The sequence below is a fragment of the Carettochelys insculpta genome, chromosome 5, assembly GCF_033958435.1.
Source record: "Carettochelys insculpta isolate YL-2023 chromosome 5, ASM3395843v1, whole genome shotgun sequence".
Lineage (NCBI taxonomy): Eukaryota > Metazoa > Chordata > Testudines > Carettochelyidae > Carettochelys > Carettochelys insculpta.
The window spans coordinates 19116858-19177805 of NC_134141.1; the positions used below are offsets into that span (position 1 = coordinate 19116858).

General features: G+C 42.9%; 1 long non-coding RNA gene across 1 annotated transcript; it reads right to left on the reverse strand.

Annotated features, from left to right (window-relative positions):
- Positions 1-45465: 45465 nt before the first annotated feature.
- On the reverse strand, positions 45466-60656 carry LOC142013399 (uncharacterized). The gene is made up of 3 exons (XR_012645629.1): positions 60614-60656; positions 51027-51099; positions 45466-48916 (listed from the first exon to the last, which is right to left on the reverse strand). It is a non-coding gene; the product is annotated as an uncharacterized LOC142013399 (long non-coding RNA).
- Between the last annotated feature and the right edge of the window lie 292 nt (positions 60657-60948).

Here is a 60948-nt window from a genome sequence, read left to right on the forward strand (position 1 = left end):
AGCTGTGTGAGGGCACTGCTGCTGCAAAACCTGGCCTGCAGCTCCCTTCCCCTGGCTTTTTTCCCACCAGCAGCAGACTGCAGGTGTGCTACCCAGCTCCCAGCAAGAGGGGGGCTGCAAGACAGGTCTGGATGCACCAGGAGCCCAGCTTTGAGCACACCTGCTTTCTCTACAACACGTCCCATGGCTGGCCCCTTCCACACCTGCCTGTGTCACCTGGCTGCACATGTGAGGCTACCAGTGCCAGCCTGTAGCAGGACCCTAGGGGAGTCTGGCTGGGACGATGCTATGTGAGCCTACAACCATGTGCCCCAGTGGACTCTTGCCAGAGTGACACACTAGGCCCACCATTGTCTCATCGCTATAGTTAGGACTTTTCAGAGACTGATCATCCCCAACACAAGCACTACCTTAAAATAAAAAACAAAAGGAAGAATAGCTTCTCTTTGCCTGAGCTCTCCTCCCAGCTCTCCAAGAAAGCCTGTCTCAAACCTCCACCCAGAAAATGAGAGACAAGAGACTCTTTCACAGCAGATTCATCCTATGCAGAAGATGATGCCCGAAGCAATTAATTTAGCTTAATTCTTCTCCCCTGATAAAGGAGACCTCAAGAAGTATAGGCCTCTGAGGCCTGGCTCTTTTTTATATCACTTACTGATTTTGAAGTTAGCTCCAAGCTACCAGAACGAAATATTACCTGATGTACATAAAGACTAGATTAAGGGGAGGAAGAACAATGTACATATATTTAATTTATTCTTTAAGCCATACAACTGTCTGTGGATGCAAATTGTGAGCACTGGAGAAGGGAAGGCTCACTGTCAATATCAGAGCAGAACAATAATAGCTCTTCTCTGCCAGTTTCAAAATACATCCAATACAAAGGGAGGTAGAGGTATCCGCTTATTCATTTTTATCATGGTGTTGAAATCCATTAAAACGATACATACAGTATCCTTGTTTTCCATGCATCATTTGCTCCAAACTATTGGTGTCACTGGCTAACTATCATTAACAAAGGAGGGGCAGTATGGGAAGGCAGTGTGCCTATAGAGCTTTATAACTGAATTTTTGTTTCTTCTTAAATATGTCTATCACTTTTTTCTTACTATAATAAACTGGAAGTGGTTCCAAGACCCATGTATTCCATAGCCCTAGTTTGTGGCAGGTTTGATTTCATTAGTCTTTAACCAGACCCAATAAATAGGTAATTAATCTAGTTTGGACCTTCTCCAGTGATGCTGATTCCACAGACTCATGTGACAACTTACAGCATTTCCTAACTTGTGCAATAAACTATTTCCTCAAGATTCATGTAATGTTAGTCCTTTGCTTTCTGTTCTGCCCTCTTTGATTTCCACCCATTCAAGGTATGTTGTTTTAATCAAATGTTATAGTCTGTAGGAAAAATACATATTTTAAAACGCTAATCAAAAATTGGCGTTTTAAACAAAAAATAATAAATTAATAAGACACTCTAGGATTTGCATTAATGTCCCATTAATACACCTTTTTGATGGCTAAATGAATTCATCCTATCCCTCTTTGCAGCACAGTAGAGGCCTGTATTTATCTGCCATTAAGAAATGCCTCTCCATTTTATTGCTTGAACTGCAAGGCACATCAAGGAAACACATGTAGGAAAAGTACAGGACTAGTTGTGCCTCTAGGTAGAAGAGTGCCACATTAAATATGACTAGACATGTTGCTGAGCCACATTGCTAAAAGTGACGCTGTGAAAGAAGGCAAATTGTGACATTTTGCTGTTGCCAGAGATCGCAGATCTGAGTCAATGGGAATATACACTATCTCTTTTCTGATCTAGATAACTTGCCTCATCATAAATGAATAAGAAATTACATGACCTGACTTTTATTTCTCTTGGCCTGAGCTCTACTCCCAGTTTCCCAAGAAATCTTGCCTTAAACGTCTACCCAGAAAATGACAAGAGAATATTTCACAGGTGATTCCCTGCTATGCCGAAGATGTGACATCACATACCTATGTGAGATAATGTTTAAGTAAGACACCCATTTTCAAATGGGGCTAGTCTAAATTAATATTAATTCTACAAAAAGCCACATTAACCATTGAATATGGAAACTTACATTAGGCTAATTCACAGAAAGGAAAATTATGGCTGGCAAAAAGGCAAGCACTCACTTCTGTTGGCCAAGGATCAGTCCACAAGACAAATGACACTCTGTGTTTATTCAAGGTACATCTGCACAATGAGCAAGGGGGTGTGATTCCTAGCTTGCATATAGATAATTGAGCTAGATCTCATCTCAGCAGACATGCTAAAAATAGTGGTTTAGCTGTGGTAACATCAGCAACAGTGACACAGAATTACTACCCTCATTAAGAGCGCACCTCATGCTCATGGGCACACCCTGTGTATCGCATGTGTTTGACTTGTACTGTCTGGATCTAGTTATAGTTCCATGTTTCTGAAAGCCAGTGCCATGTCTATGTTGGCTAATATGCTTAACTCTGCACAAACCTGATATATGGGCTTCATTGTGTAAAGTCAACAGCAGCGGGATTAAACCTGAGACCTTGGAGGCTAAAGCCATGTGCCTTTGCCACATGAGCTGAAAACCAATCCACTCTCAGCTAAGGCTGTAGAACAGTTCCTTGTCAGTGGTCTCAGTGCCTTTGGGTTACATGCTTCCTCAGCTGAGGAAGCACATCTTGAGCTTCTGAGACCTCCCAGCAGTTCATCCTGGATGAGCTCATAATGTTGACAGGCAGAACACAACTGGGGACCACTGGAGCTTAGCGCATGAGCCTCCATAGCCTCAGCTAAAAGCCATCTGGTTCTCATCCAAGGGCTGTAGAACAGACTTCACTTTTGCTTGTCAGTGATCTCAGTGACTCTGGGTTATAAGCAGGTCTGTATAAGCCATCTGAGACATTCTCAATAGAAAACAACACTGGATTCCTCCGAGCTCTGTAAGGGAACACTTTTGAGACAGCTGTAGAGACTACATTTCAAACATTCATGGGATGCTTTAGCCTCGTGATCTCAACTTGTTTTCAATATCATTTCTGAGACCTTACTTGTGTTTTTAGCAGCTTGTTGGGGTTTTATTGGAGAAAGAGGAGAAGAAATAGTAGAGCACTGCTGGCAGATGACTAGTTAGAGCTCTGTCTTGTAGCTATCAGCTGGTTTGCTAGCTGAGCACAGCAAACGATATTTTCCAAACTGTGGTGAAATCCTGGCTCCATTGGTGTCACTGGAAAAACTTCCACTAATGTCAACTAAGCTAGGATTTTTCCTTTGCAATTTTAAAACCCGGAAGGCATGTGTACCTTAAGAAAAAATAACTATTTTTAAACATTATTTTTCTTAGCAAATAAAATCCCTTATTTTTACCAGATGGGAAACAGGACTTCCTTTTCAATATAGTTTATTAGCTTTATAATATATACTAACTCTTTAGTCTCAGTGGGGCAGCCATGTTAGTCTGTATCTTCACAAAACAAAGCAAGCAGTCTTGTAGCACCCTAAAGACTAACAATTTATTACGCAACGAGCTTTTGTGAGAAAGACTCCAGAATCTGAAGAAGTGGGTCTTTCCCACAAAAGCTCAGGTGCTACAGGACTACTTGTTTTTGTGAAGCTGCAACCTAACACAGCTACTCCTCTGAGACTATACACCTTTCAATAATCAAGGTTTTGGTTTGATCATTGAACTGGAAGATTCACTTTGCGATGCATATACATTTGGTTTCAATTTATAGCTGTAGCTTAAATAAGAGGAAAGACCCTGGGAAAAACAACAATGGTTTGAATTAAATATAAAGGGAATGGATTGAGCACGGAGGGAGTGGCAGCTGTATGGGAGAGAATTCATTCACATTCTCATTCTCCCCTGGGGTCACAAAAGGGGACATCAGCTTCCAGTTCTTTCAGGATCTCTGTGTATGTCTGCACTTCAGTAAAACTCTCCTTCCTCATGGAGTGCTAGAGCCAAGGGCCCATGCTGAGTCCAGATGTGTCTGTACTGCCCCATAGTCTGAACCCTGTAAGTCTGGGTCAGCTGACATGGCCCATCCCTGGGTGTTTTACTGCCATATACAATTATCCAATTAGAACAGCCTGTACTGGCTTGGTTCCGAATCACTGCATCTCCTCTGGGCTATAGCCCCACCCACTTTCCAGGATACATTGACGGTGGGGCTGACAGCCTATGACTATCCACAGCCTGAGGCCTTTGGCTTGGGTTCCACTCCTGTGCAATTAATCTGATCCTCTATTTTCCTGGACCATTTCCCCATCATTTCATGCTCCTGAAGTACATTCTGATGCCATTTGTTGAGCTATGGTCCAATTCCTTCTTTTTCCTGGGCTGATTCCCAGTTTTACGCAATCATGTTTCAGCTTGTTTATATTACAAAGAAGTAGTCATGTTACTTCATGTAATACAAAAGACAGAGATTTTGAATTGGTCTTACTTGTGCCAGCAAAGCATAATGTCTGATTTTGGTTAGGCTGGGGACCATTTGACTGATGCTGAGGCCATCTATTATGACTAATTTAGGCAAACACACTTCTCTCTGCCATAACTTCATTCTCCCCAGGTTTGCCTTTGCCTTCCTCTGCCCTCCCCCACACACCCTGTCTATCTACTTCTTCACCCATCACACTTCTAATCTGAGATCATGAAGCCTCTCTAGGTGTGGGCCATCATCGTGGTGTTTGTGTGATACAATAGAGGCATAATTCCTGTTCAGAGACCTTAGGCATTGCTACAACAGAAATAATAAATCATAACAATCTAACAAGAGTAAAATAAAAGAGAGAGTAGAAGATAAAGGGCACTACTCGAATTAAATATATGCCACATGAGCCCTGTCCATTGTTTAGTATGCAGATCTTCAGCATTTTGTGTTATTTAGGTTATTGTAGTGCTCAAAATTTTAAGAGCAGCATCCTGGAAGAGTAGAATGCTCAGCATTGACCAGCCATTATTCATTCATCAACAGCTGCACTGCACTGGTCAGATGGTTCAGATGTCTGATCAGTGCCTCCCAAAACAGATTCTGGTTTTGGAGTTGAAGGAAGGACAGAGGAGCATTGGCGGCCAGAAGAAGCAATACTTGGGTGTGCTGAAGTTACACATTAAAAAGTCCAGCATGAGTGTTGACACTTGGGAGCATCTTGCACTGGACCATCCCCAGTGGGGAGTAGTAATCCATGAGAGGCTGGCACAATTTCAGAGGTCTCATGCAAGCGCAGATGAGGAGAGGTGGAAAGGAAGAAAAGAGCAGCAAAAACTGCTCCCTGTCTCTCCAAAAGCTACTAAACACCTGCCTCTTCTGTGATAAGACCTGAGGCTCTAGCATTGGGCTCATCAGCCATCAGTGGACTCACAAATAGGAGGGTGTCATGAAGACATCCTACTCATTATCAAGTGACCGCCAAAAAAAAAAAAAAAGAGTACTCCAAAATGTGCTAGATAGCTTTCAAATATGGCTTGCTGAAAGAAAGAAGTACTGTCCTTACCGCAGTGAAGTTGCTGCTTCAGGCCCTTCATGACAAGGCTTAAGAAATCGCTTCATGGAATCCGCCAATCTGCAGTTATAGGGGCTACACATCATTAACTGAAATACTGGACTTTTATGGACAGTCATATGTCAAGCAAGGAGTCGAGCAAATACTCAGAATGAAAAAATGTCTTGTCTCCTAGCAGGTCACACAGTACCTCTTCCTCCAATTTTCTTCTGCAGTATGGACATGCTTCCTACAAACACATCTGTGCCTGATTCTCCTTAACCAGTGCCAATCAACAGCAACTGCATCAAAATCAATAGCATTATTCCACGCTCAAGCCAACATAACTTATGTAAGCAGGAAAGAAATCAGTCCTTTTATCTGTAACTAAGAGATCTCTATAGTACTAATGGCTCCAGCATAATGATGTGCTGCACGGTATTTTTATCTCATATCACCAAGTATTTCCTATAATGATGACTTGACTTCTCTAATTTCCTAGCATAAAAGATGCAACGTTTTATAACAGGCTTAGATTTTAATTGAAATCAAATAGGCAAAAGATGCAGCAGCCCCTCTTACATGTGGTTTCTGCCTGTTTGATATATTTCACACTGTAGTTTTCAGGCCACAGCAATGTGAACAATCATGGATCTGTCAAGATGGTTTTCTACAATAATGTAAAACACACTTTAAAGCAGCTTTAGTACCTCCATGTTTACTTTGGCAAGTAGTTTTATAGCAAGACAGGCAGGTTCTTAGAACTGGAGTATATCTGTCTGCCTGGACACAAGAATATGGTAACTACCACAGTTCTCTTTGACTGAATACAGTATATAGAGATTTCTTCATTTTTATTGATAACTGGCTGCTTTTAAATTGCATCCAGACTTCTTATTGACATTAATTAAATTGCATCCAGACATTATTGACATTAATAAAAATTAGCTAATTAAGTACCTATTCTAAGTAGTTTAAACAGAATTCTGAGTAATTTAAACAGAAAGATCCTGTAGATCTCTACTGATCCCTTTCCCCTTAACTGAGTGTAGGGTGTTAAACAAACTAATTAGTAGATATTATACCATCCAGTTAGGGTCCCAGTAAACATAGGACTAAATGTTAAAGATGGATGGCTACTCGGGAAGTTGCAGGACTTCAGATCACCTTTAGACTTGGTCCATTATTCTTCTTTCATTTGCAGTTTTACTTCTGAAAAGAAATAATCGCACAGCACTTTCTCAATGCTACAGGAGTAAATACAACACAAAAACACTGTGATAAACATTTAGATTAAAACAAAATACTAGCTACAAAACAATCTTCATTAAACCAGGGAAAAAGTGGACTAACATAAATTATAGAACAGATGTTATCTTCTCCAAATATGCTCTACAACTGTAAATGGCCCTGGAAGACTTCCTAGGGAAGAAGGCTCCCAAAATCACTGTATTGCTACGATACTGCATTGAAATCCCAACCATTAATTTTAAAAGCTAAAAGAGGAGGGCTTGGTTTCAGAAAATTAGAGAAATGTACGTGACTAAATTAATAATTGTCTTTTTTGTACCCTTCTCCCTTTTATTATCTTCCATCCTAACTATGTTTTCATGTCCTTTGACATTATTCCGGCTTTTTTGCTCCTGGCACACATAAGGAATAAATACTCTGGTATAGCTAGGAACGTTACACTGTTGACAATTTCCTGCAGCAAAATTCCACCAATATTGCCTATCAGTGACATCCATACATACAAAACAGCTTAATTCAGTGCTCTTTCTCTCCCTATCTCTACTATATGTGGATGAAAGATTTAGGCTACGTCTACATGTGCACGCTACATCGAAATAGGCTATTTCGATGAATAACGTCTACATGTCCTCCAGGGCTGGCAACGTCGATGTTCAACAACGTTGGGCAGCACCACATCTAAATAGGTGCTGTGAGGGAACGTCTACGCACCAAAGTAGCACACATCGAAATAAGGGTGCCAGGAACAGCTGCAGACAGGGTCACAGGGCGGACTAGCACTTCCGGGGCAACAGCTAGCCGCTCCCTTAAAGGGCCCCTCCCAGACACACGCAGCCTGCACAGCACGCGGTCTGCAGAGCCATAGGCACGCACACCTCAAGCGACGCAGTCATGGACCCCCAGCAGCAGCAGCAGCAGCAGCAGCAGCCAGAGGTCCACCCAGCCGCCCCTGTAGGAGCAGTGCTTGCCCTGCTCCATGCCATGCAGGAGGCAGCTGAGCACATCCTTGCCACAGAGGAGGAGCTGCCCACAGGGGAGGAGGATGCAACCCCCAACCCTGCAGCACCCCGCCCCCCCCGCCTCATACGCCGCCAGCTGTGGAGCTACCCCACCAGCACCGACTGGTGGGAGCGGCTGGTGCTCGGAAAGTGGGATGACGACTGCTGGCTCCAGAACTTTCGCATGAGCTGGCAGACATTTCTGGAGCTATGCCAGTGGCTCACCCCCGCATTGAGGCACCAGGACACCGCCATGCGGCGTGCCCTCAGTGTGGAGAAATGGGTTGGCATCACTGTCTGGAAGCTGGCCACTCCAGACAGCCACCGATCTGTGGGCCAGCAGTTTGGCGTGGGCAAGGCCACTGTCGGGGCTGTCCTCATGGAGGTAAGAGGACCCATGGGGGGAGGGGGGCCCTGGGAGGGGAGGGCCACACACACCCTGCACACCCCTCATTGGTGCTCTCCCATGTGCTTCCCCTGCAGGTCGTCTGCGCCATCAACACCCTGCTCCTCCACAGGCTCGTGAGACTTCGAGACCCGGATGCCGCCATCGCGGGCTTTGCCACCCTGGGCTTCCCCAATTGCTTCAGGGCTCTGGATGGGACCCACATCCCCATCCGCACTCCGGAGCACAGTGGAGGACGTTACTTAAACAGGAAGGCTACCACTCAGTGGTCCTCCAGGCCTTGGTGGACAGCCGGGGCTGTTTCCTGGACATTTATGTGGGCTGGCCTGGCAGCACCCACGACGCCCGGGTATTCCAGAACTCGGGCCTGTGCCGCCAGCTGGAGGTGGGGACCTACATCCCCCAGCGGGAGATCCCTCTGGGGGACACCACCATGCCCCTCTGCGTCATCACAGATGCGGCCTACCCCCTCCGGCCCTGGCTCATGCACCCTTACACAGGCCATCTGTCAGCCAGCCAGGAGCGCTTCAACCTGCGCCTGAACCACGCATGCCAGGTGGTAGAGCGCACATTTGGGCGCCTCAAAGGGGGCTGGAGGTGTCTCCTCACCCGCCTTGATGCGGGCCTCCCAACATCCCCCAGATTGTGGGCGCGTGCAGCGCCCTACACAACCTCGTCAAGAGCAAGGGAGAGGCCTTCTTTCAGGGCTGGGCTGTGGAGGCCGGCAGGGCTGAAGTGCAGCCACCCGCTGCCCCCAGTCGCCAGGTGGACCCCGAAGGGACCCAGGTCTGGGAGGCCCTGTGGACCCAGTTCGACGAGGCCGCAGGGTGAACGCTGGCAGGCCCCCCACTGCACCCCCCCGCATCCTCCACAACACTCCCTGCCCCTATGCCCACACCACAGAGCACCCAAGAGCACACCCCCCCACTTTTCTTGTAAATAAAAGCAGACATTTGTTCATCAAATCAAATATCTGTAGAACTCTTATTATTATCAAGACTAACTATTTACAGGCAAAATCAAACATATATATATGTATTATAAATAAGGATAAGATGAAAGGGGAAGACAAGGAAGGGGAGAACTATGTACATGGGGGCCAAGGATCAGCATAGCAACAGGGGTCTAATATAAAAACTATTTACAAAATAACATTAAACTGGGGGAAATATATACAAAGGGGGAAGGGGGGGCCATGTCCTGGGCCCCACACCCATTAATGTCCAGCGCTGGGGGTGGGCGGCCGCGACCCAAGCCTCGGCCTCAGCCCTGGCCGGGGCTGGCTGGGGGCTGGGCGGACCGGTAGATATGGCCGGCGGGTGTCAGCTGGCCCCAGGTCCCCCTCGGCGGAAGGGCCCTCGGTAGCGGGTGGCAGTGCGACGGCAGACACCGCAGCAGGTGGCGCAGCGGGTGGAGCAGTGGGTGGAGCAGTCAGGGCGGGCACAGCAGCGGCCGGCGCGGCATGGGAGGCCAGGTAGTCGGTGATACGGTCAAAGGTCCGCATGAAGGCCCCCCATGCCTCCTGGCGCCAGGCCAGCGCCCGCTCCTGCAGCTGGAGGCGGTGCTCCTCCATCCGCAGCCACTGCTCGGCAACCTCCAGCTGCTGACAGTGGATGGCCAGCAGCTGGGGGTCTGTCGCTGTCGGGTGGTGGTGCTGGGTCTGCCGTCTTCCCCACCATGGGGTTGGTCGGTCCTCCGCCGAGGGGCTGGCCTGGAGTGATGGCCCCAGTGGGCTGTCCGGGACCACTGACACCTCGCCAGCGCTTTCCGGTCCTTCCGATGGTGCAGCTGCGGAACACAGGGGGGGAAGAAGAGTGGAGGCAGCCGTTAGTGTGGGCCCCGAGCCGTGGCACTTGTCCCCCCACCCCTCTGCTGCTGGTTCCCCATCCCCGTCCCCAGGAGATGCTGCTGATGATGATGATGGGTGTCCCACCCCCTGCCCCCCCCCGGTGGACCCTAGAGGTTCCACTCCCCCCAGCCCCGGGGATGGGGCATGGCACTGTCATGCTGGGGGGCAGGGGCTGATGCACTCTTCTGAGGGACATGCCACTACTGTCCTTGGGGCCATGGTCATCTGGGCATGTGGAGGGCCCTGGTCATATCTATTACCCCCGCCCCTCAACCCTGGGGGTGTGCACCGGGGGGGTACATACCTGATGGTCCACTCCCACGGTCGGGGGACACCCGGTGGGCGGACGCCCGGCTGGAGCTCCGCGATGGGATGGAGATCTGCAGGCAGGCATCGCTGGAGGACGACTCCCCCTCCTCCTCCGGTGCCCCGGAGGTGGGCTCCTGGGGGGGCCCCCGGGGTGCGGGGCTTGCCTCCGGGCGGACTCCGCCTCCGGGGCCTGCTGGGGCTCCTCGGCTGAGGTATCAAACATGGCCAGAAGGAAGGAGGTGTGCTGGGGGCCCAGGATGTCCCTGAGCTCCCTGTAAAAGGGACAGGTGATGGGGGTGGCCCCAGATCGGCCGGCCGCATCCCGGGCCCAGGTGTAACCCTGCTGCAGCTCCTTCACTTTACTCCGGATGTGATCCGGACTGCAGGCAGGGTGACCCCGGGCGGCCAGGCCCTCGGCCAGCTGAGCGAATGCATCCACGTTCCTCCTCTTGCTGCCCATTACCTGGAGCACCTCCTCCTCACTTCAGAGCCCCAGCAGGTCCCGAAGCTCGGCCTCCGTCCAGGAGGGGCCCCGCTGCCGCTTCCCCACCTGGCTGCTGGGCTGGGAGCCCTGGCTCTCCTTGGGGGGGTCCCCTGGGGGTGCTTGGGGGGCGGCCATCGCAGCGGGTGGGGGTGTGTTGGCGCGGAGGAGCGTTCAGGCTAGCCGCGTGGCAGTGCTGCTGCCTGCACGCTCTACAGCTTCCTGCACAGGAAGGCAGGGGGCAGGGAGCTTTAAGGGGCTACTGCACGTGGCCACCATCAAGCTCAGGGGCTGGGCAGAGCGTCTCTCAGCTGATGGCCGCCATGGAGGACCCCGCTCTTTCGATGTTGCGGGACGCACAACAACTACACATTCCCTACTTTGATGTTGAACGTCGAAGTGGGGCGCTATTCCCATCCCCTCATGGGGTTAGCGACTTTGACGTCTCGCCACCTAACGTCGATGTTAACTTCGAAATAGCGCCCAACATGTGTAGCCGTGACGGGCACTATTTCGAAGTTGGCGCTGCTACTTCGAAGTAGCCAGCATGTGTAGATGCGGCCATAGAGAGCAAATTTTGCTTCTAATGTACAAACTTTTCAATGTTCTGATTATTCTGACTCCTTTTTTTCCAGCCTTCTGGAAGTTTACCTTAACCCTCCTAAGTGCCCTGGCATTTCCTAGCCAGCAGACATGTGCCCAGCTTGAATAACATTTTTAAAACTGTTTTCCAAATCTAACACACTCAGGACTTCCTCCTAAAGAGAAAGGGAATGAGAAATAGCATTGTTAGCCTGAATGAATAGCAGGGTTTTTTTTCACAGATAGAGGTAAAATTAAATGCTAGTGATTTCAGTAATGATGGTCTCACTCTGGCATCATTGCCTGTTTCTTTATCTTTGCTCCCATTTATAGTGTATTGATGGCAAATGCTCATCTGCTTAAATGGGGCCATTAAACTACTGGTAAAAATATGGGTGCCATTTGTGGGTCTACAATGTTGTGTGTGCCAACTGTCAAAGTGACTACTTTATAGTACAGCAGGGAGGGATAGCTCAGTGCTTTGAACATTGGCCTGCTGTGCCCGGGGTTGTGAGCTCAATTCTTGAGGTGGCCATTTAGGGGTTTAAGGTGCCCAGACTTAAATATGAAAAGAAGTCTTTCCAGGATGGTGCTTAGTCCTACTAAGAGGCAGGGGACTGAAATCAATGACCTCCTGAGGTCCCTTCCAGCTCTATGAGATGTGTATCTCTGTATGGGGCTGTTTCTACACATGGCACTTTTTCCAGAAGATCTTCTTCCAGAAGAGTGCTTCTACACATCAAACAGGAGCTCAAAAGAGCCACCCCCTCTTCTGGAAGAGTGTATCTACACATGCAATGGCACTCTTCTGGAAGAACAGGGCAGGAAACAGCACAGAAGGGGTTGCACAGCCACGGAGCCCTTCTAGGGCCTTAAAGGGCCCCACCCAAACAGCCCCTTCCTGCTGAGGCCAGCCAACTCTGTGCCTAGCCAGACAGCAGGCTTGCCCTCACCCGCACGCTAGCCATCCACTTGGCCACCCTCCTCAGCCTTCTGTGGAGGCAGAAGCCCAGGCCTGTGGGTCCTGCATGCCCACCACCCCTGCTGAGCCCCCTCCAACCAGTTCAGAGTGTCTGGACCCATGCCACCAGCATGGACTGGTGGGACAGGGTTGTCATGGGGGATTGGGACAATGACCGCTGGCTGCAGAACCTGCGGATGAAGAAAGAGACCTTCCTCGAGATCTGCAGCTGGCTTGCCCCCATGCTACAATGCCAGGATACCTGGATGAGGCAGGCCCTCTCCCCAGAGAAGCGCATGGCCATCGCCATCTGGAAATTGGCTACCCCGGACAGCTATCGATCCATTGGGCAGCAGTTCGGAGTGGGCACATTCACCGTTGGTGCTGTCATCCGCCAGGTAAGCCCTGCCACAGACCCTTCCCCACCAGTGGGAGGGAGTGGGCTTGTGGGCTCAGGGGACCCCAGGCACCAGTTGGGAGGGAGCAGGGCTGGGTTGGGGGGGCAGGCAGGCCTAGCTCTAGCCCAGAAGGGATACCACATGGCCGCTGCCAGAGGGGTCCCTCAGAAATGGGTGGCCCAGTAGGGAGGGAGGAGGTGGAAGGGGAGGGGGGTAGGGACCCCTCTTGCATATGCCCATGAGTGCACCCATTCCACTGCAGGTCATGAGGGCCATCAACCATGTGCTGGTGCAGCGGCTGGTGAGCCCTGGGGACCTGGACACAATTGTTGAGGGCTTCACGCACTCGGGTTCCCGCAGTGCTTTGAGGCGATTGACGGGATGCATATCCGCATCAGGGCCCTGGACCACAGTGGCAGCCAATACATCAGCCGCAAGGGGTACCACTCCATTGTGCTCCAGGCTGTGGTGGATGCCCATGGGAAGTTCACGGACATTTATGTCGGCTGGCCGAGCAGGGCACATGATGCGCAGATCCTGTGGAATTCTGCTGTGTTCCGCAAGATGGAGGGCAGGATATTCGTGCCCCAGTGGGAGCGCACCATTGGGGATGTCATGATGCCTCTCTGCCTTGTGGGCGACCCAGCCTACCCACTCCAGCCCTGGTTGATGCGCCCGTACACCAGCCACCCCACACGCTCCCAAGAGCTGTTTAACACCCAGCTCACACGGGCCCAGTATCCCGTCGAGTGCGCTTTCGGCCATCTGAATGCGCGGTTCAGGTGCTCCTCATGCGCCTCAATATAGGGGTGGAGAATGTCCCGCAGGTCATGGCCACCTGCTGTGTGCTCCACAACCTCATCGAGGCACGTGAGGAGACCCTGCCCCAGGGCTGGATGGTGGAGCTGACCCCCTGCTACCAGCAGCCCACTGTGGCCCCCAACCAGTGGCTTGACCATGACGGGCTCTGGATCCAGGAGGCACTTTGGGAGGCATTCATCCGAGGGAACTACTAATCCCTGCACCCCCTCCCCACAGGCACCCCCTACACACACACCCCCACCCCCCAACCCCCCACCCTCACCCATGGTAATCAGGGACACAGGGGGTGCTGAATGCTGTCGTATATTTAACCCTGAACCATTACCAATGTGAAAAATGTAAATAGTGAAAAATAAAAGTAACAACCAAAACCTGATAAGGAGTGAACTATATACATGGGGGTAAGCGGGCAGGGGCACCTACACTTGGATGGGGACTGGAGCAGGAATGTTGGGGGGCCCTAATCAAGGGACAGGGTGGAAGTCCACAAGCCCCAGTGCCTGCAGGAAGCTCTCCCACGCTGGGTGTATGGTCCCCTGTGGGGTGCTGATGGGGCCGGAAGCACCGGCAGGTAGGGCCAGTCAGCATCCTGCTCAGCGTCAGCGGAGGGAGCAGAGCGGGGTGGGTTGTGGCTCAGGCAACCATCCACAGGGCCCACTGTGGCCACAAGACATGCTGTGAGGTCCCTCAGTGCAGCATCGGGCAGGCCCAGGGGAAATAGGGCAGCCAGGGCCTCAGGGTCATGGGCTGGGGGCACGGGACCAGCTGAGGGGACAGCAGAAGGGCTGGGGGGGTAATGCAGGGGTGGCAGCTGGGGGGGCAATAGCAGCGGCCTTGGGGAGCACTATGGGGAGACAGCATGGGGGCCTCAGGGGGCACTACAGAGGGGACAGCCAGGGGTTCCTTGGGGGACACTATGGGGGTGAGTGCTGGGTGGGATCTCCAGGGGACTGCGAGGGGGGCAGCTGGGGGCTGGCCTGCTAGGGCCCTGCACACACTTTGGAGCATCCCCACCACCTCCCCCCAAGTGTCCCGCCTTCACTGGAGCTCGGCCTCATCAAGGGCCAGCCGTCTTTCGGCGAGGGCATTCTGCTGGCGGAGGGCCACCGTGTAGGCCGTGACCTCTTCCTCGTGGTGGCTGCATCAGATCCAGTGCACTGGTGGCCACCACGCAGCAGGGGCTGGTGTGGGCCCAGCTAGTGGGCTGCTGAATCCTCTGGCCTGGATAGGGCTGGTGGGCCCCGGGCTCCTCATCTGGCTGCCCTGGCCCTCGGATGGTACTGCTGTTGAGAGAGAGAGTGTGGGGGTAGCGGGGGAAGGCAGTACCACATCTGGGACCTGGGTGGCATGGCCCCAGTCTCCCCAGCTGGCTACCCTCTCCACAGACCCATGGGATGGGCATGTGCCTGGGGAGGCCACCATGCAGGCTTGCATGCACTCACCACAGCCGCCACTGGGGCATGATGCCAGAGCCGGGGTGCTATCCACAGTGGCCCACCCTAGCAACGGACTTGTGGGTTGTTGGGAGCTCAGCCATGGGGGGTTCCAGATGCAGCTCTGCTGCCTGGAGGGGGCCTCAGCACACTCAGGGGGCACTCCATGGGAGAGGGAGCTGGATGCTGCTGGCAGGCATGGGTGTGCCCTGGGCCCTGACTGGGGACGGGCTTTAGGGCTTCAGGGCCTGGGACTGGGGCCCAGGTGTCCCCCTCCCTCCGCTGTGCTTTTCCACTGTGCGCACTTACCTGAGGTGGCCTCGTATATGTCGGGTGATGCCCGACTGAAGGGGACCTAGCTGCTGGCGGTGGAGGGCACCACAATGACAAGGGAACTGTCTGTGGACTCCCCCATCAGATGGGACGTCCACGGTGATGGGTCCCTCATGCTCCTCCTCCAGTGCGGCAGAGGGCTTAGTTGCAGCTGTCTTCATGGTGACGCAGGGTGGAGAGGTGTCAGCTGCAGCCAGGAGGTCCCACAGCTCCTGGTAGAAGGGGCAGCTGGCAGGGGCATGGCCAGATCTGCGGGCACTGTCCCGGGCCCGCATGTACCCTTGCTGCAACTCCTTCACTTTGCACCGCACTTGTTCTGGTGTCCGGAAGGGGTGGTCACGAGCAGCCAGGCCCTGGGTGAGGCAAGTGAAGGTTGGGGCATTCCTCCGGTCCCAGCTGGTGTCCCAGAGGACATCCTCATCATGCTAGAGCCCGAGGAGGTCCTGGAGCTCTGGTTCAGTCCAGGAGGGGGCCCTTCATTTTGGAGCCTGTTCAGGGTCCTGGCTCCCCTCATCTGGGTTTCTGGGGCTCCCATGGGCGGTGTGGGGTACTGGGCGGTTAGCCATCTCTGCAGGTCAGGACTCGCTGGGCACTGCAGGGCCGCGGGGGCATGTGGCAGGCAGCTCTGTACGTGCTGTCTGTCTCACACTCTCAGCTTCCTGCCATGGGGTCACAGAATCACTCTGGGTCCTTGCAGCTTTAAAGGCTGCAAGGACCTGGGACCATAGAGGCTCACTGGGGGTGTCTAGAGCAGCCTTGCTCTCCAGCAGGCTGCTGCCATGGAGGGCTGCTTCTTCCAGAAGAAACAGTCTGGGAACAACTACATATGCCTTCTTCCAGAAGAATCTGCCTGAAGAAGGTCCTCTTCCTGATTCTGGAACGGAATACAGAATCCGGAAGAGGGGGCACCTTCTTCCAGCAGAAATCCAAAAGAGCATCTTACATGTGTAAAAGTTCCGCAGATCTTCCGGAAGAAGGCACCGTCCTTCCAGAAGATCTTGCCTGTGTAGAAATGGCCTGTGTGTATAGTGCTTGAAAAGTGTGCAGGTGGTTGCACAAAATTCCCTTGGCACTGACAGAAGGCAGGCTGAGGTGCTTACTAAATCCTTTGTATCCACTCCCATGTAAGGATGCTTGCATTATGGGTGCATTTGTCAACTAAGTATTTTCAGTTACAATGAGATGTAAACCCACACATTATTGGTAAAGTCCCTCAAGAATATTTATAAAAAATATTTGACACAACAATCCACATGTTCAGTTATAACATCTATGTAGTAGGTCCCCAGAGTGTAAGAGGATTGTATATTCAAGGGTGCACCATGTTCATCCTGGATTCACTGTCACACCAGGTTGCTGTCTGGATGTATGCCAGAGAGTTGTGACTCGGATCCTACCCAGTAATAGACATGGGTAAGTGAATAGGCAGAATTCTACTTTGCTTGCAGTATTGGGAGTGAGGGAGAAGGTATATGTGAACTCTTGAGCTCTCTACTGACAGATTAATACACAAACACTGGATCAACTATCTACAGGCAAGAAATCAGAAATGTTGAAGGCTACTGCAAACAGATTTCCCCAATATACCCCACACCATTGATTCAGCTCACAGATATTTAGCACAGGTGTTTATGTAACTGTGATACCCTGAGAAAATCCAGCACTCAAGAGATCCTCTAATCCAAACATCCATCTATGTATGGGGTGGTCTAGGTCTGTAATTTGTCTAATAATAGTGGCTAGCTCTAGAATTTCTACAGAAAATTTGACTTAACTCTTAATGAAGCTTCTTCTGTTGCCTATTTTTGATGCATATGTTCAATGCTGGTGTTGATACCTTGCCAGAAAAGAAATCTAACCTGATTCAAGCAGACTAGAGGTTAGTGACTTTCTCTTTAGTTTGAGTATGAAATGTGCAACTCATTTTTGAGGGACTAACCAATATATTAGGTTACCTAATGGCAAGCAGATAACTTAAAGGTATTGTTAGGTATGTTCAACATTTCAGTCCCAACCCATTCCAAGTCATTACCCTTGAAACTTGCAAAGCCACTAGCCAGCACACTGTTGAAATTGTGAGCAAATCTATTCCCTGGCTGTAAAATTTACTTTTAAAAATAAATGTAATGTTTAAATAGTAGCTAGTCAGCAACTGAAACCTATCCAAGACTCCATTATGCTGATTTCTGGTGCAATATAAAATATACTTTGGGGGCCTGCGCTCAAGGTAAATACATTCTTTTGAGACAAAGAATCATTTGAAGGGAAAAAAAAAACGAAAAAAAGCCAGTATCTATATTGCATACAGTCACTGAGGCTGCTTGGCTATAAATTCTTCTCCCTCTTTTCTCTGGAAGCACATGCCTTTGCCTGCTGTTCCTCAGCCTTGATTTCGATGGCGTGGTTTTAGTCAGCTGTCTCTATCATTTTGGCACAGTCAAAAATCCTTTAAAAAATGTTACACTTCATCAAAGTGTATCATGAGACTTCACGGTCATTATCTCAATGGCTGCTCTGATGTGCTACAATTGGCACAGACACAGACGGTAGGGGGTGTATTAGAAGAAAGCCAGCGTTTCATGTGGAAAGCTGGCAACCCTCTCCAAGCTTCTGTCAACAACTCAGTGGTCTGATCCAATGCACTGAGTGCTGATTATGCTCTTGTTTCTGTAGGAAGTAAACAAGAAAATGAATTCCACAGCACAACACAGCCTCTTTGTATCTTCAAAATGGTGTGACTGGAATGAGGCCAGCCTTGTTGAAAGTTTGGCCATTTGTGTCATCAGTGCCCCGGTACTGACGGAAGCTTTGATTACAGCTTGGATCAAGCAATAAGACCTTTCAGAAACAGCCACTCATCAAATAAAGGCATTGATTGGTTGTTGGGTCAATTTAGCCATAAGGGTGCAGAGAAGGTTCTTTTGAAAAGACTAATGGATTAGCTACACAACCAGTCCCACTGTAGGCCTTATTTCTCAAGTAACTTCATGACTGCTTTCCAGCTTGGCAGGGACTCTTTTCCTCTAAAACTAGCTTCAGAGAGTTCTTGTTATCAATAGTGTAGCTCAAAGGATTAGACACAAAGAGCTTTACAATTTAATGAAAACAGCTGTTGAAACAACAATCAAGGCAAACAATAGTTTGCATGAAAAACTATTAATTATGCAAAGTTATGCAGAAAGTAGAATACTCTTTTATTCATAACTGCCTAATGTGAGTGACAGAAAGTTAGACACCTTCTACTTTGTTGATTTAAGAGTGTCAGCAAGTGCAGGCACTTATAACAACGTTCACTGGCTTTTAGTTTGTTGATGGTTGTGCCACTGATGGTTTAAAGCCTCTACGCTTGTCAGTTGCTTATGACATGGCTGCTGCAGTAATGAGTAAAATGGTATTCTAATGAACTAATATTTCATGTCTAGGCGGTGTTGAGCTCTGAAGTTTTCGGTGATTCTTGTATACAAACAATGCTTTACACAAAGAATATTTTGCATTAATGTGCTCCTAAGGGGCTGTCAGTATGTCTCCTGTTCTTCCTTCCACACAGACTCCCAGGATGTACCTTTGTAGTGATACCTTATGTAATGGCAATGGGCCTTCTAGGCAAATTCACTTACTGTGTGGTGGTTCAATAATGGTTGCTCAACACCACACTGGTGTGCCGGCTTTTTTTTTCTTTCATGAAACAGCCCTCTGTCTTTTCCCTCTTCTGCTCATTAACACTAAGGGCTTGTCTATTCTGCAGGGAAGAATGAACCATTCAGGGTCAATCTTCCGGAGCTCAAGTTCAAGCAGCTGGTAGAGAAACACAAAATTGAACTATTTGGGGTCAACAGTTCACCCCTGTACTCCTTGCTGTTGGAAGGCATAAGGGAGGTTGATGGGAGAAACTCTCCTGTCAAGCTCCTTCTGTGTGGACAGCCAGGTGAGTCGACTGCAGATAAGTTGATTCTAGCTATGCAATTCCCGTAGCTAGAATTGCATCTCTGTAAAGGACTTACTTTCCCTATTGCAGACATAGCCTTAGAAACTAATTGGCTCTCTATTTGCCATTTTCATTCTTGACTAGCAGTGCTGAGTTGAGACTTACGCTCTTAACTTCACTGTATGTGCCACATTTTGCCTTCTGACAGCATTTTGCTTCACTACCAAGAAGTCTCCTTTAAAATGTTATTAACTTTGCAGATATAAACACCGCCTGCTGCCTCAAACTGTAGTTTATTTCAGACTGCTAGGTAATTGGCATGTTCTAAACCCCTTATTAAGCCAACTTGAATATATTGCTTTGGAATGCCTGGGGAATTTAACTAATTTCATACTAGAACTTAATAAGTAGGATCTGACACACTTTCATATCTCCAGTAATCCATTAGGTGACTGCAACTTCTTTCAGTGACTGGATGAAAGCTTTATTAATAATAGGGCTTGTGCTCTAAACTTGTCACCAGAATTTAATACAGAACCAGTTGTGGAATGCAATTGACTTTCTGACTGAACAGAACTTTAGCAATGGTCTATTAAAGTAGCTTTATTAATTGTTATTTTATTAATTGTTAGTCTTTAAGGTACTACAGGACTGCTTTTTTTATTAGTTTTGGATAGGCACATTAAAAGTTTCCTTACCACCCATAACTACGTGAATCAAGTGGACAATTTTATTTCCATGAGTGAATTTAATTTAGTGCCAAAATACACACACACAGCCAAATCCTCAACTGATGTAAATGGAGCTTGTGACAATTATGCCAGCTGAGGATCTGGCTCATTATTTAAATGATTGCCATCAAAGCTTTCCGTCCCTCCCCCCAAAAAAAATCCACAGTATCATGTTATTTTTTCTTAGTTTGTTCAGACCATCTTCTACATCACATGCTTAAGTAAATGGTTTCATTCCTGTTGACTGGAAGCTTTTACAAATGGTCACTCTGTCACCATTCTGTCTCTAGAAGACAACAGATGAAATTCATTACCACACTTGCTGGCACTAATTTAATTAATGCATAAACATCTTTAAAATAATTCTAATGTGCATGAATGCAAAATCACTTTTATATTTCAAATTATGTGGAAATTTAGTGCCCCATATAGCAAGCTGCAATTCATATTTTGCACTAGAGATTACAAAAATGCATTGACATTTTGAAAGCAATTATTGCAGTTATCCAGATGTGATTTTTCAATCAGTTTGCCAAAGGTTTTTTTTTTTTAAAGCAGTTTTTATTCAGTGGTACTACTCATAGTTATTGTGCTGGCACAGTGTTCATATCTCTTCATTATTAATTCAGCTCATGGAGCTTAATTGGACAAGGCTAGAGCGAATTTGACAAACATCACAGCAGCAGAAAAAGCAATCACTCTTTCAAGATGAAAATTTGTTTGATGTCTTACTGTGTAACTCATTTACGATCCTTGGGAGTCATGTGACCTGAATGTTAATCAGCCATTGATTGGCTTCTCTCCTTGGACAATCACATGACCAGAATATTAATGGCCTGGCACTTGGTAGCAGAACTGTTAGGCAACCTTGTGATTGGCTGCCAGATTAAGATAGGGAGATAAGTAGGTGCTTGATGAGCACTTGACAGAACTTCACAGAAAATTAAGGCCCTAAAATAGCATGAGAAAGTCTTGTCAAATCAAGCATGATTATCATTGAATGCTTAAGGAATTCATCATCTGCATGAAATTGATACACTTCAGCACCAGCAGGCCTCGCAGTCAGCAGGGACTCATCAGACTTTTATTTATATGTGTTCACCAAATCACATTAATTCTGAGAGCTAAAACATGCTAAGGATGAAGGTTATTTTCTGTTCAATCTAATTTATCTATGACAATAATCATCACTAATAATATGTCAAATTAGATTGCAGTCATTTTATGCATGCATGCTGATTTGGAAAATAGTGTTAAACCATCCAATAGTAATTAACAATCCGTAAAGGTATGCAGGGCCTGAAGTAATCAGCATATCTAGATGGAAATTAAGTTTTACAGATGGCTTTATAGATACATATCCTTATTTAATTCTGAATATAAATTGTACCCTGTAAAAGGAGATGTCGTTTTTATGCTATTAAAACCAATGATCATTTTGAACCCGTGTCCCTAATTCATTTTGGGCCAGATCTCAGTCTTCTGGAAATCAGTCAAAGTTGTGTCGATGACTTCAATGAAATCAGAATTTGGACCTTTATTCTTCATTATTTCCCATTTCACTGTAGTTAACTTTCTAATCAGTTACTTACAGTTTTGTGTTTTAATGTTCATGTTGAAAGGGTTGGAGGAGAATGTGTTCATTTTATTACAATTAAAAGGAATGTTGGTACTGTGATTATGTGGATTATGACAACTCATATAGCAAAATATTTGTTGGCAGTGTTGTGTAATACAGTTACATCTTCAGATAGGGAGGGTATTTAGTGTAAATGGAAGAAAGATGCAGATTAAACTGCCCTGCATTCCTCTTCCTTAGGAAGCCATCTTAAGCAAAAACTGCTGATGATGAGATACCCTTAATAATAATTCTTTATTCACAGTAAATGTTTTATGGTGCTGATTGCATCAATAATATTTTACAGTCTTGTGAGTTACAAAGTATTACTATATTAAAAAAAATTTGTTCCTAAATGGTGTGCTCAATAACGAAGTTTTAAGGGAGCCACTGGACCTGTTTTGTCTGGTGCACTTTTGATGATTTAGAGAAGAAATACAAAATAAAATAGATTAAAGAAAACAATGTGGCTAGGAGAATTACATTTTGGAAAAATCAGAGAAACATAATCTTTTCTTATTTTTCCTACCCTAACCTTTTGTGATCCTGGTACCACTTCCCTTGCTCTTTGCAGGATCTCTTTATTGATTAAATGAATCTGCTCGAAAGGCTGGTTCCCAGGCTCTTTGATCTAATCCGATCTGATCTTATCCGATCGTTTCAGCAGGACATGGGGGAATTAACGATAAGCAGCTTTAGCACAAGTGTTTAATAGCTCAACACAATCTCCTTATGGCTCCGAGCTGCTCATGTTCTCATCCAGTCAACAGCTCATGGTGTAACAGATTGGACATCCCTCTGAACCTGAGGAATTTTCATGCACTGTGAAACTAATCGCTTCAAGTTCCTTCACAAATCACACAAAGCAGATTTCAGTATCTTAACAAATTAAAAAAAAAAAAAAAGAGAAGTGTGTGGATGCAGGGGGTGGGGGGTGGAATTCATCCTATGAGCTAAAGAAAAGGGTATGAAGGGGAAATATGATCTAAATTCTGTCATCTTATTTAATGTGTTTTCTCATCTGCTTAACTTTCAAAGCATCAAATAATTCAAGCAGGCTAAATCATAACAACCCTCCAAGCCTATATTGACCTTATTTCTCCCCTCCCCCTCCTGCCTTATGATGGAAACCATGTGGTTTCAACAACAGTCCTCCTATTGTTGTCCCTCTGACAACATTTGAAGTATGCAGGAAGCATACAATTCAACAAGTAACATGTGATGCGGCATGGTATGGTATTGTAACTTACAGTTAAATGGATCAAAATGAGAATGGATGAGTAGAAGCCCTCAGGAGGGGTGCTTTTTGCACTCACAGAAGTTAAAAGATTCCTTTTTTGAATTCAGTTGTATTCAGTCATGGTTTGCTAAACTCCTATAGACAAGTCTTCATTACCCAGAGAAAATACATTTATTCCTACTTTCTAAATATCACCAGAACAATAAATGTGATGTTTCTTAGGCAGTGAGTCTCCAGTTATAGACTCAAGACCATGAGAATAGAGAAGAAAGGCTTGGGGCCTACGGAATGTTGGGATCCTGGGAGGAGAGATGATCCAGTGAAGGAGCTCACATAAGAAGTGGTCCACAGAATGATAACATTTGTGAACCATTGTTGAAGAAATCATGGGGACAGCAGTGTAAAACCTTCACAATTTTGCTTTGTAATTGTTTGTGTGAACATTTACTTCAGGTGCTTGCACACACACCGCCACACTCCAAGTTTTAAGCATTTACAACGTTTCCGAGTGAAACTCCATCAAAATCACAAGGTTGCATCTGGCTATGCTGAGCCCATGAGAACCAACAAGCATGGAAGTGACACCAAACTGTACACCAGCCCGGGTTTGCATCAAAGATTTATGAGCCTAGTGTTTGATTAGCTTGGCATGATATTAGAGTTTGTAATGAAACACAAAAACAGGCGGTGGTAGATTTTGCTGATAACATTTAACATACTATGAAGGCTGGATTAGTAATTCCATGTTCAAAATATCATCATAACTAATCTTAGATATTAATTTAATATGTCTTGTGGACCTCAGTTATCTATTATCACAAGATTCTTTGCCAGAACCTTCAACTTCATCTCAGATTTGAGCTTGCACTTAAGATATGGCCTGTAACCTCTAATGGTCACATAGGACTATTTCTCCTAGGTGTTGTACAAACACAAAGTCTGACCTTAAACTTAAATCATGGGGGACTTTTAAGTACTGAAGCCGCAATTCAAAGACTTTCTTCTCAGTCCTTCATAATGAACACTAACACAGCCTCATAGCAGACATACTCTTGTTATCAGGACTTCAAAGAATGCACCAAAAGAAAAAAATCCTTTGAAATATAGTGCAATCAAATGGTATTATGGAGGTGTGTAAGGCATTTCTACTTTACAGCACAAGGCCACATTAATATTCTAGTAATGGGTAGTCACCAAAGGTTTAGGATGATGTCAAGGGATGGTCAAGAGTGCCGTCAGCTGAATATTTGAAATCCCTTTCAATATATAAAGGATTTATTTTTAAGTCATGGGTGAAGTTTTTCACCTGACTCACATCAATATGCAGCTCAGTCTTCATATATACTGCCCAGTGCTACAACCAGTGGCTCCCTCTTCCTATTACATTTTTGGAAGTGATGAATTACTAGCCTTGGAAGATTATTTTATATTTACTGAACTTCAGGGGTTTTTTTTGGCCTATTGGTCGAAAGACAGCCTTGCAGACATTCCTGAGATGGTGATCCACTGATAATCAACCTTATAGCCTTCCACAACTCTCTCTGCAGACATAGAACAACATGCCATGGTGAACACAGAGATACTTCCCTGGTGGTATATGAGAAGATCAGGCAAGACCTAGGGTAACAGGAGCGGTACAACATATAAACATTTGTGCAGAATGGATGAGCTCCATATTTGCCTTTTAATGGAATTAAGTTTAATGGACATTACCCTTTAGTTCCATAGCTCACATGCCTAAACTTTGACACGTACATCTAACACTTCCACCTAGACACTTTGAAAAACAAAAGTGTCTGTAAATAAAAGGGATTTCTCAGTAAAAACAGACATATAAAATCTTCTTCACCACTTCCAGTCACACAAATGGTAAACACATCCTAAAATTCTCATAGAAACTGTTGCAGAATTATGGCCTCTGACCTCTATGTTACTCCAAAGTTATTTATCATGGTTATAAGACACAATTCAGTTCTCAGCCCTCTGAGAGCAAACCTACTTTCCTGTTTAGCCAATATCTTAATTGCAGCAGTGATTACAGCTCTTAAGGCTCCATATCTCTGCTCCAGTAAATATGTTAAGGGCCTTGCAAGTTTCGATAAATATTTTGCTATCACCTTCTTCTAGTCAAGATATTCTGGCATCCACTGTAGCTGATTTGGCTTTGACCTTAGGATTCCCTGAATAAGAGGGAGTCTGTGACAAACTACTTTCAAGAAGTGATACCTGCTTTTTCTGTCATGTAAAATAATATACCACTTGTATTTGCCCAGTGCTACAGACAACGCAACTAAAGTGTTTTCTGTCACCTGACAGGTAAGAATGGATGTCCAGTCTGTCCAAGGATATCTAGAAATTATGCCAGAACAGAAAGGACTTTCAATTGTAGTGACCCAAGGGGTTTTGGGGCTAGATATTTTTGCTGTCTTTCATCATTACGATGTGGAAATTCTGGGTCCGAGACCTTGTGGGAAGGGGTGCATTCTCCATCCTTCTCACTATAGCCCAGTGAATATCTAAGTATTCTAGAGTTAGTGAGAATGACTCTATTACCTGATGGTTAGGACACTCACAGGTGAGAGCTGAATTCAAGTTTCCTCTCCAATATATATTTAAGTATTTAAAACTAAGTTTCAATAGACAAAACTGGCACCACTTGTCCTCAAATATCCCATAGCCCAGTGCAGGTGTTAGAGCAACACCTGGCAGATGTGGCTTTAAATCCCTGCTCTGAGTTATGCAGTTGGGATTTGAAATTGAAGCTCCAGAACCTGAGTGAGAAACCTAACTTTAGGTCACTATGTATTTGTTTTGTGCAGGATCTCATCTGGTGTGAACTCTTAAGTAGACACTATGAACAGCTACTAGATCAGGCCCCAGAGACAATATAATGAAAGATGCATAATTTAAGGGTCCCCCTGGTTTTACAGCAGTTTGGCATTTAAAATTTGGGCAGCTTTGTGCATATACAGTGGCAGAAATGTAGGGGTCTAAGGATGTCAGAAAACTATAGCATTAGGCAGCCACTGAGTATGAATTTTGAAGATTTAAATTTTGGGGCTAGCTGCTTTAATCCCTTTGTGGATCTTGCACTCAGAAACTATGGTATCAAGAATGGTATGAGAACTAAAACAGAATAGAACTAAACCAAATTAAAACAAAAAAGCAGTCAAGTAGCACTTTAAAGACTAACAAAATAATTTATTAGGTGAGCTTTCATGGGGCAGACCCACTTCTTCAGACCATAGCCATACCAGAATAGACTCAATATTTAAGGCACAGAGAACCAAAAAAAGTAATCAAGGCGGACAAATCAGAAAAAAAAATGATCAAGGTGAGCAAATCGGAGAGTAGAGAGGCAGAAGGTGGGGGGGAGGTCAAGAATTAGATTAAGCCAAGTATGCAAATGAGCCCCTATAATGACCCAGAAAATTCCCATCCCGGTTCAAACCACATGTTAATGTGTTGAATTTGAATATAAAAGAGAGTTCAGCGGCCTCTCTTTCAAGAGTGTTATAAAAATTCCTCTTCAGTAAGATGCAAACTTTTAAGTCATTAACAGAATGGTCCACTCCATTAAAACGCTGGCTGACCGGTTTGTGGATGAGGAGTGTTTTTATGTCTGTTTTGTGCCCTTTAACTCTTTGTCTAAGAGTTTGAAGTCTGTCCAATATACAAAGCATCTGGGCATTGTTGGCACATGATGGCATATATGATGTTAGCTGAGGAACATGAGAATGTGCCCATGACTCTGTGAATAACGTGGTTAGGTCCAGTGATGGTATCTCCAGAATAGATTTGTGGACAAAGCTGGCAGCGGGCTTTGTTGCAAGGAAAAGTTCCAGGACTGGTGTTCCTGCAGTATAGACTGTGGTTGTGGGTGAGAATCCTCATAAGGTTGGGAAGTTGTCTGAAGCAGAGAACAGGCTTGTCACCTAGGGCCTTCTGGAGTATGGCATCCTGATTAAGGATAGGTTGTAGGTCTTTAATAACACGTTGCAGTGGTTTGAGTTGGGGCTGTAGGTAATGACCAGTGGTGTTCTGTTCTGAGCTTTTTTGGGCCTATCTTGGAGTAGCTGATCTCTGGGTATTCATCTGGCCCTGTCGAGTTATTTTTTTTCTTTTTGCAAGGAGGTAAATAACAAATATGCCTCTCCGAAAAGGAGCTCTACTTTTTTGACAAAACTGTTGTTTTATTAGCTATTTAATAAAGTGAAAATGATATTTTTCCCAACAGTTCATTGCTCCAGATTCCAGTCCTCTTTAAACTTCTGCTATTTGGATGACATCTGAAATTTATATGGACCCCTTCTTATGCTGGACCCATGGCATTGTATTTATCTAAGACACCATATAAAATCCTTGGGATAAAAACCCTGGCTTTTTGTGTTTTCTGCACAGCACCGTCTGCAAGTACTGTTGTGTAAAAACCAGTATTAACAATGGAAATTGAATATTCCAGGAGAAACCAAAAAAATACGACAAACCTCTTATTTAAAATATTTTGAAAGAATTTAAATACAGACTCTCCCTTCAGAGCTGACTGGCTGGGTCTTTTTTTGGGTGTTTTATTCGACATACAGCATTATCATAGCAAAAAATACTCTCGCTAGTCCTAAGGTCGCCAAATATGTAGTTTTCAAATAAGAACTCTGTAGTGAGTAATTAAAACATAAACTCCAACTGTGCCAAATGTCAGTGCCTCCATTTATGTCGGAAATAGATAGTGAAATGTACTTAGGAAGGTGAAAGGGAAAGTAATTGAGCAGTTCACCTGAATCATACCATTGCTTATCAAACATTGCTCCCAGGTCAGCACTGAACATCCAGAGCCAAGTTGCAAGATTTGTTTATTTTTCCTACTTATCCATCCCTGCTTCTATCAGCAAGTCCAATGATCTCCCATGCTGGTGCTGAGATCTAGCACACTGAATTCAAGAGTAGCAATACTTGAATTCATTAGTTTCTGCTGGCCAGATATCATGTCTATAGTATGCTAATAGTATACTGATGATACTAATATGGCACTAGTGATATAGCAGTATGGTTGAGATTTTAATGCAGGGCTTTTTTTTTTTTTGGTCTGGTACTTGCCGGTACTGAGTACTGCCACCTCTGCAGCCCCAGCCGCAGAATCCCCAGCGGGGGGGGTGAGGGTCCCCAGCAGCCCTGCGGCAGGGAGCCGGCTGGGGCATGGAGCCCCACTGGCAGCCCCCAGCCATGGGAACCCCGGTGGGGGCAAGAGAGAGGCGGGGGTGCCAGCTGAGTACCACTTCCAATAGAAATGAATAACTTGCTGTTTACAAAAAAGGGAATAAAAGGGAAGTGCTTTCTTGATACAATATACAAATATGTGAGCTGACTTTATTTTTAAAAGTGTTAAAAATCAACACAAAACAGTCAAGTGGCAGAATTTCCAGTGCCTTAAAATGATACATTTAATTCTTAGAATATAATCCAGTTTCATTAATTTTATCATGGATTGCTACTATGTGAAATGCCATGTTCCTAACACCAAAAGTTCCCAGTTTTCCTTTAACACAGTCTAGCTTCTTATGGCTTCTTTCCCACAAAAGTCTTATTCAAAATATTACTTTGTATAAATTGGACTTTATCAGTCAAGGATTTCTGTCTGTTTAGCAAAACTGTAATGAACAGAAGAACATATTACAAGAAGTGTTACATCCGTCTTTCCTTGACCTGATTTAGAAATGCATTAAGACATTAACGATGTCTTTACTGAGAGACAGAATGCATAACTCATTATTCAGCTCCTTGTAAAACTCCTAGTCTTAGAATTCATGTATCTGACCTACCTAGGAGGAAAAATGGTTAACCAATTGGCTGCAAGTGATTGTTAATAGTAAAGCCTGTGTTTAATATAATCCTCTTCAGAAAGCTGTTCACTGTTCTAGCCACAGTAATCAAGGCTGCAATGTCAGGCCTGGTTTTTGATTATCTCTCCATGGTTTTATGTATCATTGCATGCCCAATAATAAAAATAAGATTACTGCTTTATAGTACAAACTGGAATTTTATGTATAAAAAGCACCACATTTGGATTTTTTCTATCTCCCTCCCTAAACATTTATAAATAACATACTCTGTGAGTGATTACACACACAGTCCCATACATTTGATAAAGAAAAATTAATTTTAAACATATATATTTATTTTAAATAGATCAGACTGATCCCATAAGTTTACTTATTTGAGAAATTCTTATTTGCACGAGTAGTCCTACTGAAGTCAATTATATTGCTTTTATGAGCCTGGTCTACACTCGGGATCAAAGTCAATCCCAGATATGCAATTCTAGCCACACCATTTTACGTAGCTAGAATTGACGTATCAGGATCGACTTTCTTCCCTGATATAGATCAGGGATCTTCAGGGTCACACCAATGTCCCTTACTCTGTACATCAGCCTGGAGTACCAGAGTTGATGGACAAGCCCAGAGAGATCAATTTTGCTGCATCTTCACGCACACATGGCAAAATTGATCCCTGGAACATAGATTGCGTCATGCCGATCTGCCCCACTGACATACTCCAAATTAATTGTTTTCCGAATCAGGTTTTATTAGATCCATGTTATTTGCATATATAGTAAAGACAGGTTAATAATCATACTTAACTCTCATATACTGCTCTACATGGTTTCCCAAACTGGTGGGCGGGAAATGAAGAAATTCCAGGGAGGGTGTGAGGCAACCCAGCCTCCCCCTCATCATTCCACCCACTCCAAAAAAGAGTCGGCCCTTGATTCTGGCTCTCAGCCCCCTGCCATTTCACATGAGAGACCCAGCGCAGATGCTATAAAAATCAGGCAGCTGGTGAAGGCCCATGTGGAGCTAGCTGCCTCCTGCAAAGGTGAGTAAGTGTGGGTTGTAGCGGGAGGAGGAGGAGAATGGGGTTAGATGGGGAGCTGGCAGTGCCTGCTTTTGGGGAAGGGGCAGGGCTTTGGCAGGTGGCTGGAGCAGCTGTCCCGCAGCTTGGGTAGGCAGCTCAGGGGCAGCTCAGGCAGCTGGCATCAACAGTGCCAGGGTTTGGGCAGTTGGCCCTAGAAGTGCTGAGGCTCAGGCAGGCAGCTTTGGCAGATGGATCTGGGAGCATGGGGGCTTGGGTGGCTGGCCCCAGCAGCATGGGGCTTGGGCGGGTAGCTCTGATGGGGGGGCCCATGGCTGACAGGTGGGCCATTCAGGCAGCTGGTGGACAAGTGGCTGGCCCTGGTAGTGCAGGGGTTCAGGTGGACAGCTTGGGCAGCTGGACAGTTGGCCTTGGCAGGATGGGGGGCTCAGGTGGGCAGCTCAGGTGGCAAGGACAATAGAAATTTACAGGCACAGACAATTTGGCACTTGCAATGAATCTGACCATTTGTAGCGAATCTAAGGTTCCATTTTAAAAAAAATATGCCTCTAGCCCTTTGGGTTGAAAACAGTGTTTTTCCTCAATTTTTTTCCAATCCATGGGTGGAATAAACTTTTTTATGTGCACCAAGACATGTGCAGATGTGCACCACCATAGAAACACATGTTGCCGGCTGAGGGCACTCTGCTAATCAGCCAGGCGGCATCTGAAAATCACCTGGGTGGCTGCCCAAGTGCTGAGCTTACAGGGAACACTGATTGTAAAGAACCTTTCTGAATACAAATTAATGCGCAAATGTTCTTGCATACCATTGCCCAACATGCCTGCTCAGGCAAAGGCTGAGTAAAGACCAGCTCAGAGGTAGTGTCATCTCACAGCACATTGTAGGAAGGATTTTTTGAGACACTGCAGAGGTTAGCCTAAATGTTACTGTGTTGCCTGAGCAGGTAAGCACGTGCAGTGGTATGCAAGAACAGACTTTGAAATAGCAGACTGACACAAACTGAACTAAACTAAACTAAACTAGTAGGTTACCAACAGCTTTACTTTGAAAGGCAGCTGTGAAATGGCATCATGTGTTCCATGGTATTACAGATTTTGGAACCAAACATGCATGGCTTTTATAGAAAAGATTTTTTTTCTGCCAAACTCCAAATTCAACCTGGAATCTGAATGTTAAGCTGGGTTGTTTCCTTTCTGTGGATGAACACCAATAGTAGTCTGTTGTTGATGTTTCTTGGAGTACCTAAGGGTGTGAATTACCTGTTATCCCCTGCCTCCAGAATGAGTAGCTGGGTGTTTCGTTTTGTTTTGTTTTGTTTTTTAAAAATACTAACAGCCTTTTACAACAAGAAGTCCTCTGGCACCTCACAGACTAACAGATATTTTGGAGCATAAGCTTTCATGGGCGAAGACCTGCTTCATCAGATAGTGATGCATCTAACGAAGAAGGTCTTCACCTGTGAAAGCTTATGCTCCAAAATATCTGTTAGTCTGTAAGGTGCCACAGGACTTCTTGTTTTTGAAGATACAGACTAACTTGGCTACCTCTCTGATACTTACCAGCCTTTTAACCACTCTCCTCTGGGCTAGTCCAGCCCTGTCTTTGCATTGAGATCAGATGCACTCAATTACCCTTGAAGCAGTCCCCTGTAGTATCCCCCCCTTTACACTGACTACTCTCAGAAATCCAAGATCCTCTGCTCCCACATGTGTAGTTTTACCCTAAGCCACTACTCCTATAAAACACAAAGCACCTGTAAGAAAACAAAACAAGGTCTTAAGAAAAAAAGATTCCACTGAAAACAATGGTTACGATAGAAAACAAAATCATAAAACAGAAATTAAGATCTACATTTATCAATATTTACTTTTCCTAGCTTATAAAATAGGTTCCCTCCAATCCTGCCAAAGTTCAGTCATTTGCAGAGCTGGCTGGCTGCTAAAGAACCAGAATCCACTCTTTCATGAAAAACACCCATTGTCTTTCTCAGTGAATGGATATGGAGTGCACCTCCTCATTCTGTGTGATTCTGAAAACAGTCTTTCTTACTTTATTAATAGATGGAATAATTCCCTGTCTGTTATAATGGTCCTTGTTGCTTCTGAGTTGTCTGAATGTCTGCAGTTGTCTTTGATGTGGTTTTCCAGTGGCTGTTCTGTGATGGGGCATTGGTAGAAAATAGAACCTTATATCACTGGCTGCTCAGAGATTGGAGGCAATTTTCTCCTGCACACACAAGCCATCATCAAATAATATCACTCACCGGTGCCTCCTTTTAACTTTAAGGCCAAAAGGACATAAGTCTCCATATGGTTATGTTATGCCTTAAATATTACCCATACTCACTTCATGCTACAGTTATAAACACTGATAATTTGCAACCTTTCAACAAAAGTCTTACAGGTCACACTTTATGGATAAATAGCCTGTAAGTAAGCTGTTTGGTGGAGTGAGTGTTTTTTTGCAGAAAACAGGGAACCTTTTACCAACAGGTCTATATGTCAGCGTAATTTATATCAAAAGAGAACCCAGATCAACTCTTATAGTTGTGCTGGGCTCCCTAGTATAGTAGGAACAAAAATATACAAATATATAAATAAAATGTTGAGCAGGTCTGATTGAAGCTCTAATTTTGAACAGGTCTGATTGAAGCTATACAACTGTGTTTAAGATGTCGTTTTTAAAAAAAATCTTCCACTGTTTCACTGTCACTGGTAGTGATGTCTGCTCCAGTGATGGTGCTAGTGCTCATGAGGACAGGACACAGGCAACTTCCACCACCAGATTGACAAGCATTGCTTAGTGCAGGAGTAGATGGCCTCAAACTAAAATGCTTATACCCTCTTTGTATAAGGGGGGATTGTGCCTTAATCATGAGCAGGGCACTGTGATGCTCTTGTTATTACACCTTATATGGGACTGGACACAGTTTACAACGTAGCCCTTACAAGCATCTTAAATGCTGAATAATTACTAAACACTACACTGTTGACATTAGAGCTCCTACCTTTACTATTACCAGGGCAGCTGACCTAACTGTAACCAATGGTAGTCATGATCACAGGAAATCTCTAGAATTATTATCATTTTGTGCATAGTAACATCTTGTAGTAGATCCAAACTTTATAAGAAGCATAAGTTATAAAATCTGATTTATGCCAAAGGCTGTTAACTCTGTTAACTTCTAGCATTGTTAATTGATTCACAACTAACTTTTAAAGATGAAAAAACAACCAGCTAATGCATAATACTATGGCTGTATGTACCAGTTGTGTCCTGATAATCCATTCATTTAAATAACAAAAAGCTAAAATTTTGAAGCTGTAAATAAAATACTTGACCATCAGATATGTACCATGCAATTGAGCTGTTTGGTAATAACCTTAAGAAGTGGATAAAAATGGTATTTATAGTGTTCTTAGTTTAAAAGCTTTGGTATTCTTTCAAATGGAAAGACAGGGTTTAGTTTATTTTTCTTTAACACCCAGTGCAGAAACTGTAGTAGTATCTCTTTTACAATATGGCTGCTTCTACACATGCAGGATCTTCTGGAAGATTGGTGCCTTTTTCCGGAAGATCGGTGGAGCATCTACACATAAGGCACTTTTGAGGAAGGACTCCAGAAGAAGGTGCCTCTTCCTCTGGATTCCTTCCGTACTCTGCTGTGGAACCAGGAAGAGCATCTTCTTCTGTGAGCACGTGTAGATGCTCACAGACTGCTTCTTCCAGAAGAAGTGGTGCACCATGGTGACAGCCTGCCAGAAAGCAGAGATGCTCTAGGTGGCCCCTGCAGGGCTCTATGGTCTCCGGGTCCTGTGGCTTGTAAAGCTGAAAGGACCTGGAGACCCTGTAGCAGGAAGCTGAGAGAGTGAGACAGGCAGCACGTGCAGCCACACTCTAGCAAGGCCCAGCAGCACTGACAGGCCTGGAGCAGCAGAGATGGTTAGCAGGCCAGCACCCCACACCACCCAGGGGAGCCCTGGGAACCCAGATTAGGGCAGCCAGAACCCCGACCAAGCTCTCAAATGGAGAGCCCCCTCATGGATTGAGCCAGAGCTCCAGGATCTCCTGGGGCTCTGGCATGATGAGGAGGTCCTCCACGACATCAGCAGGCGCCAGAGGAGCACCCCTGCCTTTGTGCAGTAGCTGTCTGGAGTAGACAATTTCCATACAACGATGGCCATGCACTTCTCCACAGAGAGGGCTGGCCTCATCCAGGTGTCCTGGCATCAGAGCAGGTGGGTGAGCCAGCAGCAGAACTCCAGGAAGGTCTCCTTCTTCATCCACAGATTCTGCAGCCAGCGGTTGTTATCCCACTCCCCCATGATGACACTATCTCACCAGTCTGTGCTGGTGGTGTGGGTCCAGACACCACACTGGACAGCCAGGGGGTGGGGGAGGGCTGGCAGGGGCAGTGTGGGGTCGAGACCCATGGGCCTGGGTCTCTGTCACCACAGGAGGCTGAGAAGGGTGGCCGGGAGGATGGCCAGCCTGAAGGTCAGGGCAAGCCTGCTGGCTTGTAGCTGCTGGGGATCCATGCCTGCTGGTCAGACCTCACAGAACTGGGACATGGGTCTGCCTTGCTACAAGCAGCCCAGCAGGCCTTGGCAGCTTCTGCAGGAAGGGGCTGTTTGGGTGGGGCCTGTTAAAGGGTCGCGTGGCTGGCAACCTGGAAAGGCTCTCTGGCTGTGCGACCCCATTTGCTCCATTTCCTGCCCTGTTCTTCCAGAAAAGCACCAGTGCATGTGCAGATGCACTCTTTCAGGAGCTCATTTAGCATGTAGACACACTGTTCCAGATGATGATCCTTCAGAAGATGTCTTCCAGAGGTTCATCTTCCAGAACAAGTGGCACATGTAGAAACAGTGTATAGGAGTAGGACTAAATCAGAAAATGAAAATAAAAATATTCCTTATCCTTACCAAAGCTTCACAGATATGTTGGAGTGAAATCCAGATAGATTTTCCTTCTCTATGCATCTGACTATATGCATATTAGAATGACTTGTCTGGGTTCCTTTGTATTCAATATTTGGCCTAAACTATATAGGTATTTTTATTTGTATTTGGAATTTGTTATATTTACTTTGGTGGGAGGAGAGAACACACAAGGAAACACAATAGATAAAATTTGATAAGGCAGAAGAGAAAACTCAGTATTGTGCTCAATGCAGAGATAATGGCATTAGCAAGTGAGCAATCAAGGATGTTTGATTTAAGGGAGTCCCATGTCAAGGAAGTAAATGCACAGTATGGAACACAGGAAACAGTGACCACACAAAGGTCTGCTGTGGAGGAGAACAAGCTATAAGAAAGCTGAAAACCAGCCCATTCACTTTCCAAACCATCCTGTTCTGAACAAAATAAGGCCTCTATCCAATGCCATTTAAATCAAATGGAAATCCTCTCATTAACTTCATTGCGTTTTAGATGGGACTCTATAGAGGTCATTTTCTAGTATGTTTTCCTTCTTTTCTGAAGTAGTTTATGTAATTCCTCTTGCTAATCTGAAAATGAAGGAAAGTTTGGCTCTTAGAAATTCTGTTTTTCCTTATGTTGTGAGTCCTATTGACTAAATTGTCCCATGGTGATATCATGAAGTGATGATTCATAGAAATAAGGATTATAGGGCATGAGCCACTCTTTGCTAATGAAAACTGAAGACTTCTGTGATAGTTTTGTTCATCAGTGAGAAAGAGAAGGCAGTGTTTGCCCTACCACCCTTTATGTGGGAGTTGCCGGGAAGAGGATGGGGTGTTGTACAGAGAAAGACAGTTTGAATATGTTATGGCTGTCCATGGGATTACACTGACACATCTCATCTTCTTTTTATGTAGGCACCATCATCTTCGTTAGCTGTTAGGCAATGGATGGAATCAGATTTATGTGCAGTATGAATGTGAACTCTGTTGCTAAAAATGTTTTCAAAAACATCTTCAAAAATATGCTGGCTCTTCTCTCCATACATGTGTCTTTGAGATATCAGCTATCTGCCAAATGCTGAAAACTTGGCCGTTGCAACTTTGGTTAGCTAATTGGTCAGCATGTGTTTCCAATATGCATGCTATTGGATTAATTACGTTTAATTAACAAGTGTTTATGTCTGTCGTAGGGGAAAGTGAATATCTACTTAAGATTTATTTATTGGCACCATATGGCAATCTGGTAAATGATTGCCAAATAATCATAATGAAGCATATAAGAGAATTTATTTACTCCTAAAAGAGACTTCTGGAATACTAACAGTGTTCTTCAGATGGCTATATAATGCAGGAGTTGCCCCTCAGCTCATTTCACCAATAGGTCTGCCAGGTGTTATTTACTGAATCTTGTGGCCACACACAAAAAGAAAAATGGGGAAAAGATACATTTGATGGAAAATAAAAAGTCTCTAGACTCAGGAAATGAATATTAATAATATTATAACAATACTTTAGTCCCCTACTTCTATGAATTATTTGTGAATCTTTTCTGATTTCAGTGGTTGTATTCATAAATTTAAGATGAACAATCCTTAAACTAAACTACTTTGTGTAAAATAACTTATGATTGCTTAGAAGTATTTTCGAAGCAGAGAGAAACAGCACGAGACTTACATGGCCAGTCATACATCTCAAGTTGCGCATATTCAAAATGAACAATTCAAAACCACAGTCTGTGTGAGTCTGGGAGCCCTTCACAACTGTGCAAAAGGTTTCCCATGCTGTAACTCACACCTGGCCTTACATACGCATTGCCTTAACGCAATGCTGTTTTTATCTAGATCTCAAAGGTATCATTTTTGGATGCACATAGTGACATGCTGATGCTGCAAATAATTGTGTGTTGAATGTACGACTTGCGTGACAAGAACTATAGATATGTGTGGGGAATATGTTCAAAAATATATTTCAGAGACAGTGCACAGAACCAACCTTGCACTGGAGAAAAGAATGGGTATTTATCTGACTGACCAGGTTGGTTACAGGCAGAGGTCAATGATAGTATATATAGGCAAACAAAGCTATTGAGCTAAACTAGTGGGAAAGAAGGCAGTTTAACAATCACTGCAGGTAAGAATTTCCTCATTGGAAGTTTTCCTGGCTCTAGAGGCAGAGGCAATGGACTCTGAATAACAAAAGGAACTAAAAGAACTTTATTTATCCATCACTGAAGCAACACAACATTAAGTCTATGAAAGTTGGATCCCCTAGTTTGGAGGGCTAGGTTTCATGGTAATTTAATTTAAGAAACAACTTTATCTAGGCAATTTTCTAACTTGCTAAAATTTTAAGTTTTAGTCCAGGAGTCAGCAACCCTCAGCATGGGTGCCAAGAGTGGCACGCAAGCCAAATTTTATTGGCGTGCAAGGCGGGAGCTCAGCCCACCCTTCCTCCCCTATGCAGTTGGGAGCTTGCTGAAAGCCATTGAGACCTGTGGTTTAACAAAAGAGCAGCTAATGCTACCAACCATCACCTGAATAGTAAAGCTGTGCATCTTCATTTATTTATTAATGAAGCTGTTGTAAGTAGGACTATTAGTGACTTTAGAAAGTATCGCTGGCACTCGGACCATATCTTGCTTAGTATCACTCAAATCTCTGTGCTTGTTTAATACATATTTTATTTTATTTTATTTTATTTTATTACAAAGTACTGTCTGTGCTGTGGACTAAAGTGGAAAGTGTGTCTTTAGCTAACTAAACAAGTTGATGGGTGTGCTATCACTTTGGATGCAGCAAACTTAATTTTCTGTGAGTATCACTGGCAGATTAAAATAAGAGCAAAAGAGGCAGTTGCTCCTGCACCCCCAGGTGTGAGGGGATCCAAGCCTCCATAACTCCATTTTATTTAAACAATTTGTTTAGTGGAGTAAAAGAAATGTCATGTCACTCTTATTTTAAAATTTATGTGTAATTTTATTATGCATCATGAGTAATAAGAAGGAGTAGATTTTAAAGCATAAATAATGATGTTCTCATATTCAAAATGGCACCAATTGACTTACAGGTCATTGGTTACAACTTCCTTGAAATGGCCAAGTTTGCAACAGTATGAACTGGACTGTATTGGTGGCTGCTGTGTGAGGTAGGTCTGTCATTCATATATTATTTTCAAGAACATCTTGTATGGTACGCCTTTATCTGGTTATATTATCATATTCTGCATATGTTGTTGATCTTTAAGGCAGCGTGAGCTGTCCCTCCCTTCCCATTGGCAACTGCTCCTCAGAGGTTACGGAGAGTAACGTGCCTCCTACTCCTTGTAACAATCTCTTCAGTACTTGTCACGTCCCCTCTCAGTCTTTTCTTTTCCAGACTAAGCAAACACAAATTCTTTCAGTCATCTGTCACAGGTCACATTCTCCAGACCTTTCATCATATTTGTTGCTCTTCTCTGGACCTTTTCCAATTTCTCCACATCTTTCCAGTTCAGGTCTAATCATTGCAGAGAAGAGCAAAAGAATTACTTCTCGTGTCTTGCTTATAACACTCCTGTTCATGCGTCCAAGAATGATGTTTGCTTTTTTTGCAACAGTGTTACACTGTTGACTCATATTAAGCTTGTGGTCCACCATGACCTCTAGGTCCCTTTCTGCAGTACTTCCTCCCAGGCAGTCATTTCCCATTTTGTGTGTGTGAAACTAATTGTTCCTTCCTAAATGGAGTATTTGCATTTGTCCTTTATGATCTCCATCCTGTTCACTTCAAAGTATTTCTCCAGTTTGTCCATTTTGAATTATAACCCTATCCTCCCAAGTTTTTGCAACCTCTCCCAGTTTCGTATCATGCACAAACTTTATAAGAGTACTCTCTATGCCGCTATCTAAATTGTTGTTGAAGATAATGAACAGAACTGGGGTCAAAACTGACTCCTGTGCATCCCCACTTGTTATATCCGTCTAGCATGACTGTGAACCGTAGCAATAAATTGAATGCTCTCTGACACTAGAAATTTACTCACAAGTATGAATGTTATATATATTCTAAGGGAATGGATGATTTGCAGAATTGGTAATTGGATATCTACCCTTTCAATATCTAAGTTACTAGTTTGGTATGAACAAGTACAGTTGTAAGATCAAATACCATTTCCAGTTGCAATCTGTTTGACTTCTGTGAAATTATTTTGTCACCTCCTCACTCCAATTCTATATCAAATTATGTCTCATCTCACAAATCCTAAATACATAGAAAAGCCAAGACTGTTTACCAAAAATGAGAATTTTTTGTTTCCTGCTTCTAAGAGAGCATTGTAAAATATTGAATCCTAAAAAAACTTACAAAACTATTTTTACAATGAACTTGTAAGAGGAAAAGAAAGGAAGTCTATTTCATTAACTAACATGCCATAACTCATATGCAATGTGTAAAATGCAGACGTAAACACTATCACAGTCCTTTCATTACATGAAGCCAACAGTTCATGTGACATGTTTAAATATTAAGGGCCAAGTGCAGCCTGGATACAATATACCAAATTCAGTGTAGTTATGCCCACATATATCGGATCCAATTCTTAAAGTATGTGTTTCTAGACAGATAATCTGCCTAGTCTAATAAAGTCAGCTGCTTGATTGACATTACAGCAATAGAAAAAATATGAAAATATTTTATAAAGTTAAAGAAGATTTCTTTCCCTTGTAGCCCTCACTGTACAATTCTTCAATTTGGTCTCTACAATGCTTGTCATTACTGAAAAGATTGGAGACATCATATTCTAACCTGCCCACAAAAAAAGTCATGTTAGCCAGCTTTTCAAACTTTTATCCATGAATTTGTATTCAAGCATATTTAAAATGGCCGATCTCCTGGTAAATACAGCACACAAAATTAGTTTAGCACAGCAGACAGAGATTAGTTTGCTTTAATGTGGGATTCTTTTTTTTTTAAAGGAGAGATACTCACAGCTATGCAGAGAGGAAAAGTACTCCTCTTAGAAAATGTACTGTTATGGTAGGAGGCCAAAAAGTTTCTACTGAGGCATGCTATAGTAGTTGTAAAATAACCTATGTTTGGATTTGTTTGGATTATGAAGTTGGCAACTGTTTATATGTCCATATTAAATTCACTAAGGATTTTACTATGTGATCACTTAATATTGACCTCCTGAGGTCCCTTCCAGCTCTGTGAGATGTGTATATAAAACAAATGCTGCATATCCTAATGTTCAGGGGTAATGTGGTATGGCTTTCCATTACATAGCTTGCTGAACAGTATCTCACACTGCTCAGAGTTTTGTGTTCATAAGTATATTGCATGAGTTCTCGTACTATTTCACAGGATGGGACCCATTTTATTACAAAGATTATCTTGCAGATTCTGATCCTTCCTTTTGAATATGCGTGGACCACCTTCTTTCCCACTCATTATCATGAAGAGTCCCTGTGGCAAAAAATATTGACAGAGAAATGCAACCAGAACAGCAGGAAATGTTTGGAAGATGAAATAGTAACTACTCTGGCGCACAAAAGATGCATGTGTCCCACTGACTATCCTGTTCATTGGAGACCTTCATCCAAATATTTAGCATATCTTCTCAGGAAATTCAAATATGATATGTCCACATATCTTCTCAGGAAATATATCTGATATGATATATGTCCACATATCTTCTCAGGAAATACCATCACTGGACCTAACCAGGTTACTCACAGAATCACGGGCACTTTCTCATGCTCCTCTACCAACATCATATATGCCATCATGTGCCAACAATGCCCAGATGCTTTGTATATTGGACAGACTTCTAACTCCCTTAGACAAAGGGTCAACGGGCACAAAACAGACATCAAAACACTCCAGATCCACAAACCAGTTAGTCAACATTTTAATGGAATGGGGCATTCTGTCAATGACCTCAAGGTATGTGTGTTATTGAAGAGACATTATTGCACCATTTTAGAGAGAGAAGTGGACGAGCTGAGTTTTATATTCAAATTCAGCACATTAACACATGGTTTAAATCGTGATGCGAACTTTCTGAGTCACTATAGGGGCTCGTCTGCATACTTGGCTCAATCTAATTCTTGACCTTCCCCCCCATCCCTCCACTCTCTGATTTGCTCACCTTGATTATCTTTTTCTGATTTGTCCTCCTTGCTTACTGTTTTTGGTTCTCTGTGCCTTAAATATTGAGTCTGTTCTGGTCTGGCTATGGTCTGAAGAAGTGGGTCTGTCCCACGAAAGCTCACCTAATAAACTATTTTGCTAGTCTTTAAAGTGCTACTTGACTGCTTTTTGTTTTGATAGAGTATAGACTAGCACGGCTCCCTCTCTGTTACTATTCAAAACTTCTACTGATTTCACTGAAATTGTGCTTGTGACAGGTTGTCCACTCTTTTGGGGGGCACCTAATGTACTGGGATACTACTGAGCCTGCCTATTCTGCCACCCCGGACCCCTTTACCATGTTGTGCTGGGCCAGGATCTCAAGCCTCCTCTACCGCATGCACGTGCGCGCACGCGCACACACACACACACACACACACAAGTAGGGCCACACCCAACAGCAGAAAGACACAGACCCTGAGATCAGGTCTGGGAAGACTCAGCTTATAGGAATGCTGCAGCACACGGGTGCCCAACTCCCCTGGAATGCAAACCCAAAGTTATATGAAATTCACCCACTCCCTCTGTGTGGAGCAAGAAATGCACAGATCTTTGTTCCTTCTCCCCCTCCTAGTTATGAATTGCATAAACTGGAGTTTAGAATAAAGAAGAAAAGTAAGTTTATTAACTATAAAAAGGCGGATTTAAAGTGATTATAAGGGATAGCAAACAGAACAAATCAGATTACTGAGTAAATAAAACAAACGTGAAGACTAAACTCAATACACTAAAGACACTGGCTACAACTAGTAATTTTCTCACCATCTGTATTGTTGCAGGCAGATTGCACAGGATCTTAAAAGCCAGCTACATAGGCTTGCAACTTAAAATTTCAGGTACTTTACTCAAAGGCTGGATCCCCTTCCAACCCGGGCTTAGCTCTTCTCCTTCCAGTACAGTCCTTTTTTCCCAGGTGTTTCCCAGTGTCTCTTTGGGCAGGGAAGCAGAAGAGAATTACAATGATGCCACTCCCCTGACTTAGGTAGTTTTTGAATATGTCAGGATACTTTGTCCTCCAGTGGTAAAGCACTGGTATTCCAAGATGGAATCCAGTGGCAGGTGACTGTCACATGTTTCTGTGGGGTCATGGCAGCCATTATTCCAGAGCATCCACAAGAAAACTAAGCTTCCTCACAGTCCATTGTCTTTGCTGATGTGTCATCACCAGTGCCTGACTTTTCATGGCTGTACTTGAAGGGGTGACATCCAGTTATCCCAAATATTATGTTTGAAATGCAGATACATAGTCAATAGTCCTAACTTTAGACACAAAAATGCTACGTGCATACAAACAGGATAATCATAATCAGCAAATCATAACCTTTTCTAGTGATGCCTGGCATGACTTCTCTTGCATAAAACATCTTAGTTATGTCGTATTCATATCATAGCTATATCTTTATGAAGCATATGGGATGCAGAATCACAAAGATTTCACCCAGAGCATATGTGCATGGTTGTGAATTGGCCAGCTAAAGATTTTGTTGTTGTTGTTGTTGTTACATTTACCGAGATTCTGGGGAACAAAAGAACAGGAACATGTCTCTGAGGGATCATCTTTGTAATTCATTCCACTAGTCATAGGTCTCCAAGAGAAAAGCATAAATGTGTATAGTCACGAAAGTTATCAAGTTCTCAGAACCTCTCAAAATCAGGCCTTAACCCTGCAGTTAACAATTTCCATATATTTTGCTGATGGTTCTCAGCACTCTAGACATAACCTGACAGACTTAAATAAGCAAAATTATTTTAAAATTTACTTCACGTGAGAAAAATGTATATTTTCCCATCTGTCTGTAAAGCAGAAATGACTGAAAGAATTTTTCACACACAAACGTTCTTGTCTGTTGAAGTGCATTTTCATTCCTGCATTCTTCAAAAAAGCTCACAATTGTTGCCTTTATCCGTACAGCAGACAGAACGTTACAAAACCCAAATCTGGATTGTCATAGTGGAAAACTGCTCGGCCTATTGCAGTGAACAGTTGAACACTTTAAAAAGAAAACAGATATTTTTATTTATTAGCAATTTGTCTTGCAGGTAAAACTGTTAACAATGTTCAAAAGAGTTCCTTAATTGTGATTTTCTCTGAGGGAATCATTGACAATATTACCCAAGACAGAAGTAGTCACAAAAAGAGTATATCCATGAATATATAACATTTTTAAATGTTTACCTCTGTTCAAAACTCTCACAACCTGCAGAATATTAAAATATTGAATATCTGTCACATTCATTTTCAGATGTCAGTCGTCTGCGCTGTTTCCATTTGCCACTCCTCTTCTCAACATGTCTTGAAGTGGAGCAGCAATGTTGATATGACAAAAACTCAAGAAAAGAGGTTGCAAGGCTCAAGTATCTTTGCCTATTGCCTGGATGACCTTATAACTATCCTGTTCCAACTGAGTGTATGTCATAGAAGGCTGATCCTTACTGTGCACCTGCTGCCTTATTTTCTCTAATGTTGAGTGTCTTTTAAAAACTTGTTTTAAGTCCAGGCTAGGCTGGACTAAAATTAAAAGTTTCTTTTCCTTTTACACTTTGATACAAATCAAAACTAAAAAGCACCATAAACATTTTAAATCTGTTGCTGTAGGCCTATCTATACTAAAGTAAACCTGTGCAGTTGAAAAAGAGAAGTGTGCAAATTTAGTATTGTGTTCATCAGAAATTAAATCAAACTTCAGACATAGTGTCTGCCATTTAAGATAAAAATTTGTTAAAAATTAGAGAGAGGCAGGCTCTACCCAATTGACTGACAAAATTTTGTGTACAAATGCAGCAAAATCACAAACTCAGAAGTTCATAAGAATTGTTTCAAAACAATTCTGCTCGTCTCTTAAGCCATTCTGATTAGGTAACACTAAACAAATTGGGCGACTTTGCAATCCCAAATCTTCTAGACATATTTCTGCATTGCTTTGCCTTTCCAATTAAGGGCTTTATCTAGCATTCAGTACATGCATTTTGAAATGCCTATTAACATAGTATCCAGGCATCCTTCCATATAATTGTCTTGTGCAATACATATTTCTCATCTAATAGAAACCCAGCTTTTCACTTTCTCTGCCTATACAGCTTCTTACCGGAATGGTGGGATTATAAATTAAGGGGTGGAGGACTGGACCACCTGCGAGGAAAGGAAATAGACTTTTGAAGAAAGGGATTCTTTAGATATTTGGAAGGTGGTATAGAAAAGATGCAGCCAAAGTTCCTGGGACATGGTGTTACAAAGACATAGGAAGCGTAGGTTTTTGCCATGTAGATCAAACCATTATGCAGGCTGGTTAAGCAATCAAGGAAACTGCATTTTCAAAATCAATTAAGTAATATTCATTTTTACAAAGGCAAAACAATAGGAAAAGTCAATAGTCCTACAAAGATATAAAACATGTAAAATGTTTTCATAAGCTATTTGTACCCAATAGCTGTGTCTACACGTGCACGCTACTTCGAAGTAGCGGCACTAACTTCAAAATAGCGCCCGTCGCGGCTACACGCGTCGGGCGCTATTTCGAAGTTAACTTCGACGTTAGGCGGCGAGACGTCGAAGTCGCTAACCTCATGAGGGGATCGGAATAGCGCCCTACTTCAACGTTCAACGTCGAAGTAGGGACCGTGTAGACGATCTGCGTCCCGCAACATCGAAATTGCTGGGTCCTCCATGGCGGCCATCAGCTGGGGGGTTGAGAGATGCTCTCTCTCCAGCCCCTGCGGGGCTCTATGGTCACCGTGGGCAGCAGCCCTTAGCCCAGGGCTTCTGGCTGCTGCTGCGGCAGCTGGGGATCCATGCTGCAGGCACAGGGTCTGCAACCAGTTGTCGGCTCTGTGTATCTTGTGTTGTTTAGTGCAACTGTGTCTGGGAGGGGCCCTTTAAGGGAGCGGCTTGCTGTTGAGTCTGCCCTGTGACCCTGTCTGCAGCTGTGCCTGGCACCCTTATTTCGATGTGTGCTACTTTGGCGTGTAGACGTACCCTCGCAGCGCCTATTTCGATGTGGTGCCGCGCAACGTCGAAGTTGAACGTCGACGTTGCCAGCCCTGGAGGACGTGTAGACGTTATTCATCGAAATAGCCTATTTCGATGTTGCTACATCGAAATAAGCTATTTCGATGTTGGCTTCACGTGTAGACGTAGCCAATGTGGATTAACAGAGAAAAACTGCACACTCTTCAAAAATGACATATGTAATAAAAATGGGAACTAAACTTTATTACAGCATGGAAAGCATGATTCTGTAGTAATTATCTTCAAACAGACAACCAAAAAGATTGCAATATTTAAAGAATAATATTTGTAAGAAAAATTATGGAAAGAATAATATTTGTAAGGGATAAATTATGGAAAGAATATTAAAGATAAATATGAGATTGGATTTTTTTATTCAATTTAAATTACAATTTTGATAATTATCCTCCAGCCTCAAAGGTTTATATATTTTTTTCCTGAAATAACTTGAACTCTCTTTAAGGATCAATCAAAACTGAATTATAATATAGGATAATTAAGTTCTGTGCTATAATTTCAAAAGCATTACTTAGCATTGGAAGATGCATGTAGGAATTTTTTTGTTTAAATATTGAATGCTGTACTTGAAACAGACAAGTGTCATTTTCTCATTCATAAGTCTTTTTCATTCTCATAGCTTATTGTAGAAGCACCTGTTCTTTTACCGAGATTTGCTCTTGAAAGCAGGTTGTGAGAAAACTAAATTTAGAAAGCCCTCAGTAGCTGCATGGTTCTTTAGCCATGGAGGAGTCCACCCTGCATGTAATTTTGCAGACAAAGTAGGTGTAAGAATGTTGATTAACCATCTTATATCTTTTCAGCATTGGCTTCCAGCCTGCTCAATGGCCAGACTTTAGGAAAGAATCATTGGCACTTTATAGAATGCAAATATATACTAGCAAATGTAAAAGATTAGACAGAGAGCAAAAGAAATACAAATAAAGAAGTGCCATTATTGTTGGAGGACTTTGGACTTTCAGTGCAGTAAGGAAACACATTCTCTTTCTATAGAGATAACTTTTTTTTTTTGGAAGTGGATGTTTACTCAAAAAGCAGATTATTGGCAATTACTGCCAGATAATTTTATTATAGACATAAACAGGAACTGCTACTTTGTTTGCATATGAGTATATACTTTACTAAACTGTTAAAAATGAATGGCATGCAGTGTGCAGTCCAATAGTGAAAAGATAAATATGTCAGCTGTTGATTTTTAGCCTAGAATAAGAGAGTGGAGGCACTTGCATGGAGTCATGATAAAAAAATGAAAAGTTTTCAAACATATTCTCATATCTATGGGCACTGTGAAAAAGAAGGGTCCCAATATTCTTGAAATTATACTGATATTTATGAGCTAAGTTATCTGATGTAACCAGACACAACGCCAGTGACACTTCTTCCAGTTGCACCATCAAAAAATTGGCTCTGATGTTGCATACATTAACTAACCAATATCAATTTTGTAGTTTTGTGGAAAATTTTAAGTGTGAAATTAAACCCTTAAAGCCATGGGGAACCAGTGTGATCCTGTAATCTGGTCTCCTCTTTATAGCCCATAGAACATCCCAAATAATTCCCATTTGAACCAGAGCATAATTTTTAGAAAAATGTCCATTGCTATCAGGCTCACGGGCTTCAAAGTATTGATTTGCTTTCTTATCATTCGAAAGTGGCATTGACATACAATATGAAATGAGCTGACCCTTGCTCCATAATGTGGATTAATTGCCTCATTATTGCTTAATTTTTAATCTAAACAACCCATTTGTCAATGTTTAAACACTTTTTCACACCCTTTGTGCAGTGCAACTTTTTAAAGACACTTGAGGCTTGATTCTCTACCACTGAAGTCAATGAGACTTTGGTTATTGGCTTTAATGGTGCAGAACTGAACCCTAATGTTAGGAGCATAGCAGCCTCCCAGCCTGGCTGCTGTGGGACCCAACAAAGTCAGCTGGGTTAAAAGAGCTGCCTCTGCAAGGTGCTTCCTGATTGGGCAGGGAAACCAGCAGTCTGCCGCTTGAGTTTTGCAGCAGCTAATTGATGTATATTGTGCCTGCAGCTGTGCTTTACTCTCCCTTCTGACTCTTGCTCCAGCAATTGTTGGTGCCTCGATCCCAGCTTTTTTTGTGCTCAAGCCCTAGCCTGTGCCTCTTGCTGCCCCAGATCCACCAGCAAGTTAAAAAAGCTAACAATGTTAGGAACCAATAGGAAAGGGATCATAATAAGACAAAAAATATCCTAATGGCAATATGTAAATCCGTGGTATGCCCACATCTTGAATCCTGCTTGCAGTTCTAGTCACTTCATCCCAGGGAAAAAAAATGGAAAAGATACAGAGAGAGACAACAAAAGTGACTAAGTTCCATATGAAGACACATTAAAAAGATGGACTTTTAGCTTGGCAGAGAAATGACTACTATGGATGTGATAGAAGTCTGAAAACTCTTGACTTGAACAGAAAAATTTAATAAGGAAATGCTATTTACCTAATCACACAACTCAAAAACTTGGACTCATACAATGAATGTCATAGGCAGTGAGTATGAAATAGAACCAGAGAAGATTAGGAGTTGAAGAGACCTCAAGGGGGTCATCCCATTCCATTCGCTGCTCAAAGCAGGACCAATCCCAACTAAATAGTCCCAGCCAGGCAACCGATTCCAGTGCTTCACCACCTTCCTAGTGAAATAGCTTTTTTCTGATATCCCAACCTTGATATTTCCCTCCCCACACACCAGGCTTAAGACCACTGCTTCTTGTTCTGTCCTCTGACAACAGTGAGAATAGCCTAGTTCTAGCCTTGTAACAACCCAGGCAGTTGAATGCTCCTATCAAATCCCCTCATTCTTCTCTTCTGAAGACTGATTAAGCCCAGTTCCCTCAGCCTCTCCTCATATCTCATGTGCCCCAGCCTGATCATCATTTTCATTGCTCTCTGATGGACTCCCTCCAATTTGTCCAGATTCTTTCTATAGTGGGGGGGACAAAACTGGATGCAATGCTCCAGATGTGGCCTCACCATTGACATATAGAAAGGTATAATCACTTCCCTCAGTCTGCTGGAAATGTTCCTACTAATGTAGCCAATATGACGTTAACCTTTTAGGCTACAAGGGCACATCTTTGACTCATAGCCAGCTTCTCATCTACTGTAATTCCCAGGTCTTTTTCTGCACAACTTCTGCTTAGCCAGTCAGTTCCCAGCTTATCGCACTGCATGGGAATCTTCTGTCCTAAGTACAGGACTGTGCATTTATCCTTGCAGCCAATTTCTTTTGGTGCAATCCTCCAATTTTCCTACATCATTCTGATCATTCTGGACCCTATCACTACCCTTCAGTTTATCTACCTCTCCACATAGCTTAGCATCTTCCATGAAGTTGCTGAGGGTGCAAACCAACACGTTATCCAGATCATTAATGAAGATGAAAACCAGCCCCAAGACTGACTCCTAGAGCACTCCACTTGATAATGGCTGCCAAATAGATATTGAGCCATTGATCACTACTCGTTGAGCCCAACAATCTAGCCAGCTTTCTAGCCACCTGACAGGCCATTCTTCCAGGACACACTTCTTTAACTTGCTGGCAAGAATACTATGAGAGACCATACCAAAAACATACTATAAAGTCAACGTATATCATATCCACTATTTTTCCCATATTCACAGAGCCAGTTATTTCATCATAGAAGTCAATATGGTTGGTCAGGCATGACTTGCCCTTGGTGAATCCATGTTGACTGTTCCTGATCACCTTCATCTCCTCCAAGTGTTTCAAAATGGATTCTTTGTGGACATGCTCCATGATTTTTTCAGAGATTGAGGTGAGGTGGCCCAGTCTGTAGTTACCAGATCCTTGATTTTCCCTTTTCCAACCATCCAGGACTTCTCCTAGATGTGAAGAGTTTTCAAAGGTAATGACCAGTGGCTCTACAATCACATGAGCAAACTCTTTCAGCACCTCAGATGCATTAGACTCAACCCATTGACTTGTGTATGTCCAACTTTTTTTTAAAGAGTCCTTAAACTGTTTTTTCACTGCTGAGGTCCACTCATCTCCTCCTCAGAATGTGCTGCCCAGGCCAGCAGTCTGGGAACTGATCTTGTCTGTGAAGACAAAAAGAAAAAAACATTGAGTACTTCAGCTTTTTCCACATCATCTTCACACGGTTGCCTTCCATAACAGTCGCAAGCCTCTCTGTGAAAATGCTTTTCCCTCTCCTTGTGAGGTGGAGCTCATCTTTTCCTAGCAAGCCATGTCAATGGAACAACAACCCATAGTCAAAGAATCCAAAACCCTCTGTATGACACCATCTACACAACCACAAATAAGCACAAACACAAAGAATTACTTCTTCACACAATACTGTTAACCTTTTAGACTTATTACCATGGGATTTTATGAAAGCCAAAATATATAATCAAGTTCAAAAAGGAATTATGTAGGTTCATAGAGGATAGGCCCGTCAATGGCTATGAGCCAAGATGGCCAAGGATGCAACCCCTTGCTCTGGGTGTCCCTATTTCTGATTGCCAGAAGCTGAGAGTGGACAATACAGGATAAGTTACTCAATAATTGTCTGCTCAGCTCATCCCCACTGAAGCTTCTGGCATTGGCCATATTTGGAAGACAAAATACTCAGCTATGTGGTCTATTTGTCTGAAGTCTGTACTGGTTTCTGAATCCTGTCTCCACCCTTACATACATCCACACATATGGCTCATTTAATCCTTTGTCTTAGGCCTTGGCTTTTGATTCTGGTTGTGACGTTCACCTTGGCCCCTCCACTCTGACTCCGGCTTCCTCCTGGGATTTATTCTGTCTACTTTCCTGAAAGCCAGCCTGATTCTCTCAGCACCCAAGATCCCTAAGGTGCCCAAATCCTAGGCCCACAGATCTCTGGGAGACAGGCAGGATACCTATGTTTCCTCTTTCATCAGCTGACACACCAAAATCATATTGATTCTGTTGAATCAGCATTTTTTCAATATAAAACTCTTCAGTTGAAAGAATATTCAACCACTCTAGTGGAAATGGTTGCTCAAAGATTCACAAGAAGCCAAGGATATGGAAGCCCTGTCTCTTTTGTACTATTTCTGGGATTATTTACTCACAATTTACTTGGGCATCATTTGAAAATTCTTCCTTGAAGGTCTACGTGACTCAAAAGTGTATTTAAATTACAATAACTATGGTATCTCATATAAATAATATATATAGTACTCGCTTCTCAGCCTCTTGAAGGATAAAATCATGTGTAGTGTGAGTAAAATTCTCTCAATTAAGTGTTACTCTTCAATGTTTTAGTTGCAAGGAAAAATATTAGCTTTCACATTGTTTTCTAATTGCTAATAAGAACAATAATTAATAGGTCTTAGGCCTAGTGAGTTCAGTAGAAATATTCATAAAAGTATTGCCAAACGTGAGTAGAGATGGCAATTTTGGGCCTGAAAGGAATAAAATGTAATCCTAGATCATTTCAGGATACTTTGCAAGACAGGCCAAACCAAAATCCCAGCTCTCACTTTAAGGTGACTGGGTTATAGCTATATTTTCATATCAAGTCACCATTTTGTCCATAAGGAGAAGTAAAATTATTAATATCTGGATGAGGTGAAAGCCAATTTAGAAATCTGTATTCAAAAGACAGTATTGTACCAATAAAATATATGGAAAGTTGCAATCAAAGTTCTTGGGTAGCTGAAAGTTATAACTTGTTTTTGCTCATTTTCTGGTTGCCCTGCCGCCCCCAACTGAGATACTGATACACGTACTAGAAAACTGTAGGTCTAACGATAGATTTGAGGAACAGAATTATGAGCCATGGTTGGCAGATATACATTGTTTTCAGTCAGAAAGTACCAGGTGCAGAGAGAGACTGGATCTTTGCTTCTTTCCTCATTAAACCAGATAAGAGCTAAATGAAGAGAGACGTCTAGAAGAGGTTCTAAAGAATGTCCCACTAGACACAAAATTGTTGAATGTAAAGATAATGGAGTTTGACTTCTACCGTATAACAACAACTCACTGCTACTATGATTCTTATTTAAGCAAGGCTCATCAGTTCTCACTAGGTCTTGTTCACAGCTTCATGAAGCCTGAGCCAATACTAGTAAGACAGTTAATATGAAAGAAAAACTTATTGGAGAATATCAGAATGACCCAATGTTAAATAATGTAGGACCTGTTCAACATCAAAAAGAGAATCATACTCACGTATTTTTGTTACATTATTTATACATCATCTTCTGGGTGTAATCCTGCATGGAGTTTGTCAGCTCCCAGACCTCTGAAAAGAAAGAAAGAGAGAGAGAGGAAAAAAGAGGGCTGTGTCTACACTAGCCCCCTGCTTCAAAGAGGGCATGGTAATCAGCCTGAGTGGGGACTAATAATGAAGGCTAATTCTCCCCGTGGCAGTGCTGGCATGCTGTGTAGCCGCGGGCACTTCAAAGCACCTACGGCTACACAGCATGCCAGCCCTTCAAAGTTTGCTACTTCAAAGTTGCTGCGGGGAGAATTAGTTTAATGCATATTCATCCCAGCACTTCAATATTATTTCCCACTCACGCTGATTACTATGCCCCCTTCTAAGAAGGGGGCTAAGGTAGACACAGCTGAGGATAATTATATTATATAGGTATATTGCCACCTTTGTTTTAGATATATTTAGACATATTGGGAGAAAATGAAGAACATGTTGGTCATATTTCCAATAAGATAGACAAAAACAATTAGGAGACTTACATCAATGCCATAGGATAGTAGGACATGAAGGGACCCTAAGAGGTCTCTCAAGGCAGGACTAAGTATTATTTAGATCATCCCTGACAGATGTTTGTCTAACTTGCTCTTAAATATCTTGAAAGACTGAAATTCCATGTTCTCTCTAAGCAAATTTATTCCATTGCTTAAGCACCCCAACAGCAAGTTTTCCCGGGTGTCCAACTTAAACTGCCCTTGAGGCAATCTAAGCCCACAGTTTCTTGTCCTGTCCTCAGAGACAAAGAACAACTTTTTCTTCTCCTCCTTGTAACAACTTTTCATACATTTGGAAATTCTTATCATGTCCCCCTTCAGTTATCTCTTCAATATTCCTCATATGTCACGTTTTCAAGATTTTTATAATTTTTGTTGTTTTTCTCTGGACTTTCTCCAATGTGTCCACATCTTTCCTGAAACTTCCCATTTTGTATGTGTGCTACCAATTGTTTCCAAAGTGAAATACTGTACATTTGTCCTTATTGAATTTCAACCTATTTATCTCAGACCATTTCTCCCATTTGTTTGAGTAATTTATATATTAAAGCTATCTTCCAAAGCACTTGCATCTCCTCCCAGTTTGGTATCAGCTGCAAATTTTATAAGCACATTTTCTATACCATTAACTAAATTGTTGATGAAGATATTGAACAAAACTGATCCCTGCAGAAACACTTTCGTTATGCCCTTCCAGTATGATTGTGAACAATTGATAACCACTCTCTGGGAATGATTGTCCAATCAGTTTTGCTCCCACATGATAGTAGCCCATATTCTGGTGGGATATGGGGCAGAATTGCAACCTTGAATTTCCATGTATTCAAACTTCCTTTTAAAGTGTAACTTTAATTTTGCATTGCCTTGCTAGCTACTTTAAAACTACAGTGTGTTCTTAAGGGTTTTTTGTTCTCTTAATTTATATTTACAACCTTCAGTTCAAATGGGAGCTGATTGATTGGTAAGAATTACTTTATTGGTAAGGAAAAAAAAACAGTCAAGTAGCACTTTAAAGACTAACAAAATAAGGAGTCAAGTAGCACTTTAAAGACTAACAAAATCATTTATTAGGTGGTGAGCTTTTGTGAGACAGACCCACTTCTTCAGACCATACCCATACCAGAACAGACTCAATATTTAAGGCACAGAGAACCAAAAAAGTAATCAAGGTCGACAAATCAGAAAAAAAAGAATTATCACCTTGATAATTGTTTTCTGATTTGTCGACCTTGATTACTTTTTTGGTTCTCTGTGCCTTACATATTGAGTCTGTTCTGGTATGGGTATGGTCTGAAGAAGTGGGTCTGTCTCATGAAAGCTCACCACCTAATACATTATTTTGTTAGTCTTTAAAGTGCTACTTGACTCCTTTTTTTGTTTTGATAGTATATAGACTAGCACGGCTTTCTCTCTGTTTTTATTGGTAAGGACTATTTAAGGGTGCCTGTTTTCATAGACACAGAAATTTGAAAACAGATAATCTAAAGAAAGGTAATATTCCTTGAGGCAGACTGTTTAAATTCTTCAGCATTACTCTAATACTTGTCAGTGTTCTGTAACACTTTCTCAGGTGTCATTTGCAGCTTGCCATTTCTATTGAGTAACAGAAGGTGTAAACGGGTAAAACTAGAAAAAGAACTAAATCTCCAGGGGACTGGGGTGTTTTTCTGACACTGTAATACAAATATGCTTTTTGGTGTGTGCATTCTGCATAATCATTTTCAACGTTGACGGAGATGGGATAATAGTGGTAAGATCCCCTTAGGCTTGATTTGTTTGTGTTATTTACAAGAACTTAAAATTTTACTTATGTGAATTGAGCTCTGTCTTCCTGCCCCTTTTGAGCTATTGACAGTCTTATTTGGCTACATCTATACCAGAAGCTTTTCCTGGCAAAACAGGATTTTCACTAGAGAAAACAGCAAAGTGTCTACACGCAAAATGCGCTTTGTAGACAGTTTGTCAACAAAACCCGGTGCATCTGCTGGCAACATTATACCTCTCCATGTTCAGGTGTGACGCCTCTCTCAATGGTGGTCTGTTCACAATACAGCTGTGTAGACACTTTGGGGCTCTTTTGTCAATAGACAGGGCTTCCAATCAGCCATTCTATTGAGATAGGGCTGGAAAATCTGGCTGCTCTCTGTCAACAGAGTGGATTGCTTTTTCTATTTGCTTCTATGTGTAGACACAATGGCTGCATCTCCACATGTCAGATCTTATGGAAGAACACAGTCTTCTTCTGGAAGATCTGGGGAGTGTCCACATGTGTAAGGCACTCTTCTGGAAGGAATCCAGAAAAGAAACACAACTTCTTCTAGATGCCTGACAGTGGTTTCATAAGGGGAATAATGCCTTCTTCTGGAAGATTCTTCTGGAAGAAAGCACATGTGGATGCTTGAGGACCACTTCTTCCGGGAGAAGCAGTCCGCAGTGGCAGCTCCCCGTCAGAACCAGGAGACAATCTAGCAAGCCTCTGGGGGCTCTATGGTGCCTGCTTCCAGCAGCAGTGCAAGCTGCAAGGACCTAGAAACCCCAGAGCTGGAAGCAGGGTCTGTGTGGCTGGCAGCATGTGCTGGGCTGCAGCACCCAGCCTACTGCGACCCCAGAATCGATGGCCAGCAGCCAACCCCCCCCGCTCCCCGGCCCCTCCCGGGTAGCCCTGGAAAGTCAGATGATGGCAGCCCAGAGGGGGAGTGATCCTGTAAGACGAGAGCCTCTACCTGGACAGAGCCAGAGATGCAAGACCTCCTTACTCTCTAGCATGAGGAAGATTATCCTGAGGGACACGTCGGGGCACCGATGAAACACCTCTGCCTGTGCCCGACTGGCCATGGCCCTGGCTGCCCATGGCCATCCTGTCCAGACCATAGGCCAGGTCTGGTGCAATATCAAACAACTACACCAGCGATATGCATGGGCCAGGGATGGCAGCCATCGCCCTGAGGCTGGCCCAGCCAGGTATCCCTGCTGCAGGACATCCTGGTGGGCAATGACACCTCACTACCATGCCACCTCATGAACATGGCAGCCACGGACAGCCCTGCCACACCAGAGGGGGAAGATGGTGGCTCCTCCAAAGAGGCGGGGGAGGAGGATGAGACCACCAGCTAGGGCCAGGGATGCTTGGACGACTCCTGCCACAAGGGGACCCTGGTGATAGCCCTGACCTTGTGGCTGAACAGCTGGGCCACGTCCAGCCGGGCATCCCTGGACCTATATGAGGTCATGCCAGGTAAGTGCGTGGCATGGGGCATCCCCTGGTGGGGGTACATGCAGGAATTTAAGTTCTGCTTTAGATGTAGTCTCAATGGAACCTCTAAAGTAGAATTTCTACTGATTCATCCATAAATAACAAGCAGTCCTATAGCAACTTGGAGACTAACAAATATATTAGGCCATGAGTTTTCATGGTAAGACTCATTTTCTGAGATGCATCCATAGTATATAAGAACTGCAAAATACGATTTTATCTCTACTGTAGACTGAGAACACAAGTGTTAGAGTTTATGAAAATTAACATTTATACCAATGGTATATTATTGATTTGTTTTTATTGTTGCCTCCTGTCTTGTGGTAGCAATCTTAATAGTTCTAGATGTTTTCCAACACAGAGGAAAACACAGCCTCTGGATTCATGCAGCCTCATTCATAAAAGTGTGTGTATGTTTATTGTATACACTACTGATCCCACAATGTCTAACATTCATACTTACCTTTACTCATGTCAGTGAATTCAATCGGATTATTTACATATTTAGTTATGCTTATTTGTGTTTTCAGGATGTGTGTGCTTACTATGTAAAATACACACACACACACACACTGTTCTTTCTTCTATGATTTCTCCCTGTAGAGAGGAGCAAAAGCCTGATGTATTGACAGGTGGTCTTCATTATAAAGGTCACTGACATTGCAAAACATCTTTTGAGAGACAAGACTGAACGTCAAAGGTTATCATGCCAGAGCCATGAAGTCTAAAACAATTTTTCTGATTACACTGTAAATGGGTAATATCACTGAGACCTTTTTAGCTTTAACACAGTATAAAAAATAAAGTTATGGAAGCAAATAGTTTTCTCAGAGTCCCTCCTTGTGGTTCTAATCATCCTTTCTTTTTCCTTTACCAGGCATGTATTAAGTTCCCCTAAGCATTGTTTCCAAGTACTTCACAAAAGTACTGAAGTTGTAAATGAGCTACTTTAATTATAAGTATTACAGTAATGGATTCAAGTATGCTCATTTATCATAAAGGGCTTTCCCATCTGCCTCTAAAGTATGCTCAAAAATGCTGCATATTTGATAACATTAAGGTGGAAAATTTAACTCATTTTAGTCTTTAAACACTGCATATTGGTTAATTTTGTGTCAAATGGCATGTCTGCAGATTGACTAATAGAAGAGATTTGTGTGTGTGGTCTCTTCCTAATTTATTTGCACTGCAACCCACTGGGATCAAGCTGCAATCCCTGTAGGCAAATGGAGATTAGGAGAAGGGACTGACTGTTTTTTTTCCCAGACACGGAAGGGAAAGTAACTCTTCAAGTAAGGCAAGTTCTTCTGGCCACCGTACAAATTGTTCCTGAGAGGGGAGAGTTTCCAAAAGATATAATTAGCAACTCACTGCAAACATTTCTTTGCATTAGCTAATGATCCGGTTACACTTGTAAGCAAACAGTACCAACATATCTAATCAATGTGGAAAAAACCAACAGAATGCCTATTAAACATCTGGATGTAATTTTCTAGTTAGACTTAGAATAAAATGAAACATATGAAGGTTCCTTTGATCTGTGCCTCAACAAAGAAATTGTTGATATAAAAGCATACTGGCCAGTCAATGTGTCATTTTCATAAACCCTGGTCATTTCTCTTCATATGTTCCCAATTTAATTTTGTTGGTTTCCTGCAATCTCTAATTTTACCATATTGCGCGAAACCACAAGAGATTCTTTGGATCTGATTTTATTTGAGGTTTTACTGCTGCATGATTGCTACTGATTTTTTTCCCCCTACTTAGTCTGGAAGAATTTTTTTAATGGAAAGAGATTGAGAGAAGGTATTGTAGAGATGGTGGGAAAATGTCCTACTGGCACTTTTCAAAAATTCCTGTTTACAAGGAAAATTATGAACTTGAAAAAAAAAAGTTGAAATAAAAATGTAAAGAACAGATATTAACTGTAATATGGTAAATTATGAGAAATTAATTTTTATCTTGCTCATGTCATTTTGATTTTGTAAATAAGGCAGAATCTTTAAAAAAGTACTGCTTTTGTATTTCATCATAACCATTATAATCCCTTCAATATAGAGCTACTGTATTATATATACTGTATGAGTCAGGCATTCTTTCATCTATTTTTCGCTCCTAGCTATACTGTATGCACACTGTAAACAAATATTTAAACACATGCAGTTTCTTTTTCTGCGTGAAAAGCCAGTGAACTTTTAAATCCAGAATTTTAAAAGTACAAAATCTACTGAATTGTATAATTGTCCCTTTGACATATTTTTGTAGTGTTATAGTTTTCAGAGGAGTGAAATAAATTACAATTTTTAGCGTTCTCTTCTGCATGAGCAAAGTCTAGATAATTGACATCATTTTATTATAAGGTTTTTGTCACTTTGCAGGAACTTTAAAAAAGTTGAAACCATATATTCACTTTGCTTGTAATCAATAATGCTAACTGTAAATAAATAAATAAATAAACTAAGGTAAACTGAATATAATTCTGACAGAAAAAGATCTGAAACCTAATATTACACTAAAACTACAATTTGTGCTTGATCCTGATTTGTCTGTGCTCCCAAAAATTCCCGCTGATGTCTATGTGAGTTTTGGTAAATAATCAAAACTGGATTAGCCCCTTAAACTGTGCAAAGAACACCATATTAAAATGCTCATAGTGAGAAAAAATAACAGACTTCACATGGAAGAATAGAAGTTATGATTAAACAGAGAGATTTCCAGTATTTTATTATTGAAGGCAGCCTCTGCAAATTAATGGTTATTTAAAACATATGACTAAACCATGTTTTTGTTTAAACACTAGGGCTGTGGCTACACTAGCAAGTTCTTTTGGAAAATCCATCCTGTTTTCGAAAGAACACGCAGAGTGTCCACACACAAGATGCACTCTTTCGATCCGAAATGAAAAGAACGTGTCTCTTCTTCTGGAAGCCCTATTCCGCTCCCAGCTCAGGAAGAATGCCTTCTTTTTAAAACTTCTTTTAAAAAAATGCTCCACAGGCCATTTTTTTGAAAAAGCAGTCCTCATGGTGCCAGATTTTTCGATCGCCGGCAGTTCTTTCAAAAGAGTGGGGGCAGTGTGGAGGCTCTCTTTCAAAAGAGTGAATTGATCTTTCAATCCTCCTTTTTGTGTGTGGACACTCTCTTTCAAAAGAGGTGTTTTTGGAAGAGACCTGGAAGAACTTCTTTCAAAAGATTGTTGTAGCATAGATATAGCCTATTATTATTATCCCAGCGTAACAGTCTGGAAGAAAATACAACCTTGCATGGGATACAGCTGAGCTTTCTACATAGCTACTCGGCCACTTACCCACATTTTGCTCTTGATGCGCTAGTTTATGTATTGTGAAACATCATAGACTCCAGTGCAATTAATGTTACATTTACATCAGTGTAACCAATAACAGCTTTTGGTCCACTACCATTATATTATGATGAACTATAAGTTAAACATGAAAAAAGTAGTTGTTTATTTATTTAATATATGTAATGGCTTTCATTTAAAAAACATCAACCCCCCCAAACCATTCTACCACTGGTTTTACTGCTTGTCCATAGTGATTTTTAAAGGAAGAGGCTCAAAATACCCTTAAGTCTCTGCTTCTAGCATGTCAGTAGGTCAGAAAGCATGAGGCATGAGGAAAAGAGCCCACTTCTGTATTTGTTACAACATGTCCTGAAAAAATTTAAATATGGTTAATAAAGATCACAAGACACTTCAGCTTTCATGTAGGTGAGCAATTAAAATAGCCACTTTTGTTCTTGTTCCAAAGTACACTGTTGTTGTAATGCTTCATCTGTTTATATCTCAACAACAACTTGTGCCAGCAAGTTAAGCATAGTCTTAACCAAAGCTGGATAAGAAAGTGTTATGTTGTCTCAGGTGCTATAACTACCAGGTGTACTCATACCTTATAATAGTAATTTGGATTTTATAGCACTTTTCATCTGAGGAATCCAGAGTGCTCTATAAGCATTAATTAATTACGCTTCTTAATGCCTATGTGAGGTAGCTAAATATGCTAATACCTATTTTATATGGATAAACGACTACATGGAGAGGTGTACTGACTTGTCCAAGATAACACAGCAAATCATTCTGTACCTGTCTGTGATCAATTAATTGGCTGAGTTGACCATAGAACTCTGAGGAAGTTTGACTCCCAATGTTGTACCACTAGACAAATTTACAGTGTGGTGCCACAATCACTGCTGTCTACTGAAAAGCAAACATTTGTTGACTGTCCCTAGGTAATGGTGAATAAAGACAATATACCTTCTTAGTCTCATAAGTATTGCACTTAATTTCAAAACCCTGAGGCATGCAAAATTCAACTGGCATTTTGCAAAATAGTCACAGGTAATGAGAGTTTCACTTTGTGTGTTATTTTGTCCCTCCTGAACCCCTGCCTTTCTGCCATTTTTAATGTAGGTTAAACTGGTAATAATGCAGTTTAAAAATAACAGAGAATTGAATAAAGCCATACATTGCTCTTGTTTAGAGATATAACAATTTCTTTCTTATTGAATTTTAACCATAATCACTTCTAATTTAAATTATGTACTGAAATTTAAAACAATTATGAATACATCAATTGCATAAAGTTAAAAGGGAAATTCAGTTGTAGGGTAAGAAAACATTTCCTATAAAATTCCTCTGTGTTCCAGTGGCTCCCTAGAATATGTTCGGACCTCGTCTTTACGTCAAATATATTACAGTACCTGAATAAGAATATGGGCATTTATTAAAGCATTGTTTTAAATTTAAAGCTATTAGTGCCTGATGCTTGATTATATATTCTGCTATAAATAAGATGGTTGTTACTAGAAGATATGTTTTGAAGATGGTTACATGACACCCACTGTGGGTTGTGCCAGTGTTTGGCATGGCTGCAGTCATACATGGAGCAGGTGGAATTGATTTGACTCTAGTCTATTTCAAGTAGACCTATAAAGTGTTAATAATATTGAAAGTTTCTAATTGCTTAGCTCCGTGGAACCCTCTTAGAAAAAGTTAGTGGTACCCAATGGACAACTTCATTTCTGTCAGAGGGTCACTGTTACTGAAACTGAAGTTTGCATATTGCAATGCATTAGAATGATGTGAGATTTTCATCCTACTTCACCATGTGTTTCCTCTATTGGAGTATACTATAAGCCAGTGCCATAGTTTGTCCACCTAGCTGTATGTAACTTATAAATTAAATATGTATATATGCCATATTTGTCCATCAGAATTAGGAAGTAAATTTGGGATAAAAAAATCATGGGATGAACTGTGCTTTCTGTTTACAGCAAAGAAGAGCAGGGAGGGTTGTTCTGTTTGTTGTTGTTGTAGTTTTTTAAAATAAAAACCGAGGTATGAGAGCAGAATTGGACCAGGTTTATTGTGATTTGGACATTGTTTTAGGTGGGCTGCATATCTGTGTTATAAAAGCGTAAGATGTGTGTGTGATTTATATTTTATTAAAATTGTCTACATATATACATCATGCCTTAACACAGCAGAGGGGTAGCCGTGTTAGTCTGTATCTGCAAAAACAAGAAGTTCTATGGCACATTAGAGATTTACAGGTATTTTGGAGCATCAGCTTTCGTGTTGAAGTGGGTCTTTGCCTACAAAAGCTGATGCTGCAAAATATCTGTTAGTCTATAAGGCACCAAAGGCCACCTTAAAATAGCCACTAGTAGATGTTATAGGTAAACTGACTTTCCCTGAAACTGCGTTTCGTCGCTTTCACAGCTCGCTCTGGTGCTGGAGGTGCATTGTTCCAAGAACAGTGTGATACATACTAACCTCAAAGCCTAAGGCCGGACACTCCCTACCGCAGCGAGCGTGCTCCAGCAGGGCAAAGCACCTCTGGCTGTAACTGCAGCTGGTCCTGCCCTATAGGAGGATGCACTATTTGTCTCTGTGTTACTTTCACAGGCTGAGACTAGAGAAGGTGGGGGGAGGGCAAAGGGGAGGACTAAACCAGATCCCGGCAATGTACTCCTCCCTCCCTTCCCTTTTCCCTCCCCCTCCTCTGGTTCCCCCTCCCCCCTCCACCGCCCACGTTACTTTGACTGACAGTCCAGCCTCCCCCCTCCTTCCCACCGACCTTCCCGTTCTCCCTGCCTCGCTGAGAGTTC